The 72,089-nt window shown below is 47.0% G+C and overlaps 1 protein-coding gene and 2 pseudogenes across 1 annotated transcript; all 3 read right to left on the reverse strand.

Moving 5' to 3' along the window:
* Positions 1-3,917: 3,917 nt before the first annotated feature.
* Positions 3,918-8,457, reverse strand: LOC136548374 (putative F-box/FBD/LRR-repeat protein At4g00315; annotated as a pseudogene).
* A 2,844-nt stretch (positions 8,458-11,301) lies between these two features.
* LOC136548375 (F-box protein PP2-A13-like) lies at positions 11,302-14,719 on the reverse strand (annotated as a pseudogene).
* Positions 14,720-30,865: 16,146 nt separating this feature from the next.
* Positions 30,866-31,893, reverse strand: LOC136551294 (protein TPLATE-like). The gene is made up of 2 exons (XM_066542866.1): positions 31,651-31,893; positions 30,866-31,507 (listed from the first exon to the last, which is right to left on the reverse strand). The coding sequence occupies exons 1-2, from the start codon at positions 31,813-31,815 to the stop codon at positions 31,007-31,009; spliced, it is 666 nt and encodes a 221-aa protein (XP_066398963.1). The 5' UTR covers positions 31,816-31,893; the 3' UTR covers positions 30,866-31,006.
* Positions 31,894-72,089: the final 40,196 nt, after the last annotated feature.

Raw genomic sequence — 72,089 nt, forward strand, 5'->3', positions numbered from 1 at the left:
GTCGTTCAGCCTGACATAATTGGGATCGGCCAGGTTGAATAGCTCCCCAATCCTGGCCTTGATTTCCATCTTGTCGAGCGCCTCTTTCCTAGTCCTTGTTGGATCTGCGCTCCCCTGGTACTCGAAGCCAGGATGAACCCTCTTCTGGCAGGGCTAGATCCTTCGGTTGATGAAGTTCCCAACCACACTTGGGCCATCTAGCTTTCCCCACGGGATCATCCTGAGTAGTTCGGCGATCTGCTCTAGGTTCTCAGGCTTCTCTGTCCAGCTATTCTTCTTCTCCGGAATCAGCCCCACGTCGCACAGGGTGATGGTGTTTGGCTCTTCGCGGATGTAGAACCACTTCTTGTACCACTCGTCCAGCGAGGTGTTCCAGGGGCAGTGCAAGTATTGGGCTTTCATGCCGTCGCGCAGATTTAGGTAGATGCCTCCGGCTATCTTCGAGCCACCGCTCCCTTTCTTCCGAAGACAGAATAGGTGGTGAAAGAGGTCGAAATGGGGCTGGAAGCCACCATAAGCCTCGCAGAGATGGATGAAGGTGGAGACAAGAAGAATCGAGTTGGGATGCAGATTGCAAATCCCAATCTCGTAATACAAGCAGAGACCCTGAAGGAAAGGGTGCACTAGAATCCCAAAACCCCATTTGAAGAAGTCTTTGAAAACCATAATCTCACCTGGTTGTGGATCGGGGAAGCTTTCTCCTTCCGGCGCACGCCATCCCGCGAGTGCCTTGTTGTGGAGCACTCCCATGGCGACGAGGTCTTTGATAGTCTGCTCATTGCTCCGCGATTTCCACCACTCCTTCGCCATGACTCCACCTTTCTTCTAGGCGTCTCTCTTCGCCATTAGCCTGTCCTTACTAAGGGGGTGGATGCGGTGGCGAGGGGGTTGGCGATGATTTTCGGAGGAATAGGGTTTGGCAAGAGGAAGAAGAAGGTTGCGGCGGCGAATGACAATGGGGAACGGTGTGAGTAACTTACTAGATCTACATTATATATAACAAAGAGCTCCGTCGTTTCATCCACCCGAGATTATTGGGAGATGTGCGCACGCGCCGCAGACGGTTGTTCACACAACCTCGAGATCTACGCCAATAAACGCGCACCTTCGTTACCAGTGTATGCGCCTCTTCGTTGATAGTGTAAGAGGGCCCACACTGACGCACCTCCATACAGGTGCCAAGCGACTGTTTGCCAGAAAAGAGTAAGAAGACAGAACGACGTACTATACCCATCTGCTTTTTTGACCAGGCGTGTCAGACTGGACTTGGCAGAGAAAGGAGATAAATAAATACACCAAATAAATACATCAATGGTGTTCGTATTTTCGATGTTTGTTTTGTGCTCAAGGATGGATCAGATTCCTACAATGCTCGGGGACTGCCTAGACCACTAACGTGCTCGGGGACTGCTCCGACCACTACCGTGTTCGGGGACCGCCCAGACCACTGCCATGCTCGGGGACTGCTCAGATCACTCCCATGCTCGGGGACTGCCCAGACCACTTCCGTGCTCGGGGACTGCCCAGACCACAGACGTGCTTGGGGACTGCTCCGACCGCTACCGTGTTTGGGGATTGCTCTGACCACTAACGTACTCAGGGACTGATCCGACCACTGATGTGCTCGGGGACTGTCCCGACCACTGCTCGGAGAATGGTTCTCCTCGACTACATGTGATTTGTACTCACATACAGTTGAGAGACATTTATTTAGACCTTGCTACAAGGCTCATATTTCACCTTTCAGCAAGCTCGGGGACTACGTCGGTATGATGCGCCTGCCGGTGCATCTTATATCGCCTGTACAACGATTAGATTTTTGACTTCGGTGGAAATTCTTTTTTTAGACCCTGGCACCACGTGCCTACGTCACCTACTACCAGGCTCGGGGACTAAGTGGGCACACTTCACCTTACGATGAATATGTTTCAATTGACCCCAGTGCTTTGAATGATTGTAAGGATTATCAATGTGCTCGGGGACTGTCCCGACCACTGCTCGGAGAATGGTTCTCCTCGGCTACATGTGAGTTGTACTCACATACAGTTGAGAGACATTTATTTAGACCTTGCTACAAGGCTCATACTTCGCCTTCCAGCAAGCTCGGGGACTACATTGGTACGATGCACCTGCCGGTGCATCTCGTATTGCCTGTACGACAATTGGGTTCTCAACTTAACTGGGTATTCTTTTTAGACCCTGGCACCACGTGCCTACGTCACCTACTACCAGGCTCGGGGACTAAGTGGGCACACTTCACCTTGCGGTGAATGTGTTTGTTTTTCGACCTCTACGCCTCTGATGATCAAGGACGCTACGCTTCAAGAAGCACTTACATTTCTGTTCAGAAATACAAGTGGGCACACTTACCAGAACGGAAATCTTTTTCTTTTTTCTTAAGAGCACCATACATTCTTCGGACAACCTACTTCTCCGGCAACAACGGTGTTCGGAGATGTCAAGGACTGAAGCCTTACTTGTTGGAGAAGGTTAAAATGGCATGTCGCAGCATAATACATGGTGCTCGAGGACTAGCTGTGGGGGTATTAACCCCTATACCCTTACGGCTAAGCTTGGGTCGGCCCGGATCGATGGATCTGGTCCACCCGAAAGACGACGTGCGGCCCAGCCAACCTGATCGGAGTCCCGCACAAGGAGTCAAGGCGGATTTGGCGATCAAGCGGGATCCTGATCGGTTAGAATAGGAATCCTTATCCGGCCACATATGGCAATTGTAACTGACTAGGATTGGTTTCTAGATCTGTAACCCTGCCCCCCGGACTATATAAGGCGGGCAGGGGATCCCTCTAAAAAACATCTCTCATTGACATACAGCAATACAAATCAGACGCAGGACGTAGGTATTATGCCTTCTTGGCGGCCGAACCTGGATAAAACCTCGTGTCTGTCTTGCGTCACCGTCTTGTTTGTGGCTTGCGCATCTGTCTGCCGACAATCTACTATCTTGGGCATACCCCTAGGTAGACTGCCGACCATATTTCGTCGACATCATGCGAGGCGCAGGGCGTGGCCCTGAGGAGGCGCAGGGAAGATGTGAATAAATAAGGAGAAGAGGAATAATAGAAAAAAAAAGAAAGAAATCTAACAAATGGACCCCACCAGCCAGTAGGTGATCCCATTTTTTTTATGTCAGCATACCAATTCCAAACAGAAAATGGGTTGGTCTCACCCCTCTTCAACTAAACATAAATTGGAATCATGCCGTCCCCGTCCCATCCTAGAAACCAGAGACAGGACCGTCCCACAGAGGGTTTCACTGCAGGGTGTGGGCTTGGGCGCCAATTGGTAGGGCACGACTGCCAAGCACGAGCCGCACAGAGGAAGGAGAGGCGTGGGAAGGAGACAAGGAAAAATAGAGAAAAAGAAAATATAAGGGCATTATGGTCATTATATTATTTCTATCTACTATGAGAAGCTATTTTACTAAATGCTTTATCAAAATAGTTTTGGCTCCACTAATAAAGCTGCTCGCGATGCTGAAGCTGAAAAATACTGCTCCACTATTGAAGAGACCTTAGTCACCAAGAGCCAAGTCACTTGTAGCCACTCACATTGCGACTAAATTGCATTCATTAACCTTGGCAATACATACGTTAGTCAAAGTACTTGTGCCCATGAATCACCGAAACCACATGATCACCATATTAGGGCCTACGTTCAAAGAGGACAAGAGTTGTTGACATATAACAATGACCTACATTCGTCTATGATACTTGCACATAAAGCTGCGCTGAAACGATACAGCAAACACGGTGTTCACAACTTCATGCCGAGATACCTCAAAAACATGTTGATGGTATCCCAAAAACTCTGAAAAAGAAACATAATACTACAAATGAAACAGGCACGTCAAAGTTTAGCTCTAGAAACATAAAAGGCAATCTTTTGAACGGGCATCAAATCCCCGTGCAGCATCTACACAAGGACTTGTCAAAGGGATCAGACATCCACAAATCATGGGTATGTTTATTTCCTGTGAATGTACTCCAATCCGCACTTCGGAACTTAAGCTGAGCACCTTGAGAAGCTCTACTGTCCAGTTGAAGCCGCCTGCGTTGATTAGCGAGCCACTTGTCATTGCAGTTGTTAGGCTATCTCCAAATATGATTGCGGAACCTAAATCCAAAATAGGTGTCTAACATAATAAATATAGCCTCCAACAGAGTACCTATATGAAAGACCTATTTTAGGTGCCAGGAGAGGCATAACCCAAATTTCAATATCCTCTTTCCTGGAGATCCATTGACAGAAAGAGTTGTCTTTTGAGTCTTGTTATTGGAGAAGACCAAAAATAGGTATTGAATCCTTTGCCTGTAGCGCTCCCCAAAAGACGAATGTGTCTTGCATTTTGGGTCGCGGTCGTTGGAGACAGTCTTAAGAGCTCCAAATTCCATTTTCTTTAGCACTTTTGCATTCAGAACAAAGAATTTGGCAAAGTCAACATCAGGCCTCTTGCCATAACAGTTCTTGATGACCACTGTTTTCAGATGGCGTTCAAGGCATTCGACAGGATCTAGTGAATCGTACCTTGGCACATTTCTCACATCCTTCTGTGGGTGAGACTGTATACAGAGAGAAGAAAAGAACAATTTATAAGAAGTTGGTAGGTAGATGACAATGTATCGATCGAGATGACAAGACAATTATTGTTTATCATTAAAACAATAGACACAAACAAGGACAACAACTCACAATGATATACAGCTTCTCCAAGCAGGGGAAACATTTGATGAAGCCAACAACTGAGTCCAGATTAGGACCACTGGAGTCAAGAACCAAAACCTTCACCATGGGCATGGAGGTTGTCGAGCTGATAGCACTCATTTCCTGAGCAGAAACCCGGAGTCGATAAGTACTAATAAGCTGCACATAGAAATACCAGATGCAAGATTCAGAAGGCAACAGGTACCTGAAAAACTGAGTTCCCAAGCTCGAGCCTGGAAATGCGATCTGACAGCAAGCCCAATACCTGCAACCTAGGTGGCCTGCATTACCTGGACGGTTGGCGGACCATATATCGGATCAAGCGGTAACAATCTTTCAAGCTGGGGTGCGTCCTCGATGACAAGCTCCTGGAACTTGACCGTAGTTTGGTTGTCCCGATGAGCACTGAAGCCAATGCTCCTAAGAGTCTTTGAGACAATGCAGAGGCGACCAATGCCGGAATTGCAGTCAAGCAAGAGGCTCTCGAAAATAGGGCAGCCCGAGAGCAGGCTTTGAAGGGTGTCCTCAGACATTGTGGCCCTGCCCAGGGTAAGCTGCTTGAGGCAGGGGAAATTCAGCGACGACGGGGTTATCTCGTTGGGGAAGTCGCAGGAGCCGATGGTGGCCGTGTGGGCGTGAAACAGGACATTTAACTTTTTACCATTATAACAATTGGCACCTCCTCAAATAACATCATAATGGTTGTCACTATAATTTTGCCAGTGAAGAAAGAAAGCAGATACAAAAATACCATATTTGCTCACGTGGCACGCCAACCCTTGCGCAAGCACAGATCCAAATCAGCATGCGCGCGTGAAATGTCTCTCCTGCCCTCGTCCATCAGCAGTTCGGGCTCCGGTTCACGTCCGTCCTTGCCACGCGCCGCCGCAGACCTCGCAGCCGCGACCATCCTTGGCCGCCCACGCCTCGCAGGCCCACGCATAGCTCCACAAAAGCATCTTCCGCCACCTGCCCCCCCCCCCCCCCCCCGTCCGCTCCGCACTCCGATCTCCCCACTCCGATCCGGCGGACATGGATCCGGCGATGCAGATGCACCCGATCCTCTCCTACGTGCTCTCCCGCATCCCCACCCTCGCCAAGCCCAACAAGGCCCCCACCTCCTCCGAGTTCGACATCGAGCAGCCGCCCATGCACACCCCATCCCCGCGGACGACGCCGTCCTCCCTGTCCGCGGGGGAGTTCGAGCTCGTCGAGCGCATGCCGGGGCTGCACCACCCGTCTGTGCTCCGCTCCATGACGCGCGCCGTCGCCGATGTCTCCGCCGCGCGCGGGGCACTCCAGGTGCGCGCCCCGACCACGAGCTCGTCGACTCCTCCTGCGTCATCGTGGCCGCCGCCGAGGCGTGCCGCGCGGTGGTGCGCCTCGAGGAGACCCACGACGCCTACGAGGCCCTCCTGCACGAGGCCGAGGCTAGGCTCGAGAGGGTGTACTGCTCCGCGATGGAGGGGACGGACCTGGATGACGACGAGGCAGCGGCGGAGAGCGGTAAGGGTGAAGGGCCGGTGGCTGCGGGGCCTAAGGGCGGGGCCGGGGACGCAACCGTGCAGGAGGAGGTGGTGGGGACACGCCCAGGGCCAGGTGCCCCGCAGCACCTCTGGCAAAGCTTCCCCACGGCGCCTATGCGTGCCATCTCCCGCAGCACCTCGGGGGCCCAGCCGCCCACGGCCACCGGCCCACGCACGGCGCACGCATCGGCGGTCGCGGACACGCACAGCTCCGCCAGCAGCGCTCTGGCCGGCTCCGTCACCATGCGCTGGATCGAGCACGCTGGCGTCCACCATGCGTTGCCAAGAGATGCGAGGCCCGTGCTAGAGCAGAGCGTCACCTCGCCCAAGCACGCGCCCTTCGTGTCTGCATCTCCATTGAACTCCTCGTCTCCGTCTGAGGCCGCCGACGGCAACCACGCAGCCGCGGCCGCGCACCTCGCAGTCCTTAAGATTGCGCGCGAACCCCCGCGGGGACACGGAACAGAGGCTGGTGGCTATGGTGGCGGCCGCCCTATCCCCGGCGATCCTGCGCGACCAACTACGAGCGCGCGCGAGAGGCGGTGGAGGCGTGCGCGGTGGCTCTCCCTGATGGTTCAGGGGCAACCATAGTCATTTGCCACACCCCGCTGACTCGAATCCAACGTGGAGTGCGTCGCTGGCGTGCCACGTGAGCAAATGTGGTATTTTTGTATCTGCTTTCTTTCTTCACTGGTAAAATTGTAGTGAAAACCGTTATGATGTTATTTGAGGAGGTGCCAATTGTTATAATGGTAAAAAGTTAAATCTCCCGTGCGAAGCGGAACACGGACGGCGGTAGCGGGTAGTGCGGCCGCGGGTTCGGGATCGGGAACTCGATCTCGTAGCGAAACTCAATCTCCCGGAGGCCAGTGAGGGCCCGGGAGCGCAACCAGCCGTCGATCTTGGCGTAGCGGTCACGGAGGTGGATGCTGGGGAGGGCGAAGCGGTGGGCAGGGCCCGGGTGGGCGGAGAGGATCTTGGAGACGAAGGCGACTCGCTTCTGGTCCTGGTGGCTGAGGTCGAAGCCGGCATCTAGGTTGAGAGGCGCGGCGTGCCAGAGAGGACGCGACCGGTGGGAGACAGCGTGCATGCGGGCGCCGTCCTTGGTGGGGAGGAGGGAGATGACGGTGCCCAGAACCTCATCGGGGAGCCGGCTGATGAGGTCGAGGCTGCCTTTGCCCATGCCATCGCCACTCCCCAGTGGTTCTTGGCCCTTTATTAGAGAGGATCTGCGCTTTTTGGCGGCGGCGGCGGCGGCGCGGCGGCTAGCGAGGGGAGGGTTTGGGTGAGGTAGCGAGAGAGGGTTGGGGAATGGGGAGCAATGGCTAATCTCCAACTGTTGGCAAGAAATGAATGACCGAGATTCGCTCTTTTCCTTCCCGCTGTAGCGTTGTCCTAAAAAAATTTGATGGGACACGAAGGCTTTGGTGGCGCGAAAAGCATTTTCTCCGCGAAAAATGTCAGACCCTTGACTATTTTTTCTGTATTTTTATAGAAAAAACTAGCAAAATTAACGTGCTCGCTAGGAACTCAACATGTCTTAGAATGAAACTCTATACCATTGCTAGGCGCAGGTTGTTCGAAATCATACGAGTACAAGTTATAAGTCTAAATCATATATGAGACACGTCTAACTCATATATGAGTAGGGGCTATGACCATATGTCACGTAGGATACATGGGGTGGGAGAACAGTTTAAGAAGAAAAAGAAAGATGGAAGAATCCTTTCACTCTTTAATATAGGATATATATTAGAACGTAATGAAAAAATTCATGTGGGAAAAAACTTTGAAATACAAAATCAGACCCACAGGCAAATGGCGATTGGAATATTTGGGTGGAAAACACTAAAAAAAAAGAATACAAAGAATACAAAATCAGACCCAAGCTGCCAACCGGTAAAAGGGAAACGGGAAAAGAAAAAAACGGCGCATGTAGAAAAAACGAAACAAAAATTGGATTAGATGTGCTAAAAAAGAATTCAAGAAAGGAAAACTAATAGTAGTGCTCTCTACCAAGCGTCTGTCTGGCTACACGCACGCCTTTGCTAAGCTTGCAAACCAGGTCTGACTTTTCTATTATTAAAAAAAAATCTATACGCTTTCACCGGGACGGAACCGCCTCGAGCCGTGCATCCCTACGCCTCATGCCTCACACCGTACCTGCCTCGTGCCGTGCACACCGCTCGTGCCTCGCGCCGCCCATGCCTCGCACTGTGCTCCCCCACGCCCGCATCAACGAGCCTTCATTGGACAACAGGAAGTAGTGAGCAAATTTTACAACCGTATGTTTCAGATGTATGTTGCATATGTCTTATTTGGATGTTGCAAAAGTAGATCTGGTGTTGCATATGTTGCAATGGCTATACACGCGTGTTGCAAGTGTATGTTTCAAATGTTTCAGCTATTTCAAACGTAAGTTGCAAGTGTGTTTCATCTGGATATTGCATATGCAGTAGCAACTATACACGTATGTTGCAAGTGTGTTTTCAAATGTTTCATCTGTTTTATCTAGATGTTGCATGTTTTCATCTGAATATTGCATATGTTGCAGTGACTATACACATATGTTTTAAGTGTATGTTCCAAATGTTTCACCTACTTTAGACTTATGTTGCAAGTGGTTTATCTAGATGTTGCATATGTTGCAGTGGTTACACACAAATGTTGCAAACGTATGTTTCAATTGTTTCACCTGGTTTTAGTATGTTGCAGCAGGTGCTTCTCCCCACACGCTCTAACTCGCGGGCACGCACGTGCTGCACGCACCTATCTCTATCATGTGGGCCAACTCCAATAGGCGGACGTGCATGCAACGGACGGTCAGTGCCCAAATGGCCGAGCACTCCCTAGTCATAATGCATGCGCGCATGCAGAGCACTGGGCCAGCACACAACAAATGCAAAACTAGGCACCCCTGCACAGCCAGGCTTGGTCCCCCACGGTGGAGCATACAGTCGGGGTCAACACAGGTACGCACGCTGTGCTCCCATCCTCTCTCTCATGTAGCTGGGCAGCCCCCACGCACATGCTCTCTCGTGCAGGCGTAGTAGCAGCACGTGCGGATCCAGTAGCAACAGACGTGGGGCGCAAAGCACGTGGGCAGACATAGCAGGAGCACACTCGGGGCACAGTAAGCCTCGAACATGCATATAGGAAAGAAATGAGTAGAAATAGAAAAGAAATAGCAATGGACTCCACCTCGACTCTTACTATTGAAGACTTTGGAAAAAAAAACTACGCATTTAAATTAGAAAAGAGGAGTACATGTTAAAGGAATCTATTCAAATTAGGATTCCTATTCAGCTTACCTCTCAATGACCCCTGTCTATTTCATATTAAATAGGACATGTGTGGACACAGATTAGGACGGTTTCATTCATAAAATTAGTTAGAGGGTAAGACCAAAAGGGGTCAGGCCAAAAACAGTGAAGAAATTTTGACTCTTTATTATAAGGGGTAGAATTGCCAAATAATTACTCCCTCGGTTTTCCTAAAAAATGTCGTTTCGAGGTTGTTTTAAGTCAAACATTCTAAAATTTAACTACAAATAAATTCATTTAAGTTGAGTTTAAAAATATGAAAGTGATGTAAATAAATTCATCTCGAAATGTAGTTTAATTAAAGTATATGTTGACTATATTTTATAAATATTTTATAGCAAAAAATAACAGTCAAAGTTGTTTTTTGAGACTATGCCACTGTTCAATACGATGTTCTTTAGGAAACCGGAGGGAGTACTAAGCTAGTACCCTAACCTGTTAACAGCCAAAATTGTTAAAATGGAATAATAGACTCCACCATTCTATTTCTCTCGTCTTGACAGCCAAAATTGTTAAAAGGATAATACTCCACCATTGTATTTCTCTCGTCAAGACGATAAAAAATATATATTGATCATTTCATTTGGAGTTCGGCGAAAAAAATACATTTTTGGAGATGCTAACGTGGAAAAACAGGTTTGGTCGGTTTTCAAAACCAGCTAGACTGGATTTCCTAGAAAAAACGGCTAGATCGATTTTTCTAGAAAATTAGCTATTTGCCATTTCAAAGAGTGGACTTAGCAACTTTTCTATTTCAAACAATGACTTCACAAAAGTGTCATGCAGAAGATGTGTGCCTTCATTTCTTTACCATAATCCCTATTTGGCTACTTTTTTATGTCTCCTCCTAATCTCAATCATGATAAAGGACGAATTTGCCCTTATACCAAAACTAGGTAGCGTGCTCGTGCGTTGCTACGGGACAACTAAACTTTTATATTAAAAAACACGGATCACATGATAAAGATAACAATACTGTGAAATTAAATACCCACATTAAAATGACATTAATCCAAAAAGCAAAGTTCGTAAAATTAACACGGTCACGAAGAGTACGGCGTCGCAGGCTTACCGACTCTACTGTACAGACCTTTCCACATTTTTGTTGACTCAGATAATTAACAAATAGGCAATGCCCCGCCACATTTTTGTTCACTATGCACCGTGTTTTTTTAAAAAAAAAACATGTGATGGAGATACATTGTTGGTTTTTAACTTTTTTTACATCATCGCTAATCCAATTGAAGAGAGAGGACCACAATCGAAAAAACAGTACAGTAATGGAGCCATTCAGCAACCGCCCCCAATTCAGGTTTGAATCACAAACCATATGCAACCTTCGTTGACGCTACGGTGACTTTTCAGTTGTGTTCAAATTAAAACCAGGACTCCCTCACATCGAGACACAAATACTTGCATAGGCCAGATTAAGTGAAACTTTCTGGAAGCATGTCTCCAATAATGTATAAACACAAGATCTCTGTACATGTAATGAAACATATGTTTCTACACGCGCGTGTCAAGCGCTCCAATCATATACCTACATCTACTTCCTGACCTCCCTATTTATTTGACTAACACTACAGAAAGTAAATACAGAATAAGACCTTACAATAAATAAATAAATTGTTCATGCACAACTCTTAGAAAAAGAATATGCACACTACCCTTTTGGACACCGATGACCCGAAAAGAAGAAATAGGCTAGCCAAGGAATTCAAGCACTCCTACAAAATTTTCTGGCAGAATACGCAGTCCTCTTATACGTGATCTTTGGGGTATATACAGACTGATTCAACACACAGTCCTCGTTTTGTATGCATACAATCAATTTGCATCATAGAGAACTTGAGTTCCGTCACCTCATATGAACTCGATATGATGAAATCACTGACATGGTAAAGGATCCATCTTCCAGGGTTAATTAGGTAAGACTCGGATGCAGTGTGCTGATAGTCTGAAGTTGAAAGTTGTCCCAACCCTGGATATTCTCAGAGCCATGGCCTCGGTGGCCCGTCCGCTTGTGTGGTCTGCCCAATGGAGCCGGAAGAATAGGCTGTATGAACCAGCAGGAAAGCAGGAATGAAGTTAACTGTACACATATAGGCTTTCCGATGTTACCGAAGTGACTATGGATGTATGCAGCATGCTGATTAGCTTCAGGATTTTATATATGTACAATGGCACAAAAGATAACATAGCAACATAGAGGCAAGTAACACTTAACAGAGCACACAGCCTAAAAAAATCATGGTCCTACACAACTCAATCATACTCAAAGTACTTTACTGGCTTGGTAATTTGTCAATTTCTGCTGACAATTTGGCTAAGTTGTTCAGCACTGATGACATCTAAATGTGTCTGAATATCCCATGCATCCTACTGGGAAACACACCAGCAATCATCACAGAAATATATCATAGTTCTTTCTTGAGTAGGTATGTGAAAGAAATACATATGTACCGGGAAAAGAAATCTTCAACCAGTTTATTAACAAAAGAAATACATTAAATGCTCACCGAAAAAGAATGAGTATAAGATCAGATTACTGTCTTATTGAGGAACATAAGAAAAGCCAAGCAATTAACAAAGAGCTTCCAATATAATATATAACAAAATATAGTAGACCATATGAAAGCATGTCATGATAAAAGTATTCCATGATTTCATTTTATCACAACCCTGACAGTTTATGGAATGCGATCTTAACCTCCTAATGAGTACATCTACTGGGAAATGAAAACAAAAACAAAGTACCTTGATTCCTCTGTGGATAGGTGGCTCCAATACCTCCTATCATCTCTCTCTGTGATCGACATAGACTTTGAGGAGATGGACATGCAAAAACCTCCCTTGTTCTTCCGGATCCAAAATTCCTACTCAAATAACTGGTTTTAGTTAGACCATCGCAGACAAAAAGATACTCCTAGAACAAACATTATAGAAGGTATCAAACATCAAAAGACAAACATGTTCTACTGATCCAACTTCTTTTTCCAAATTATCCTCTAAAGCATTCTTTGTTGGAAATTTCTAAAAAAATACCATTGTGCCGCCGTCGAGCAGGGTGGGCCGGAAGAGGCACTCGTATATCTCCTTCTTTATTGCCACAGAGGAGCAGCACCTGCCATTGCCTCCACAGCTCTATAGTCCACGGGTGAGGCTGTAAAATGCGCATCCAGGATGAGGTAATGGCCATGCTGAAGATGAGAGAATCTACACAAATAAATTTTTCGCATGGAACCAGCAAGCAAGAAAACAAATTATTAGCCATACCTGGAATCTTCTGTGGGGAGCCTCGCGCACCATAACCCATCTTCGCAGGTATCATTAGCTTCTGCTTTTCACTGACGCACATGCCTAGCAATCCTTTGTCCCAACCTATAGATGAAAACAACAAAATCGGTTGGCGGATTTAAGATTGTGTGATATAAATGGCACACGCCGTTTCATCTATTTTTGATGACATATGCTTGTAGCCCAATACAGTTTAATATGGACATTGGACCACAGATAAACATAGGAAGTTTATTGTTATAGGAAAGGAGAGTAAATTCAAATGATCACCTCTGTCATAGCTAGAATAAAAAACTGATCCATCGGTGAGACAATTAGCACATGAAAAGTACCAAGGAGTGCTTTAATCAAACATGAAAAGGTAAACCATATATGAGACAAGATATTGCATCTACAAAGATCATACTGCCAAGCAATTAGCATAGTTCTTCTACATAGCTATATTAATTGTGTGAGTTAAGGTATATCTGTATATGAGAGCAATCCCTTATAGGGCTAAATCACTGAAAAATCACTGTGGAAAATACAGCAAGGCTAAAAAGGTATATAGATCATATACTTACACGATAATGATTCTTAATTTTGTCTCCTTTGTGTGCTTGCAGGATACATGACTCAGGCTTGTACTGAAAAGAAGACGAGCAAGGCAAAATCAATGCTTATCCTTTCAAAATGTAACTATAGAAAAATCAATGCATATCCTTTCAAAATGTAACAACAGAAAACTATAGCCTATTCTCATTGATAAATCAAATATTTGGTAATACTGTAATTGCACAAGAATAAGTAGAACCTGACGACACACAATTCTCCAATATCACTCCCTAAATCTCACATGGGACCATAACCAAATATTATATTTCTTATTACCATGATCCAATGATTCTTAGTTTTCTGTTTGGACTTTGAAGTGGTAGCCATTGAATAAGAGCATCTCCAAGAGTTCTCTAAATCCCTTCTAATTCTTGGTTTTTAGCAAGATGAGAAAAAACCCTCTCCAACAACTCCTAATCCATCCTCCTAATCTTTTAGAACTTAGAAAAAGTCACCCTATTTCGCGTAAAGTTATGCGCTTTCGAGTCGCAGGTATCTTCTCTCCCCGCGCGTGTTTGTTGGCCAATCTAAAGGTGGAAGGACATGGAAAGAATAAAGAATAGTAAAAGGTTCCTGATGCAAATGTACAAGAGAGAAACAATTTATAAAAAGTGGTTAGGATAATTTAAAAATAGTATAGGATTCCTGATGCAAAATTATATTCTTATTTTAGGAGTGGATTATTAGAAACTGTTGGAGATGATCTTATTTATTCCTCCTAATACCTTTTTAGGAGTTGGAAAACAACATGTTTTTGGGAAGACAAAATAGGGTGCTCTTGGAGATGCTCTAAGGCCCGAAACAGAGAACTTCAGCAGCATTACAATGGGTATCCCTTAAGAGGTCCTGCACGCCCTCGTTAAGCTCACTGGATAATTCATTCTGTGGAAAAAGGTGCTGCTGAATTACTTTTCCTTTTTATTTAGTGTACTCACCTATGTGCTCGCGGTGGCGTCCACAATGTCGTGTTCCTGGAGCTTCTCCGCGGCCTAGAGCTGCGTGCCATAGAGGTCCTCCTTGAGGATGCCGTCGTCGAGGAAGATGAGGAGCTGGTGCTAGAGCTGCATCCCGAACTTGGTGAGAGGACGGGGCTCAGTGGTTGAGATCCAGGATGGGGTGAGCATGCAGAGCATGTCGTCGGCCGCGGTAGAAGTGCACTCGCCCACGCGGCAGTGGACACGCGCTCACCCACACGCTCAGCTGCGGGGACGGGAACTTGGGGCGGCCTCCTGCTTCTAAGCTCGCGCCGGCCATGGAGGAGGGGAGGTCGCGCTCGCGGCACGGGGTCGGGAACTTCGGCGGCCTCCTGCTCCTGAGCTCGTGCCGGCCATGGAGGGGAGGACCACAACGACGCCAGCGGCTACTGCACGGTGGACCTGTCGCCGTTCCTATGCTACCGCCGGAATGAGGAGCTCCTGCTGCTGTGGATGGAGGTGAACGCCTTCACGGTGCGACCGCCTCTCTTCCCTCCCCGTCCACGGATCACATGCGTGATTTGAGCATGCCGATTTGAGCCACCGCGTGAGGAGTGCAGGGGGGAAGGCAGACCGATGGAGATTGCGGTGATTGCGGGGCGAGCTGCAGGGCATCAGAGGGGGGAAGTCGCGGTCGCGGGGCAGGTCGATGCGGTGTGGGCAGGTCATCGCGTCGGGGGTTGCTAGATCCATGACTTCCGCGAGTTTCTAATTTGAGCGATAGTGGGATCGCACGGGGGAGAGACACCCAACAATTATCGCATGATTCGGTTCTCTTGGTTTCGTTCCTTTTAGTTGCAGGAGATAGGAGATGAAGACCTCACGTCCTCTACTAGACCCCCACTGGCCGGTTGCATTGAGCAGCATGACCGAAGGCGGGGCGTCAGGCACCACAGTTCTCAGTTCTCACCAGGGCCTCGTTGGGCACTGTGCCGGGCAGAAGGTAGGGCGGCTGGATGGCGATGTCACATCAAGTCATGAGGCCATGCTGAGCATGTGGGGCGTCAGTGGTGCGCCGAGTGCGTGGGCTGCCGGTGGCGCGTCGAGCGTGCCTAGCGGAGAGGGCTCACTTAGCGTGCCGAGCGGAGCGGCGTCGGGTGGAGGAGCCACGCTGGGCGGCGGGGCCATACCAGCCAGGTGAGCCCAAGAGCCGGAGCCCGACAACCATCGTCCATTCAGCTTCTTGGGCAATTGCGCGTTGGTTGGTTCATATGGCAGGAACATGTCCAATCAACGATTTGGCTTCCATGTTCATTTTGGCAAAAGGGCAAGTTCGTCATTTCGGATGGCTAAGATCAGAAGAAGACATAAAAGGGGGCTAAATAGGGATTATGACAAAGAAATCAAGATATACATCTTCTGTTTAGCAGTTTTGTGAATTCATTGTTTAAAATGGCAAAGTTGCGAAGACCACTCTTTGGAATGGCAGATAGCCAATTTTCTCGTGTTTTATTGAGCTTCTAAAAAGTACTTCTGCTGCTAAAAAAACCATAAAGCCAAGTAATCAGGTGAAGCCTAAAGTTATTTTTTTTTTCAGAAATTGCTCCTTTCATGTAGTATAGTTTTGTAAACACTTTGGACTAGGCTTTTGGTTTCTGCTAATTGGTGAAAATAGATAGCTGTTACACAGCGGTTTCAGAGGGGGTGTGGGGGGGGGGGGGGGGGGGGAGGATAGGTTTTATACTTGTTCTAGCCGAATAGTACATGGCTCACAATAATTTTTTCACAGGCTAAGCTTGCTGTAATCTCTCTCTGAGCAAGAGCTGAAGTGGCTCCTAAGAAGAGTGTTACTGCACCTACTAAAGAATGAAACTCATTATCAAGGTTAGGAATATGAAAAGAGAAAGAAATCTAGCTAGAAGAAAAATCCCTGTAGTAACCATAGTTGCTGCGTGCATAAGAGCCATAAGAGCCGAAATAGGAGTGGGTCATTCCATAGCACCAGCTAACCAAGCTAACCATACGTAAAGAGAAAATTGTGCACATTTTGCAACCACACCAAGGAATAATATAAAAGCACACAAAATAGTAAAGATTTAATCCATAGTTCACAACAGTTTTCCACATCTCACAGCTAAACCAAACAGAGGAAAACAGATGACTATATGTGCCCACGAGGTGCTGCAATTCCTAATATTATAACCCCAAATATATAATTGTTAGTTCAGGAGCATTTTGTAATTGTATGCACAACCCCTCAATTTCCGCATAAATATGGGGTACTGTAACTGAAGTAGAGAGTGATGAAACACATTTGAACAGAATGATCCTCGAGGCCTGAAACTCTCCAACTCGGAAGGCTCTCTACTCAGGCCCAGAGTGGCCAACAGCTGTGCTCAGGTAACAGCTGTAAATTTTGCAGCATCACGCTAAAATCATACCAGATAAGGGTCCTACATTATTGCTATTACACACGGAAACATTACACGGCAGATTATGAGATAACACGGTCCGAATGGAATGAGCAGGACAGAAATGTAACAAACATGATGAATAGTGCTCGTGCAGAGCAGATATCAAAATACCCAAGGCAGTAAACTTTGAATCACCAGTTCTCATTCACAAACAGAAAGAATGGACATAGTTTGGTCCCGGCAGTATAGAGCTGAATCAACCAATAAACTTATCCAGAAAAATCTGCATTATGGTTGACATAACGTCACTGCCAAAAACTGTGCACATGTTCAACTGGATGACAATTATAAGTAATAATTATAATAACTCCGTTAGCTCAGAAACGACCCATTCCTAGGGGTGCAATTGCAGATTTTAATTTTCTTTGATCCTTGATAAGTGGTTTGAATCGTGATGTCCAGGAGCCAATGTCGTAATTTAGTTACACAATACCAGTTGTTCACTGCAGATGATTAGCATGCAACACTTCTGTTTGATCTGAAGGTAATAGATACTCCTAGATTGACATTAATTTATTCCAGTTATGTTCATCTGAAATTTTAACAAGCTTATAATTCACTATTCATACATAGGCAACATCTGGAGATATGTCGGGGGCAATTAATAAAAAAACAAGTCTTACTTTTCTCCAAACTTCTATATCTTCTGTCAATAAGGTCAATGAAATCGAATCTAATTAATTAAAAGTGCTGACTTGGTAAACTATTGTGTAGACAAAAAAAAAAGTTAGCAACAGATAAATGAAGACCAACACCAAAATTTCACATATGGTTTTGTAAGCAAGCAATTGCTAAGACAAGAATTGAGGTTGTTACCGCATTAAAACAGTATATATGCTCCAAAAGATTGACTTCTATAAACGGGCATGCAAAGTTAGTTGTTGCAACAAATTTGCACATATACGGATACTGTTTGCAACTTCAATAGAGTGATCATAGATTCAAACTAACATTACTAAGAGTATGTGAAAAATTGCAAAGCAACAAATGAAAGACTATGAATAAGACAATCTTCTGAATGTGCATCGAATCTTCATGCATCATCTGTAGAAGTGGCTGTCAAACGGATCATCCATCCACAAATCATGTGTGTGCTTGTCGTCGAAGGGTGAAGTCAAACGAGAACCTCTTATGAATTTGAATTGAGCACCTTGAGAAGCTCTGTTGTCCTGTTGAAGCCGTCTGTGTTGATTAGCCATCCACTTATCACTGCAGTTGTTAACGTGAACGTGATATCCATGAACCAACTGACATACCCGAACGTGAACGTGATGTCCGGCCGAGTATGAGTCAAGTAGCGCAGCCCGCCGATGGTGCTCCGGTCACGCGTCACGTCCACCTTCACCTTCAGAAGCCTACTTCCCAGGAGGTGGTTCTAGTGGCCTCTCAATTCTTAGCGCAGGTGGTCAAGGAGTTTTTTACCCAGGCACATGGGTGGCGGTCTAGTCTATAGATTGAAAGTTATTAGGGTGCTCTGATTTTGTTTTTTCTTTTCGTTTCTTACTTTGGGTTGTGTGCCTTTTAATTAGGCAGAGGCCGGGAGGATTTCAAGTTGCTAACATACAATTTCAAGATGCTGTGAATATTTGATCCTAAAGCAGAGTAGTTAGCAACTAATATAAGCATTGTATATTATTGTATCCAGATGCTAGAGAATCAGCATGCTTTATGACATCGCAACCACTGAAAATAATCCTTGCTTCTATCTCTAGTTAAGACTCTTTTATTCTAAATTCATCTCGGAAATTTGCGTGGTGGTGTATTTTTCTGATCTTTCAATGAATTTATTTATTTCATCTGTGGATATAGGGTCATGGAATCATGTCAAGAAAATCTACCGAACAAAGAAGCAAAGATTAGAAATGAAGTGCAAGTGTCTGACATGCACAAAACTTTTTAAATATATTCTGATGTATAAGAAATTAAGTTAATGAATGCATTTCTTTGCGTTCTATACTATGGTGTCCAAAGTAAATATGATTATGTGTTTATTAAAAAGCAATTCCACATTTGAAGAGATACTTTCCTTTGATTGTATCATGGCTAGAGCAGCTTGTGTAATCTGCATGATTTTCTTTTTCTCCATTTTTTTTTTGTTTCTTGAGCGCTTGGCTGCTCTCTCTTCTTCTCTTCTCACTTGTATTTTGAGTTGTTGGTCTTTTTTAATATATTTCAGTAGGGATCAGCCTCTGATCCCTCCTGTTTCCTCAAAAAAAAAATATTAGCAATACAAGAAAAAAAATAGAAAAACATAAAAAGGTATGACATTGATTGACACAAAATTTAAAATGTCTCTACAAGATGTAGATACACAATTCACCATGTCTAGAAAGTGGATCATGTCTTTTAGACACACTTGACAAAATGTATCTATAGTTGTCCGTGTGAAGACGCACACACTTTAGTAAAATGAGTCTATACTTCATTACAGATTAAATAGTGTATCTAGCCTGGAGATAAAATGTATCTAGAAGCATTTTTTCTTGTAGTGCTTCTTGCTGCAGCCTACTCTCTATGCCTTAACCATACCAGGCATTGCACCTTCCCTAATCCAGTAACTAATCACTATATGTGTGCATTAACAATAATCGCCTAATTGTCAGCTAAATTTCTAGCACTTGAAATTTAGGAGATGTGATAGTAAAATGCAATATATATAGACAAAAAAACACTGTTTATTTATATGTGCTCGACTTGAGAACGGATCAACTCTTAATTCTTCAGAAAAATAGGATTTCCATAACCTGATATCTTTAGGTGACGACTAACTTGTTGGAACAAGGTCATACATGTACATTTGCAGTAATAATGCATTCTATAGTGAAAGTTTAAGAGATTTTGTGATAACGACCGTTGTTGCGGTTAGCCCAGAGGAATGCTGCCCCTTCTCGTGACAAGTTGAGTCTCAAGTCTATTTTAAGAGAACCATAACCTAAGAAAGCCCGAAGAGGCATACTAGAATAAAGGAACAGAGAAGTGTCAAGCTAGATTTTCAAGGACTCCAAGATTGTCGGTCCATAGGTACTTCAGCGACGCTTTGGATCAAGATGCAGAGAAGCGGCAGACCTTCAAAGAATAGAGAATGATGACCACGATTCCTGTCTTCACAGTTTGTTTTCTGTGTGAACTGAATGGTCCTCGAGGCCTGAAACTCTCCAGCTCGGAGGGCTCCACTCAGGCCCAGAGTGACCAACAGCCGTGCTCAGGTAACAGCTGTAAATTTTGCAGCATTGCAGTAAAATCATATCAAAGAAGGGTCCTACACTGCTAGAACACATGGAAACATTACATGGCAGATTATTGAACCTTAAAAAAATCATGCCAGAGATAGCATAGCAACATCATGGTGTAGATAGTAGCATAGTCCCAATGAAATGGGCAAGACACAAATGTAAAGAACAGGATGAATAATGCTTGTGCAGAGCAGATATCAAAATACCCAAGGTAGTAAACTTTGGGTCACCGTGTCTCAAACACAAACAAAAATAATGGACATAGTTTGACCCTGGCAGCATTAGAGCTGAATCAATCACTAAACTTATCCAAAAAATTGTGCATTATGGTTGACATAACATCACTGCCAAAAACTGAGCATATGTTCAACTGATGACAATTAGTAGTAATAATATTCTGTTAGCTCAAAAACGATCCGTTACTTGGTACACAATATTATACATTGAAAGGACACAATTGTAGATTTTAAGTTTATTTCTCTGATCCTTGATAAGTGCTTTGAATCGTGATGTCCAAGACCTCATTTTGTAATTTAGTTATACAATACCAGCTTTTCAAACGATTAGCATGCACCACTTCTGTTTGATCCGAAGATAATAGATATTTCTAAATTGACATTAATTTATTCCGATTATGTTCATCTAAAATTTTAACAATCTTATATTTCACTATTCATACATAGGCAACATCAGAAGATATGTTGGGGCAATTAATAAAAAAACAAGTTTTACTTTTCTCCACACTTTTATATCTTCTGTCAATAAGGTCAATGTAATCTAATTAACTAAAGTGCTGACAAGGTAAAGTTCACAAAAAAGGAAGCAACAGATAAATGAAAACCAACACCAGAATTTCACATATGCTTTTCTAATTAAACAACTGCCAAGACAAGAATTGAGGTTATTACCACATAAAAACAGTGCATATGTTTCTCCAAAAGATTGACTTCTTAAACAGGCATGTAAAGTCACCTGTTGCAATGAATTTGCACACATAACATACTGATACTGTTCACAACCTCAATAGAGCACGGATTTGCAGCAACTTCAGTAAGAGTACAGAACTTGCAAAGCAACAAATTGAAGGCTATCAATAAAAGCAGGAAAACTAAATTTGGGCATTAGACATAAAGACAAGATAATCTTCTGAATGGGCATCGAATCTTCATGCGTCATCTGCAGAAGTGTCTGTTAAAGGGATCATCCATCCACAAATCGTGTGTGTTGTTGTGTGCGAAAGAATTGTACCAAGAACCGCTTCTGAATTTAAATTGAGCACCTTGAGAAGCTCTGTTGTCCAGTTGAAGCCGTCTGTGTTGATTAGTCATCCAATAATCATTGCAGTTGTCAATGCCTCCAAATACCATTTTCTTTAGGACTTTTGCATTCAAAACAAAGAACTTGGCAAAGTCGACATCAGGTCTCATGCCCCAATACTTCATCACGACTACTTGTCTAAGATGAGACTCAAGGCACTCAACTGGATCCAGTGGATTATAGCTCCGTTTATTTTTCCTACTCTTCTGTAGGTCAGCCTGAATAATAAAGAAAGAAAACAATATGAAAGCAGTTGCTAGGTATGTAGTCCGTAACGTCACACAGTAGCTCACTAGATTATATTATGTCTCAACTGTTCATATTGGCATATGAAGCAAGCAAAGACAAATACACACCTCGACATAAAGCTTCTGCAAGCAGGGGAAACACTTGAGGAAGTCAACAACTGAGTACAGATTAGGCCCCCAAGAGTGAAGGGCCAAAACCTTTACGGTGCGCGTCGAGGTTGTCAAGCTTAGGGCAATCATTTTCTGGACAAGAATCAGGAGACGGCAAAATTAGTCACTAGCACATATAAATCAAGAATACAAAACAGAGGAATGGAAGTCAGCTGCTACCTGAAAATGTCACACCGGACGGTGGTGCCACACATAGCGAAGGACACAGAAGGAGGAAGGCTCAAGGAGAAGTCGTATTCCGTATTGGCTTAGCATATTTATGTATTACGTTTCTATTTACGAACTGTCATGTGGGACCAGGATGTCAGTGTCTGTAATAAGCACATAAGTGCTGAACCCTGTACCGGATCGGAACCAGACTTGTAATATTAATAAGCTAAGGCAGAGGGGTTTGCCCTGCCCACTTCCTCGCATCTGTGCTTCCCGATCGCTCACGTCGACGGCGACCCGCCGGTGGCCAAGGGTGTGACAGGTGGTATCAGAGGCATCGTATCCTCGGCGTGGGTAGGGAGTGCTTCAGCTCTCCACCGGTGCTAGTTATCTTCCCTTCACCGACGACTGGCGGCGGATCCAGCGGCCCGACACCACCACCACCACAACCACAACCACCATCACCAAGGCGCTCAACCCCATCGCGGTACGTCCGACTCCGCTCGCTTTGATCTACAGCTCGTAATTCCGGTTGGCAGGTGATCTCGGTTAACGCCCCTGTGGTGTTCGACCTGAGATCCCGGAGGTCCCTCCTTAGGTTGAGTTGGGTCAGTGACGGCCTAGGCGGCACCAATCTTGAGTTCCTTGACCAATTCGCCCACTACCACCCGCATCCACCACATAAACCCACCCTTCTCCAATGTTCGACTGGGGGACTACAGCAACAATCATCGGTTTGGAGGCGAAAAACATTGTGAGCTCATCCAATTCTAGCACGACTGATCGCTTGACAAGGGTTGCCAGGCACCTGTCCCTGCGTAAAATTCCGTAGTCAAGGCTATCAATTCGGTGCGGTGGCATTAGAGTGGGAGGGTCCACGAGCTTGGGTTGCAAGACTCTAGTTCTTGTGTAAAATCCCTCGGCTCTGCCTCGCTCCCAGGCGGCGGTGAAAGTACTAAGCACGTGAAAGGGGAGGCATCGTCCAAACCTGTTGCTTGTACTGCGATATTCTCTGTTCTTCACCAACTAGTCAACACGGCTCCACCAAAACCTTCGAAGCAAACACATATTCTTCTGGACAACATGTCCAAGAGGGTAGAGGAGGAGAAAACTCGATGGGATCAGGTGATGGAAAACTTCGACTTGCTATCTCTCAAGCCAATGAAATTGGAGTGGTCCAACAACAAATGAAATCCCAGATGGATATTCGAGGTGCTGCCATGGACCAATACTCAGCTGAGCAACACATCATAGCCCAGCAAGTTAAAGCCAATGGGGCAGTAGTAGCTCAACTCACCATGAAGTAGTTTGAGAAGGAACCCAAATTTGATGATGATGGTTCAGGGTCTACTGTTGATGAGGAGGATGAGAGCTTTGACAATGTGTTTGCCAAGTACAAGGGAACCCACAAGCCTGAACCTTCTAAGAAAAGAAAGCCTCCATCAAAGTTTGATAGGACAACTTCTCTACCTACCCAATCCATGCCCAAAATGCAATTTCCCAAGTTTGATGGTGCCAACCCAAAGGTCTGGAAGGATAATTGTTAGAGCTATTTCAAACTATATCAACTACCTGAAGGCATGTGGATGACTGTAGCTCATCTCCATTTTGAGGGTAATGCAGCTAAGTGGTACCAGGCCTACAAGCAGAATCACCACTTCAGAAATTGGGATCACTTTTGCTCAGTGGTGGAAGAGTTTGGCTTAGATGATTTAAGAAGTGCCATGAATGATTTGCTGGAACTGAAACAACAAGAACTGTTGAGGAGTATACTACTCAGTTCCAAACTATCCAATTTGACATTACCATGCACAATCCACACTATGATGAGATGTTCTTTACATCACAATATGTGATGGGATTGAAGGATGAAATTCGAAGTACTGTTGAGCCACAAGTGCCCACTACAGTGCAGAACGCATCTATATTGTCCAAGATTCAGCAGAAATTGGTGGAGAGGAACAAAGGCAAGTACAATAGAGCTCCACACCAATTCAGACAATATGCACCAGCCAAGACTGACAACAAGATCCAAGCTCACCCAAGTACACTATGGAAAGATAGACAACTTAGGGATTATAGAAAAGCAAATGGCTTATGCTTTAGTTGTGGTAAGAAATTTGTCCCTGGACATTTGGAGGTCTGCACCAAAAGAAACAAAACCTCAAGCACATGCTATTGTTCTCAATGACTTGGATAGGGAACTCTCTGATGAAGTTCTCAATGACTTGGCAATAGAAGATCAGTTACAGGAAGAATTTGGTCAATTGTCACTCAATGCAATCTCTAGTCAAGATCATACTAATTGTATCAAGCTCAAGACAAGAGTCAAAGATAAAGTGATGCTTATCCCAGTTGACAGTGGTAGTACACACAGTTTCATCAGTTCTCAGTTTGTACAGTTAGCAAACCTCAACACTATGCCTATAACACCAAAGAAAGTTGAAAGGTCCAAATGGCTAGAGGGGGGGTGAATAGCCTAATAAAAATTTCTACAACAACACTTAACCAAATGGTTAGACAATTATGAGGCGAAGCGAGTGTTGCGCTAGCCTACTCAAAATGCAAGCCACCTACCACAATTCTAGTTTAGATAGTGTCAATTCACACAAGATCAATGACACTACCCTATGTTAGTGTGCTCTCAAAGGCTAACTAAAGAGCCACACCAACCAAGCATGCAAGCTCTCACAACTAGCTACACTAAAGAGCTTGTCAACTAGTTAGCGGTAAAGTAAAGAGAGTGATCAAGAGGGTTATACCGCCGTGTAGATGAATGAACCAATCAATCACGAAGATGAATAACAATGATGACCAATCACCTCGGAATCAATGATGAAGACAATGATTTTTACCGAGGTTCACTTGCTTGCCGGCAAGCTAGTCCTCGTTGTGGCGATTCACTCACTTGGAGGTTCACGCGCTAATTGGCTTCACACGCCAAACCCTCAATAGGGTGCCGCACAACCAACACAAGATGAGGATCACACAAGCCACGAGCAATCCACTAGAGTACCTTTTGGCGCTCCGCCGGGGAAAGGTCAAGAACCCCTCACAATCACCACGATCGGAGCCGGAGACAATCACCACCTCCGCTCGACGATCCTCGCTGCTCCAAGCCGTCTAGGTGGCGGCAACCACCAAGAGTAACAAGCGAAATCCGTAGCGAACCACGATCACTAAGCGCCTCTAGATGCAATCACTCAAGCAATGCACTTGGATCACTCCCAATCTCACTATGATGATGAATGAATGATGTAGATGAGTGGGAGGGCTTTGGCCTAGCTCACAAGGTTGCTATGTCAATGAAAATGGCCAAAGATGTGAGCCACAGCCGGCCATGGGGCTATAAATAGAGCCCCAATCAAATAGAGCCGTTATACCCCTTCACTGGGCAAAACGCGCTCTGACCGGACACTCCGGTCATACTGACCGGACGCTGGCCCTCAGCGTCCGGTCGCCCGATGGACGCCACGTGTCATCACCTTCAAATGCTGTTCGTCAGATTCCAATGGCTACGAAGCTGACCGGACGCTCCGGTCAAAACTGACCGGACGCTGAAGCCCCAGCGTCCGGTCGTTTCTAGTAAGCTCCCCGAGGCATGTTTTTTCGACCGGACGCGTCCGGTCCACCTCGACCGGACGCAGACCAGCGTCCGGTGCTCAACCCTACCTACTGTGCCGTCTGACAGCTCGACCGGACGAAGCCTTTCAGCGTCCGGTCGCTGAGTGACCCAGCGTCCGGTCAGTAGACCGACGCCAGCATCATTTCGACCAACTCCATTTCAACTCTAACTTCTTCACCCTTGCTCCAATGTGCCAACCACCAAGAATTTTGCATCCGGCGCAATAGAAAATAGACATTTCATTTTTCCAAAAGCGCCGAATCCCACCGAGCAAGCTCGGCGGGAGGGAGAGAGGGACCCAAACCCATCTCAACCCTGCAAACACCTTGTGCACATGTGTTAGCATATTTTCACAAATGTTATCAAGGGTGTTAGCACTCCACTAGATCCTAAATGCATATGCAATGAGTTAGAGCATCTAGTGGCACTTTGATAACCGCATTCAGATACGAGTTTCACCCCTCTTAATAGTACGGCTATCAAACCTAAATGTGATCACACTCTCTAAGTGTCTTGATCACCAAAACAAAATAGCTCCTATGGTTTATACCTTTGCCTTGAGCTTTTTGTTTTTCTCTTTCTTCATTTCAAGTTTAAGCCATTGATCATCGACATGCCATCACCATTGTCATGCTATGATCTTCATTAGCTTCTTCTACTTGAAGTGTGCTACCTATGTCATGATCACTTGATAAACTAGGTTAGCACTTAGGGTTTCATCAATTCACCAAAACCAAACTAGAGCTTTCAAAAGTGAAGGTAGCAAATGGAGAGTGGATTGTTATTGATCGAATGGTACCTCAACTATAGTGTTACTGTCAAGGCCAAACATTTGCAGTTGATATGGTGGTATTAGACATGAACCCATATGATGCTATATTGGGGTTTGATTGGCTACAGGCCCACAACCCTATGGAGTGTGACTGGAAAAATAAAACAATTAAATTTTCAGAGAAAGGAAGAATGGTACAACTTCAGGGGTTGCTAGATACACCTTTGCACATATCTGCTATATCAGCCTAGAAGACCTACAATGCTGCCAAAGGCAATGATGTATGGGCATTTGTGCTGCTGGATCATGTACCCCCACCATCTCTAACATCTACAGCAGACACCGCTCTGCTACCAGGGGCAGTCCCAATCAACTCTAGACCATACCATTATTCACGTCTGCACAAGACTGAAATAGAGAATCAAGTTCAATAGTTATTGCAAGCAGGACTAATTACTCATAGTCACGGTCCTTTTGCATCACCAGCTCTCTTAGTTAAAAAAGATGGATCTTGGAGATTCTGTGTGGATTACAGAAAGTTGAATGACATCACTATTAAAAATAGATTTCCAATGCCTGTGATTGAGGAAATTTTGGATGAGTTGGCAGGTGCCAAGTTTTTCACCAAGTTAGATTTGAGATCAGGTTATCATCAAGTGAGGATGCTCCCTGAAGATGAGTACAAAACAGCTTTTAAAACTCATCAAGGGCATTATCAATTCAAACTAATGCCCTTTGGTTTGACTAATGCTCCAGCCACTTTTCAATGTGTCATGAATCAGATTCTACAACCTTATCTCAGAAAATTTGTTCTAGTCTTTTTAGATGACATACTCATCTACAACACATCATTGGAAGATCATCAGCAGCATCTACAGCAAGTCTTAGAAACTTTAAGGAAACACCAGCTGTACCTCAAGGAATCTAAATGCACTTTTGCACAGCCCAGCCTAGAATACTTAGGCCATGTTATATCTACACAGGGAGTATCTACTGCCCCTGACAAGATCACGACAATGCTTCATTGGCCAGTGCCCGCTACAATGACTGACTTGAAGGAATTTTTGGGGTTAACTGGCTATTATAGAAAATTTGTGAAACATTATGGACAAATAACTAAACCCTTGACATATATCTTAAGAATGAAACACTTCCTGTGGAATCCTTCAGCTCAAATTGCTTTTGACAACTTAAAGATAGCCATGACCACAACTCCAGTACTTGCACTGCCAAACTTCCAAGAAACATTCACTGTAGAGATAGATGCATGCCAAGATGGCATAGGAGCAGTATTGATGCAGAAAGGCCAGCCCATAGCATTTCTTAGCAAAGCTCTTGGGGAAAAACACAAAACCCTGTCCATCTATGAAAAGTAATTCTTAGCATTGATCATGGCAGTCGAAAGATGGAGGCATTATCTCCAAAGAAAAGAGTTTATCATCCAAACTGACCATAAATCTTTGGCATATCTAAATGAACAGATTTTACATTCAGACATGCAGAGAAAAGCAATGGCAAGGCTAATGGGATTGCAATTTAAAATCATTTATAGGAAGGGCAAAGAGAATGTGGCAGTTGATGCTTTATCTAGGGTAGGTCACATGATGGTTGTCTAGGCAGTATCTTTTGTTCAACCTACCTGGATCCAAGAGGTACTAAACTCTTACACCACTGACTCTCAAGCACAGCAACTACTGCAGAGACTGTCTATTGCCAGCCCAGATCAACAAGGATACAGTCTCCAACAATGCCTCATATGGCACCAAGGCAAGATTTGGATTGGGCATAATTCTGCTTTGCAAACAAAAATCATTGCTGCATTCTGGCATTCCGTACTTTGGGCCTTACACAGTACTGGAAAGAGTGGGATCAGTGGCCCACCGTTTGCAACTACCTGAAGGTTCTATGATTCACCCCGTTTTCCATATTTCCTAGTTAAAACCATTCTCTGCACACTATACTCTAGTCTACGATTCCCTACCAGTCATTACTAATTTGAAAGCAGTTGATACTGTGCCTAAAGCAATCATCGACCGTCGGCTGGTCAAGAAGGGAAACACTGCAGTACCGTAGGTGAAATTGACATGGGTTGGGCTACCAAGTAGTGCAACACACATGGGAAGACTACAATGTTGTCAAGGAATGCTTTCGTAGTGCGCCAGCTTGGAGGCAAGCTGGACCTCAGGCGGGGCGAAGTGTCACACCGGACGGTGGTGCCACACATAGCGAAGGACACTGAAGGAGGAAGGCTCAAGGAGAAGTCGTATTCCGTATTGGCTTAGCATATTTATGTATTACATTTTTATTTACGAACTGTCATTTGGGACCAGGAGGTCGGTGTCTGTAATAAGCACATAAGTGCTGAACCCTATACCGGATCGGATCCAGACTCGTAATATCAGTAAGCTAAGGCAGGGGTGTTTGACTGTTTGCCCTGCCCGCTTCCTCGCATCTGTGCTTCTGGGCCGGCAACCAAGGGTGTGACAGAAAAACAGTGGTTCCAATATAGTTTAGGGATGCCATCGGACAGCAAGCCCAATATCTCCAGTTTTGGCGCCCACACAACCTGGATTGTTGCCGGGCCACTGTCCGTGTTAAATGCTAACAACCTTTCAAGGCAAGGGGCATCTTCTATAATAAGATCTTGGAGCATGATAGGATTTTCTACTCTGTCTCTAAATCAAAGAAAACTGATGCCGATGCTCCTTAGAGTGGGCGAGTTAATGCGGAGGCACCCAACGCCGACATTACCCTCCAGCAAGAGGCTCTCAAGAACAGGGCAGCCACGAAGCAGGCTGTGAAGAACATCTTCCAACAGGATGACACGACGCAGGGTGAACTGCTTCAGGCAGGGAAACTTGAGCGATGGCGTGATGTCTATGGGGAAGTCTCAGTTGCCAAGTTTGGCAACACGGAGGGTGGGCGCGAAGCGTAACGCGAACGGCAGCAGCGGGTAGCACAGACGCGGGTCCTCGATCTCGTAACTGAATTGGATCTCCTCGAGGCCGGTGAGGGCTTGGGACTGCAACCAACCGTTGATCTTGGCGTAGCGGTCGCGGAGAAGCATGCCGGGGAGGGGGAAGCGATGGGCCGGGCGGGGCCCGGGTCATCGCGGAGGATCTTGGAGACGAAGACGAGTCGCTTCCGGTCCTGGCCGGTGAGGTCGCTGCCGGCACCAAGGTTGAGAGGCGCTGCGCGCCAGAGAGGACGCCATCGGCGGGAGACGGCCTGCGTGCGGGCGCCGTCCTTGGTGGGGAGGAGGGAGATGACTGTGCCCAGAACCTCATCGGGGAGCCGGCTGATGAGGTCGAGGCTGCTTTTCGCCCGCGCCGTTGCCACCCCCCAGTGGTTCTTCGCCCTTGATTAGACCGGATCTGCGCTGTTTGGCGGCGGCCGCAGCCACCATGGGCCGTGGCGGCGGCGGCTGGCGAGGGGGTCAAGGACTCAGGGGGAGGGTTTGGGACTTCGGATGAGGTAGCGAGAGGATTGGGGAATGCAGAGAATGGGTAATCTGATGAAATGAGCAGCCGTGATTCGCTCTATTATTTCCCGCTGTTGCGTTGGCCAAATAAAAAAAAAGAGAAAATTCCTTATTTGACGTAAGCACTCTAACTTAAATCTTCCTTATCTAGACTCGCTTCAAATATATGTTCCTAAAAGAGTAAAATGCACGGTGGGTCCTTAAACTTTTAGCGTGTTCCCATCTAGATTCTCGAACTAAAAAAAAGTAACCATCTAAGTCACTAAACTATTGTCGTCACAAACTAATAGTCCAAAACCAGTCACGTCAGCACCAACATCTGATGTGGCCATGCCACGTAGGCAGCTCCTAGGTCAGACCATCGTGCCAGCCGGCCTGGGCATGCCGCGGCACTCTGCTCGCGTGTCACAAGAAAAAAAAGGAGGGGCGGGGCGCTCCTGCAGAGCCCTGCTCGGCACAGAGTGCAGGCACGCGGGGCGGTACGGAGCAGTGCGGAGTCAACGGCTGCTGCTGCAGAGGAAAGACCGGGGCGCACACGACAGGGCGGAGCCGAGGCGTGGGGTCACGTGGCGCTCGCGCGAAGAACGGAGATGGCGGCGCCTGCTCCCGTTCGGTGAGAGAAAGAAGAGAGCTGTCTGAAGAACAGATGAGCAGGGAGCCGCCGCTATCCGTGCCGTTGTGCCGTCGATCTCCTCCACGTTGGCGTCGTGTGCAGAGATGTGGCTGCCTCCTGGCTTGTTAGCTTGCACGTGAGCACGTATCTGCAAGCACACATGCACATGCATGCATGTAGCTCGACGCACTCCTGCGTCGTGGTGACGGCCTGACGGTAGATGGCATGGGCGTTCGTCGATCAACCGCTGATTGGCGTGCGTGGTTAGCCGGCCGACCTCGCCCTCCTGTGCCTGCTCTTCCGACAGGCCGCGGCTTCCGTGTGTTCCTCCCGTCAGCGTTGACAATGGAACTCGGTGTAGCGTGCGTGGACACAGACCGGCGCAGGTGCTCACGTAATATCTGCGAATACAATGAACAAATCGGCGACGGTATACAGTGAGTGAAATCAGCAGGATAGGTACGCAAAGAAAATGGAAGACGAAAGAAAAGAAAAAATACAAAATTATACAGGCGCGTAAGATCCACACGGTCCAAATCGACCTCACTGCGCTTTCATGGCTTTCTCCTTGCACAGCTGGTGCCACTCCTGCAGCACGGCAGCCTGGAGAGCGCGGTGCTCGGCCTCTTCCGCGGTGAGCTTGGAGAGCGTCGAGGGGCCCTTGGGGTTTCCAAACCCATCTAGTTCCTCGCTCTGCTTTCGCTCCTCTTCCCCCTCTTGCTCGGTCTTCGCGGGCGGGACCTTTGGCTTGGCTGCCTTGAGCAGGGCGATCCTCTCCATGGAGATCTTCAGCCGCTCTGCCGCCGCACTCTTCACCTCATCCTCGGGCATGTATTCCACAGCACCGTCGGTGATATCATCCAGCCAGCCCTGGAGATCAGATTCGATCTCTCTCGTGATGGATTCATCGGATGCACGCAATACGAATTTGCAGATCATTGTGGTGGTCTCGTCACCCAAATCAACGTTCCGGCTGACTTCACTTGCCCCAAATATCATCATGCCCACAAACCCACCAAACCATGTCTTTGTTGCATAACATAACTGTAGGAGATGTAAGTTGTTAGTCATCACTCAAATGTTTACTCTGGTTCAAAAAAAAAACTCAAATGTTTACTAGCTATGAATAGGAAACAAATAATGCACCATTTGGTGCCTTTTAAGTGATACAGCATATCAATGGTTACCTGGAACCCAGCTACCGTCCGGATGAAATGGGAGCAGACTTGATGGAAGGGCTTAGAAGAGATTGACTTCAATCCACTGAGGAAGGGAGAGCTGTCATACTGCTGAGCAGCGGTGGCCTTGAAACCACTGCCTTCGTATGTGTATGTGCCAGTGCATTCCACCATGGCTGGCAGGTTAGGCCATAGCCGAAAATACTCAACTGGAGAGCATTCTAATGGTAGTAGAAGCTCGGCGAGAGGGAACTTGTAGGGTTGGCACCGCAAAACAACTGGTCCACCAAGATGCTCGCCGCTGCACGTGCTCGCCCCGTCCCTACAAGTGCTCGCCCCTGCACGTGCTCGCCCCGTCCTCACAAGTGCTCGCCCCGTACTCGTTGTGCTCGCACGCACGCACACCCGCGCGGCGGCGGCGGCGGCGGCGGCCCGTCCGCGGTCACCTGCTCGTGCGCCCGCGTGCCGCGGCTGTGGCTCGCATGCACGCCCGCAGCGGCGGCGACGGCAGCAGCCCGCCCGCGCTCGTACGCACGACCGCGTGGCGGCGGCGGCGGCGGCGGCGGCGGCCCGCCGTGCTAGCCTGCTCGCGTGCCCGCGTGCCGTGGCGGCGGCTCACACGCACGCTGGGGAAGTTCGGTGGCACGTTCATCGTCGCCATGGCGTTCCTGGGAAAGTTCGGCAACACGTTCGCGGTGCCCACCTTGACCGGCATGCCTAAGCGCGAGGCGACCGCGAGAGGTGCTTTTGTTTGAGAAATTGGTACGGCTACTGTGTCCAACTGCCACCGTGGCATGGCCACGTCGGATGATGACGCTGGTGTGGCAAGGTTTGGACCTTTGGTGTACGCTGACAATAGATCAGGGACTTGGATAGTCGCTTTTTTAGTTCGAGGACTTAGATAGGAACGGCCCAAAAGTTTGAGGACTCAGCATGTATTTTACTCTTCCTAAAATAACACTACCGTCAGATTGAGCATGTATCGACGTTAACTCAAACGCGAATGGATGATTTCGCCCCTCCTTCAATTTGCAGTCTGTGGCACCATTCTCTCTGATACAGACATGTCTAGGCGCCATTTTTTTTAACATGGTTGCTGTTCCCTGCAGTACAGAAGTGTTTTGGTGTTTTTTTTCTTTAGGACCATTTTTAGGACCATTTTCGCACCATTTTTTAGGACCATTGATTGAATAAAAACATGTTCCACTTAAAAAAAGGCAGTCAGCCGAGGAAAATAGCAAGCGGTCGACGGCGGCGCAGCAATGCCCGCTCCCGGCATCTCCCATCCCGCCTCCACTGGGCCATCTGCGATTGACGCCTTCCGTCCCGGCGTCCTATATTCCGGCTCTAGGCTTCACACCTCGGTAGGACGACCATCAGCTTTGCGACAGTGACGGCCAGCGCCTCACCGCCGCTGCCATACTTGGCCATGATAGCGCTATCGTGGCCCAATCACAGGAAGCGTCGGGTAGCCACATCGGGCCTGGGAGACGCTGCCGCGCCGGTGCTAGGAGGGGACATGTCCGGGCCACACAGGGCCGCGCGGGGTGGTGACGGGGTGGGGAGCGGCCGTGCCGGTGCCGAGATGGGCCGTGACGGTCACGCGGGTCGGGATGTAACACCCTCGGTGTTACACCCTAAATCAATTACTAAAACATATCACGAGCATCATATTTATGTGTTAATGCATGTGATAGAATGTGTACATAAATTTTTTGTAACTTAAAATGATCAATAAAAATATTAAATGAAAGTTGATTTAATAGTTCAGGTATATCAAGTAATGTTTAAAACTAATTTTTATTAAGCAAAAATACTATAGAACATATGTGTGATACTTAAATAAAGTTTGAAGTATAAACTTTGTAGATGATATTGAAATACTTGCCGTCGAAAAATGATATTACTAGCTAATATTTCTACTAGCTTAGAAATTGCAAATTGAAATCAAATTCAACTCAAAACTTAGAAAATTTTCCAAGTTGTCAACAGCTAGACATTGCTATGTTTAGCAAATTATTTTGAGAGATTGGATTCAAGGGTGGTGCGGTGTTATAACTCAATTTAGTAGTCTCATATGCCATCTTGAGCATGGTGAAGATGGTTTAGGTCCAGAAGCAACCGTTTAGTTTTTATGGGCGCTTTAAAATTCGTGCACGACACGGTTTTGGGCTGGTTGGTCGCGTGGGCGCGATCACCACGCTCGGGCGTTCGGCTGCTGTGCGTGGCCGGCCGTGGCTGGTCTAGCCAGGGCTGTGGTCTGGCCACCGCTGGCACCTGGCGCGCGGAGCCGCTGCTACTGCTTGTGCAGTCTGGCGGTGCTGCCGCCGGCCCCCGTGGCGCTGCCGCACTACTGCCCCGCGCCGCGACGCAGCCACTGCCGGTGCCATCGCCTCGCCGTCATTTCCGTGCCTCCTTTGTATCTCTACGCTGCTGGCGGCCCAGTGCATTGCCACCTCTGCCGCGCACACGTGGTCAGGCTCGCCGTCGCCTTGTCATTGATGGCACTGCGGCGCACGGGCCACGCCGGTCGCAAATGCGTGGGCCTGTCTGCTAGCGCCTACGTGAGGGCCTCCACGATCACGTCGACCGTGTCCCGCCAAGGCAAGGACGAGTCGAGCCCACCTGCCGTGCCCTATCTCCCTCTTTCTCTCTTTCTCCCTCTGCTGCCGTCGTCGAGCCGCGCCATCAAATTACCCTACAAACGATCGCCTCCATTCAATTTGTCGCATCCATGGCTTCACCATCATGTCCTCTCACTGCCTGACCCTACCCAGCCTTAAAGCGCGCATGGCCAAGCTCCAATTTTGGATTTTCCCTGCCACCATGCCGATAAGGTCGCGTCCGGCCATGGTTGTGGACAGACCTCCTACTGTCCCTCCTGAGCCAATTCACTTGCACCACCAGCTTCGCCTCACCTCCCTCTCCACCTTGCACATGTCAGCGGAACCGCTACCGCCTCCCCGTCATCGCTGACGCGACCATGCTGCCGCGGTGCACTGCCGCACGTGGCCAGCCCTCCTCCGCCCCAACTATCACCTCAGCCTAGTCTAGGGTAGCCTCCTGATGCTCACATGCTAACCAATTAGGCCTGTAGCTACCCAGCCCACCAGAACAGTGGCGTCGTCATCACGGATGACTGCGTGCCACTGTAGCCTTCCCCAGCTAGTCGTGTTACCCTGCACCGTAGCTTAGCGTAGCCACTTGGGTCAGAGATAGTGATTGACCCGTTAGGTGGGTCTGCGCAGGTCCTAGGTGGCCGGCGTAGGCGCCTAGAGCCGCCACTCGCCGCGCCGCCGTGCACTGAGTTGCCGGGGGTGCGGGCGGGGGAATTCTAGGAAACCTAGGGGGTTAACTAAGAAGTTCTGAGAGAGGGGCTAATAGCATTAGGAATTAGTTGTAATTCAGGAGAAGTGCGATGTCTCTTTTGCAAAGTCGTTGATGCCCACGGGATTCCCCGATGCGGGCCATCTCCACGTGGGCTGGCCTCGCGTGGGCCGTACCGTGGGCCACCGCACGCTCGTCCTAAAATTATGCTTTATCTGTTAGTGTATTTAGTTCATATATATACATGTTGATTCCAGGAGTTATTAAATCATTTGAGAATGCTCAATATTATTAAGTTAATTATTGTAGGAATTTTTGTGGTAAATTGGTGATAGCTTTAGTCCTAAAAATTTTATAGTAGCTTCATGGTATTGTTATATGCTCATTGTAATTTTTGTAGCTTTATAATAGACTAAACATTAGGATAGTTAAATGCTCTTTATTTCAAATATACATTAAATCATTAGTAGAAATAGAGATATATCCTTTATTTGTAAAGCTAGGTGTTTGTTAGTTGAACCCAACACTTTGCTTCGTAAAGATGATAGTTAGCTTAGTACCTTGATCATTAGAGCTAGCTTAGTAGCTTAGTATACGTATTCTTAGTTTAAGAGTTGTTGTTGCCTAAATGCTAAGTGTTACATCATCATCGCATGCATGTAGAGAACGAGTTGGTGGAGATCGTGACCACCGGTGATCACAAGTTCAAGGAGATCGTTGAGGAGTACAAGGAGGAGATTCTCGTGCAGGAGGAGGTCCCGGAGCCGCCACTGACTGACTCAGCTGACACCGCGCCTGCCCAAGGCAAGCCCCGGTGCATATCCCTTATTTTTTGATAATCACTGAATATATATGTGATGTGCATTTATATTACATGAATTTTATGAAAACCACATGCATAGGTATAACTGTCCTATGAGTTCTACTAGTATAGGTTCGAGTAGCTGCCATGCTTAGGTTTTCGGTAGCGTAAGTAACTTGCCGTTACTCACAATAGGTGATTATTATAATTACTCTCATGATAAAAGGATGAAAGGAAAAATGGAAATAGGGCAGGGATATGGTATGGATATTGGTGGGTGTAAAAGGTTGTGTCCCACGGCCAACGTCCTTAGCTTGGTTACACTATTTTCGCTGTTTGTGTCGATTAAGGACCGTCCATTGCTGTGGATGGTAGTCAGGTCACAGACTTGTTATCTTGAGCACATATTTGCTTATGGGAGCGAGAAGGCTTGTTACGCTCTTATCGTGGGTTCTAGCTCTTTTCGGATTGACTAATTGGAGGCGGGGAAAGGTGGAGGTCTAAGCACCATACTGAGACCGGGTCTCAAGTGTGGGGGCTTGGAGTCCAAGTTTGGACAGGGACCTATACCCCGTGATAGGAGTGGAATGGGTTAGTCTTGTTTGTGCCTGGGGTATAAGCAGGGCATGTGTTTTAGGGTACCCAGCTGGGATACATTGGTTCGTGAATCGCTATTTCCGTGAGACTGCACGACTTGGCTATAGTCTAGTACCGTAGTAAGAACTAAAAGATGAAAGAGGGTAAAATGGTTCTGATGGCTCAACCCTTGCTTGAAAGTGGAACAAGTGCTTACCTAGAATGGTTAGCTAACGAAGTAATCATGACTGCTAATAAAACTTCTCTGTAAGGATGAACTATTAGTAATGCTTTTGGCAAATAAAAAGAAAACAACAAACCCATATTGCCTATCATATTCCTTGGAGTCAGAAAACTATTCCCACTAGTCGGTAAGTATTGCGAGTACGTTGTGTACTCAGGGTTTATTTTACCCCTGTTGTAGGTGCAGCTTGAGGAGTAGTTCTTGTGTGGAGGATTCTTCTGGTGGGCACAGATAGATCCTTATATCATTCCGCTAGATGCTTATTTTCATTCCGCTGTTTCATTATCGCACTCTAAACTCTGGTATTGTAATAAATAATTTCTAAGAACTCTTGTTATATGAAATGGACTAAGTATTGTAAGCTCATACTTGTTATTGGATTCTGGATGTAAAACGTGGATTATTTTGAGTTCTTCCTTGGGGTGTGCTTGTCGGAACTATCCAATGTAACTCTCTTTTGAGGTACTTAGTGTCTAGTAGAAGACAAATGCCTTCGGAAGCGTGTTATTTTGGGCGGTTCTACCATAGGTGGTATCAGAGCCAATAATGAGCCTACGAGTTTAAAAACTCTTTTTAAGCCTAAAATTTGACCAATAAAAGCTTTGTAAAAAGTAGGATGCGATAAATTACATAAATAAGTATAAGTCCTAGTAATATGGTCTATCTAGGATGATGGCACTAGTTTTATCTAATCAATATTCTACTGGTACACTAACTTACGTTGCGTAAGAATCGTTTAGTGTACGGAAAGTGAGTGTGCGCTATGCCAAAAATTATATACGAATGCCACTATATTCTGTATTGAGAGAACGAATAGGTCGCTCCATGCATCATGAAAAGAGAATCTTGTTTAAACTAAACTCCCCCACACGTATAATTTTTTAGTAGTAAATTGATAGGATAATAAATAAAGAGAAATGCTCTAACTCTCAAGGAAATGTCTCGCTAGTAACCATTTATTGGACCTTATCATCTCTTTAGCCTTTTTTTTCTAAATATGGATGCCTTGTTCCCAATGATGGGTTCCTATCTGTTTACAGATGAACCTGAGATCTGGTCGTGGGAGCACCAGTGCTGGGACGGGCCATGGTCTTGGTAAAGACCAGGACGAAAATGGTCGTGGCGATGATCATGGCAATGCCAATGTGGAGAGCCATGAGGCCTCATTCCTTAGTCCTCCTCTTCCACCACAACCACCGCCTCCGATGACCCATGCTGAGATGATGGCTGCTCGTCGCGAGTCGGCCCATGCCTTGGAGATGCTAGCACAAGCTATTGGTGGCTTCGCCCATGGAGGCCCCGATGGTAATGGTGGGAACAGGGGTGGTGCTCGTGGTCCCGAGAGGCCCTGTTCCTATCAGGACTTCTTGGGGACACACCTGCCCACATTCATGCCAACTGCTGAGCCTCTAGACATGGAGCATTAGCTTCATATTCTAGAGCAGAAGTTTTAGCTGCCCAATGTGACTGACGAGCAAAGGTGCGCTTTGTTGCACAACAGCTTCTAGGATCTACCAGTGCTTGGTCGGACACTTTCAATGCCATGCAGCCTATGGACCACCATGTGACTTGGGAGTTTACCACTACTTTTCATCAATACTATATTCCTGCTGGTTTGCTGAATAGGGATTGTCCGAGTTTCTGGAGCTGAAGTAAGAAAACATGACTATGATGGAGTATGTGAACAAGTTGAACCATTTTGCACAGTATGCTAGGACTCATGTGGATACTGATGAGAAGAAGATGAACCATTTCAATCGTGGTCTCTCTTGCACCTTGCAAGAGAAGTTGTATACAGGGGGCTATTAGACCTTTGGTGCATTGATGAATGCTGCCATTGCTATGGAGGGAGTTTAGCGTGACTCTTAGGCTGAGTGGAAGTGCTAGAGGGTGATCCTTGGGTCTTCTAGCCACCCACAGTCGTAGAAGGTATAGGTTGTGAGGAGGGTGTCCTATCACTATCTGGGTGGACAGTCGTCTCACTAGACTCAACAGACTCACCAGGTAGCTCCCACTCAATACCGTGCACCTACTCAGCAGGTGCAGTAGCCTTAGAGACAATAGGTTCCACCTCATCAGGGATAGGGGAACAAGCCAGGTGCTTGTTTCAAGTATGGCAAGGAAGGCCACTATGCTCGTGAGTGCCCCCGGAACTAGCTTACTTAGTCTTCTTAGCCTTTAGCCAACTCTCGTCTGATCAAGAGGACTATTATTAGAAAGAAGGTGCCCATGAGCCGCTCAGGACATGTTAACTTCACCGAGGCTGAGGAGATTCCACAGGAAGAGCCTGTGATGGCTGGTATGTTGACCATTGATTCCCACCTAGCATATGTATTATTTGATTTTGGTGCATCACATTCATTCATGAGTATGGGGTTTGCACAAAGGCATAATATATCTATTATGGCTATTCCTATTGCCTATAGAATCAGAACCCTGGGTGCATAGTTGTACACTAAAACTTGGATGGACATAGTGAGACTAGTGCTAGTAACTCACTCTTATCATCTCCAGTTCATGTTATTGCCTGGGCAAGGCATAGATGCAATTCTAGGAATGAATTGGTTGAGAAATTATGGGGTAGTCCTGAACCTTAGGCAGAGAATTGTTGAGTTAAATCTTCCTTCTTCTAAGGATGGAATGTATCTCCTTATGCCATTAGTCCCCACCTTGTCAGTCGTTGCTCATACTGAAGCTTCTCCTGATCTTGCTTCTATTCCTGTGGTTTGTGAGTTTCTGGATGTCTTTCCTGAAGATCTACCTGGGTTACCATTGGATAGGGATGTGGAGTTTTCCATTGAGCTAGAACCTAGTACTGCTCCTATCATGCAGTGTCCATACCGTATGGCTCCAAAGGAAATAGCTGAGATGAAGAAATAGTTAGAAGAATTGTTGGAGAAGGGATTCATCAGTCCTAGTTCTTCACCATGGAGTTGTCCAGCTATTTTTGTAAAGAAGAAGGACGACACTCTTTAGATGTGTGTGGATTATCGTCCTCTCAATGTGGTAACCATTAAGAATAAGTATCCTTTACCTCGTATTGATACTTTGTTCGATCAGTTGGCTGGTGCAAAAATGTTTTCAAAGATTAATCTTCGTTCTGGGTATCACCAAATTAAGATCCGGCCACAAGATATACCAAATGACAACTTTCTCTACTAGGTATGGCCTTTATGAATACCTAATCATGTCTTTTGGTCTCACCAATGCTCCTGCATTCTTCATGTACCTCATGAACTCAGTCTTTATGCCAGAGTTAGATAAGTTTGTAGTGGTGTTCATTGATGATATTTTGATATACTCCAAGAACAATGAAGAGCATACATAGCATCTTCGAATAGTATTAACTCCGTTAAGGGAACATAAGCTGTATGCCAAATTTAGCAAGTGTGAGTTTTGGTTAGATAGAGTGCAGTTTTTGGGACATGTCCTGTGGTAGAACCGCCTAATCTAATGCCTCCTAGGAGTACTCATCTTCCATTAGACACTAAGTACCCGAGGGAGGACACCAAAGTACGCAGTTCCATTGAGCACACCCAAGGAGGAACCCAAAAATCCACATTTTTCTATCAGGATCACAAATGAGAGAATAAAGCTTACAACATTCTTAGCCATCTCCTACATCACTTTCCATGCAACATCAGAGTATAATATTTATTATTTATAACAGTGGAATATGACCATGTTATCAGAGTTTTAGTGGAAATAAAATAATTTACGGACAAGTTACACATTAAAATGTTGGTCCGTTATATACATCGTAACAAGTTATAAGTTTTTTTCCATTTGTTAAACATTTTGGGTGGAAATTTCAAATAAACTCTATGTCCACAATGTAAAGAAAATCCTCGCTGAGCCCACTAGGAGGTTTCCACACACAAGTGTCAGCTCCACATGTTCGTGCCACCTACAACAGAGTAGAACAAACCCTGAGTACTCAATTATACTCCGCAAGACTTACCCATCAGGAGGAAAGAAAAGACTCCAAGGGTATGCAAGGCTATCTGGCTTGTGGGTTTATTGCATCTGCTAGGACATTACTAAACATGCGTCCTTATATCCAATTTTATTAGCAGTCATCATTAGTTCATTAACTAACCATTCTATGTAAGCACCTGCGCTACTTTCAAGCAGGCGGTAAGCAATCAGAACCAGTTTTCCATCTCTCATATTCCAGTTCTTACTATGGTGCTAGATTGCAGACAAGTCATACCAGATTACATGACGATTCATGAATCAATGTGCCCAGCTGGGTACTCTGAAACACATGCCCTGCTTGTACCTCTGGCACAAGCAAGACCAATCCACCACTCTCCTATCAAGGGGTCTAGGTCCTTGTCCAAACTTGGACTCCAAGCCCTCACTCCTGAGTCCCAGACTCAGTGTGGCGCTTAGACCACCACAATCCCTGCCTCCGATCAGTCAGTCCGAAAAAAGTTGGAACCCATGACAAGAGAGCAACGAGCCTTCCTTGCTCCCATAAACAAGTATGTGCTTAGGATAATAAGTTTGTGACTTGATTAGAACCCAATGCAATGGCCGGTCCTTAACCGAGATATGCAGAACTAGTGCAATCTGAGCCTCGCTCGAATGCCAAACCAAGTCCAGATCTAAAGTACCATTCCGCCCGGTCTCTAATTATCATTCATAGTAATATAATAACAACAATAATATATTTCCTATCTCTCACGAGTGACAGGCAATCACTTGACTTCTACTGGAGTCCTGTAGCATAGCAATCTACATGATCCTATCATACTAGTAAGACTCATATGATAAGGATATATATATGCAAGTGGGTTTTCATTCAACTCCTTAAACTTAATGCACAAGCATAAAATAAAGTACAGAATAATAGGGGTTATGCATTGGGGCTTGCCTAGGTAAGATATAACCAAATATTAGCATTCCATCATGGCGACACAATCAATAAGGCACCATCTTTTTTGCTACTCTGGTCGACTCTAGATCCATCGTTGTTCCTATTATGACATTCGTGGATACACGCAGAAAACATAATTAATCAACGGCAACTGCAATGCTTAAAATACGATTACACCGCTAGGCTAACGAGCTAGCTCTAACGCCTAACGTACTAGGCCACGTATCCACATTGTCGAACAAGGCGCTAATTTCCCACAATGTTTTAGTTATAAAATTCCTAGGTGTATAAACTAAGGCTCATTAGTTACCTCAGCAAACTAATTATTCATAAGCTACAAAAATTACAACAAGCACCTAATAATACGAGGAACTTATGGTGAAATTTCTAGGGTCAACACTATCACCAATTCATTACAATAATTCCTATAAGTTCATATTTAACAATATTAAGTATCTCAAATTAATTAGCTAACTCTTAGAAATATCACAAAACTATGTGAACAAGATATACTAGCAGATAGATCATAATTTTAGGACTCTAACAAAATTAGTTTCACAATTTTTGAATCTCTACACAAATTTATATCGAATTTACAAATGTACTCTAGAGACTAAATTGGAAAAGGCTTAGAAAATGAAAAGGGCTGGCGGCGGCAATTCCAGCCCAGCAACCCAACGCGGTCCGCATGGGGCGGCCGCGCACGCAACCGACAGGCCCAACTAATGGCTGACGGAGGATGCCCACGTGTGCCCAACACATTTGCAAAAGAGGGCTCATACTCCCATGATTTTAACTACGCCGTGCTACACTATACCATCAGTCTCGACTTTTGCATAAAACAACCAGGGAAACACCGTCTTCGCAACGACCAGGTCCCCGCTGCCCCCATGCGCCCGGCGTGACTCCGGCCGGCACCGCATGGCCATGCCAGCCTATAGAGACCCCCATCTACACGCCTGTGAAGCCGACCGAGACATCCAGACCTACGCGTGGCAGTAGAAATCGGTAGCACGTCCAACTGTGCACTAATTTCACCTACCCATATCGATGGGGAATCCGCGCGGCGGCGCGACTACTCCTGTTGTAGACTAGGCCTAATCTTCCGAAAGGTATGATAGCATCAATTGGTGGAGACTCGACGTTCATGATCTAGGCTTCAAACCAAGACTGATTCAGACCCCCACAACCGTTGCACCACTGCTCTGTTGGTTATCAACCACGCGAACGCGATTGACCTCGCCGAGAAGGCTTTCCTACAAGCGAATCGAGAACACAAGCAAGAATGGGATAAATGCAATGTAAAATTGCAAATAAAATAGAGGCTTATGATAACAAGAAGGAGTTAAAGTCTTTATTCGAAAGGACTAATCACCATAGGCGAACAAGATCAAGAACTAGGGCCCTGGTGCACAGCAAGCAGCCTTGGCGGCACAGTTGCAGTAAAACGATGTCTGTTTCATGAGGAAACCAAGAACTAAACAAAACCCAAACCCTAAGGAGAGCGATGGCTGCTATTTATAGAGTCTTGGGTGTCACCCCACTAGACGCGCCCCCTAATGGGCCCAAACACGATACACGGTCCAACTGGACCAAAAGATGGTGTTACAGCACCCTGATAGATTCTAGACGCTAACTTATTTCGATGATTCCTATTGATTCCGAAGGTATTTTGATGTGAGACCACTTGGATTGGATTCCTTATTAAATTAGATTTCCAACCATATGTGAATCATCGAAAATAGAGTCCAGATGCGTCCTGGGCTGACCAGTTTAAGGCAGACTGGTCCTAGAGGTCAAGGCTGACTCGAACTTGAGTTGCTTTAGGGCCTCCACCTTGGGGACTCGAACCTGAATTAGCCTTGGACCTCCTTCTTGACTTGGACACCCTTGTTGGCCTCCTACCCCTCCATACCATGCTGCTAAACATGGTCATATGCATGGGTGTCATGTCCTTGTCATCCTCCCCTTCTTGATGAAAAGCCGTCCTCAGCGTCGATTGTGCTTGAAACTGATCCTGCACAACACAAAGGAAGAACAGAGTTACGAAGACAAAGGGAACTAAAATAATTGTGAGAAGGAACGTGATCATGTTTCTAAGTTTCTAGCATGTCATCTTGCATAAAAACTTCAGCAAGCATGTAGACTCCATAATCCGAATGCACACGATGTATGTCAACACTATCCTGCAAAAGATTAGAACTAACCAAAGACAATACAGGAATAGATGGTCTAGCAGACATAGGTAGCAACCAACAATGCTCCCCTTCTTGGAAGTGAACTTGTTTCTTTGAGGAACATGAGAAAATGTTTGTATTATTATGGCTGCCCTCTAAACGATCATAATCTTGTACAACAAAAGGAGAATTCATATTACTATGAATGTATACTCGATGTATCATATATTGTCCTTTATTGTTATATTTGCCAATAACATGATATGTGTGTTTAGAAAACCAAGGCAAATCAGCATATTTAAAAAGGCTCTCCTCCAAACAATCTAGGTTATACAAAACATCAAATTCAATGTAACCCCAAGTATGTAAAGAAGACAACAGTTTGAGGTCATCAGTTTTAGTAGCAATATGAATAACATGTTTATTTTCAGCACAAAACTAAAGCATCATCAACCAATTCATCTTTATCACAAGGAACATCAAGCAAATTATCATAGGACAAAGATAAATCAAGAGAGGGTTCCACTAACAATTGCTCTATGATAGCATGGTTTGTGGAAAAATTTAGTACATTAAAACAATTCTCACCTTCCATGAGTGTAGCACCATGGGCATTACCTGTGTTCTCAGCAGGAGTAATAGGTGTATTGTGAAGTGATGGCTCTGAATTTGTATATGAGGTTGTGAGCTCCTCATTTTCTTCCATGTCATCCTCTCGCTTATGTACATTATCCTACAGAAGGTTAGTCATAGCAAGAGGAATAACAACAGACTCTTCCTCTAAATGGTGCACCTTAGTATATGAAGTCAAAATAGGAGGTGGATTAACAAAGGTTTCTCGCATAAGGAGTTTCATATCATTCCAAGTTTGAGGTTTATCAGAAGGATCTAAAGACTCCCACCAAGATAAAGCAGAATGTCACAAAACACTAGCTGCATTTGTTACCTTCCTCCTTAGGACACATAAAGCGAGTAGCAAATATGTTATCTATGGCAATTTCTCACTCCATGTACTCATCAGCACCTATACCATCATAAGTCAGGTGGATACGAATAACCTGTCATTGTTAGAAGACAACAAAAGACAACACAAAAGTATTATCCCTATCAACTACTTAGGTTATGGATAAGGAAAAACAAGGCACTAAACTCTCAAGCGTCTTACCACAGGTCTTACAAGTGTTCTTACCAAAGCAATAGGTGGTGCAATCGGTCGGTGACTGTGATACCATTGTAGCTTGAGTGTAACAGTTGTAAGATGAAACTTGTACTTGATTTGAAGAAAGTGGAGCTTGGACAGGCACAATATAGTAGCAAGGAATAGCAATAATTTAATTCAGAAATTGCAAGATTAAAAGTAGTCCCAAGCTAGTCTATGTCGCTGGCCTAAACTCGTCCTGGACCTAGTTCAAGCAAGCAATACAATACAACTCAGCACAAGGACTCAAAAGGATGCAAGCACTTCTGAACTTTTTTTTCACTTTCTTTTTCTTTCCTTCTTTATTTTTTCTCTCTTTTTTTAGGTGTGGCTTTTTTCCCGTTCTTTTGGTTTTTGCACCTCTTTACCTTTAACTCTTTCTTTTTTTACTCAGAAAAGTGCTACAAAAATAATTGTAAATAAAAATATCAAGAAGCTGCACTATAGCGTGATCTAAACTCTCGACTAGTAAAGCAATATCAGCAGTAGGACTGCCTAGGCGTGGACACCCTGACAGGAACTTTCCTTTTGGATTAGCGTAAGAAAAAACCAAAGAGATGCCCAACAAGGATCACAACTAACCAACAGTAGAAAATCTTGTGTGCATATTATTTCCAAAGGAGACTATAACTGCCAATTAATGCTTTCCTTTCTTTCTAACTGTGCACAAGAATAATCCACCAGCTACAACCATGGAGATCAGATGAGATATCCTTATTAAATGTGGAAATAAGGATCAGGATAAAGATTTGTACTATATGTCTCTCTCAACTTGACTTATTCTTTTCCCTCAATTTGCTCACATAACTAACCAACAGGGATGCAAGATTTGGCGAAAAGGAACAAACTATCACCACACTGGAAGACAAGACTTGACACTAGACCAAGAACAAGATCAGAACACAACGAACACAAAGACGCGGCGAGGGACGACAGTTCAATAAAGCAAACTAAAATTAAAAAATTGCAAAGGCACAATGAGGCTATAGGACGGGAAATATGTGGCGGTGTATATTTTTTGGCTTTTTGTGGATGATAGGTAATGCAAAAATAGTAACAATCTAAAGGGAAAAACAAAGTTATACCTAACGGGCAATAAGGGCTATGATACCACTTGATGTAGACTAGGCCCGATCTTCCGAAAGGTATGAGAGCGTCGATTGGTGGAGGCTTGACGTTCATGATCTAGGATTCGAACCAAGACTGATTTGGACCCCCGCAACCATTACACCACTGCTCCGTTGGTTATCAACCACGTGAATGTGATTGACCTCGTCGAGAAGGCTTTCCTACAAGCGAATTGAGAACACAAGCAAGAACGAGATAAACGCAATCTGAAATTGCAAATAAATATGAGGCTTATGATAACAAAAGGAGTTCAAGTCTTTATTCAAAAGGACTAATCACCATAGGCGAACAAGATCAAGAACTAGGGCCCTGGTTCACAGCAAGTAGCCTTGGCGGCACAGTTGCAGCAAAACGATGTCTGTTTCATGAGGAAATAAAGAACTAAACAAAACCCAAACCCTAAGGAGAGCTATAGCTGCTATTTATAGAGTCTTGGGTGTCACCCCCTGGACGCGCCCCCTAATGGGCCCAAACACGATACACGGTCCAACGGACCAAAAGATGGTGTCGCAGCACCCTAGCAGATTCTGGACGCTGAATTATTTTGAGGATTCCTGTTGATTCTGAAAGTCTTTTGATGTTGAGACCACTTGGATTGGATTCCTTATCAAATTAGCTTTCCAACCATATGTGGATCATTGAAAATGGAGTCTGGATGCGTCCTGGGTGACCAGTTTAAGGCAGACTGGTCTTGGAGGCCGAGATAGATTCGAACTTAAGTTGCTTTGGGCCTCCACCTCAGGGACTCGAACCGAATTAGCCTCGGACCTCCTTCTTGACTTGGACACTCTTTCTGGCCTCCTACCCCTCCATATCATGCACCAAACATGGTCATATGCATGGGTGTCATGTCCTCATCATCTCTGGTAGACCTACGCGCTAATGGAGGAGTAGCAGTGGTGGAGAAGCATCCGGAGCTTACCACAGTCCGTGCTGTGGTGGCGGTTGAAGCCGAGGAGGGTTGAGGATGACCCAGCCATGTGAGCTCGAGCACGGTGGCGATGCTCCACGACGGTCCCTGTCATGTCACCACAACACCGACAAGGGTCCTGGCCAAGACCATGCGAGCACTGGCTAAACATGGTCAAGGCGAGCCTAGATACGGCCCCCAATCGAACCCTTACCTCTAGGTTGGGGACTTACCCCTGAGCGATGCTCTATTTCCGGAGATAAGATGGCCGACAGGTGAGGAATTCGTCAAATTGACGGTAGGTAGGTACTCGGCCAGGAATGGGGAAGGTAGGGTGTCTAGCTAGACCCCTAAGCCTGTGCACTGGTGTAAGCAATCGGGCCAAGGAGCCGCGAAGCTAGCAGAGCCTACCGGTGGCGGCACGGATCTCTAGCCACGGTGGTTGCGTGAAAGAGAAGGCGAACAAACGCAAGAGGGTTAAGACGATGGCCCCAGCCACTAGCTACCACCAACATGTGCACCCTAGGCGATGCGACAGGGCAGGCTTGGCGTGGCGTGCATGACTTGAAGAAGCTAGACCCAAGCGACGTGCACCGATGTCGGCTAGCTGATTAAGGCGGGCAGGGACGCATCCCCATGACACTGTGACCGGGGTCATCAACCACGTCACGACAGTAGATGGACATGCTTGGGTTACGGCAAGGTAGGAGCAAAATATATAAGTACCATTTAACTAATTCACTCAATATAATTCGCCACAAATGGTATTTTAAACATAAATTCAAGCATTTGTCATCTTAATGAAAAAGGCTTATCTTAATTTCCTATTTGATCTTTGAGCTCCCAAAGCACTAGTTAACAACATCTATTTCCCAAAAGTTAATGTTGCATTTCCATGTACTAAACTTGCACTTCGAATTTTATTTAAATACTATATACAAATTATATTTAATTTTTGTTTATAAAAATTGCCTCCGTGCTAATGTTTAGAACTACTTATTCTACGCTTCGCGTTAGGATTTTTCATTAACACATATATGCATTTAAGTAAACTAGCTCACTAAATTTATTTGACCCTCTCTCTCTCACAGAGAAGTGAGCCACGTAAGATTTGTGTATCATTTCAAGTGTGTTTTTAAATAAAAAAAATCTGATAAACTCGTTTCAGTGATTTTTCTTAGGCCTAAATCATGGTGCTAAACAAGCTCGTAAAACCAAAGGTGTTACATGTCCTGACACCTGAAGGCATCTCTATGGATTCTGGCAAGGTGCAGGACATGTTAAATTGGAAATCTCCAAAGTCGCTGCATCAGATTCGTTAGTTCCTTGGTCTTGCTGGGTATTATCAGTGCTTCATCCTTGATTTTTCTAAAATCGCTCAGCCAATGACCATGTTGCTCTAGAAGGATGTCAAATTTGTATGGAGTCCGGTTTGTGAAGAAGCTTTCCAAGCCCTAAAGAAGTTTCTTACCTCTGCTCCTATTCTTGCCCAACCAGATATTGATAGGCCGTTTGATGTGTATTGTGATGCCTCTAGGACTGGACTGGGATGTGTGCTTATGCAAGGCGGAGGAGTGATTACTTATGCTTCACGTCAGCTAAAAAGCACGAGTTGAAATATCCCAACTATGATTTAGAGCTGGCTACAGTGGTATACGCTCTAAAAATTTAGAGACATTACCTGTTGTGAAATAAAGTACATATTTTTACAAATCACAAGAGCCTCAAATATATTTTCACTCAATCCAAGTTGAATTTGAGGCAACGGAGGTGGCTTGAGTTAATCAAAGATTATAATTTAGAAGTTATTAGTCACCCTGGAAAAGCTAATGTGGTAGCTGATGCCTTAAGTCGGAAGTTGCATCAAGTTGAAGAAGAATCTTTGTCTCTCAACCATTCTGAGGTGTTAGCCCATATTGCTCTAGTCTTGGATCTACTTGAGCAAATTATTATAGAGCAAAGGCAAGATGTTTCAAAAATTCCGCATATCAAGAAGTTAATTGCCGAAGGGTGTGGTCCTCATTTAAGTGTTGATGATCAAGGTGTGGTGAAGTTCAAGAACTGATTGGTGGTTCTCTCAAGTGATGAGCTTAGGAGAAAATTTTTGGATGAAGCTCACAATTCCAAATTATTCATTCATCCGAGAAGTAACAAAATGTATCTTGATTTGCGTCACTTGTATTGGTGGCCAAAAATGAAACAGGACATTACCAAATACATTTCAGAATGTGACATTTGTGGAAGGGTTAAGGCAGACCATATGCATATGCCTAGATTTCTACAGCCTTGCTTATCGCTGTTTGGAAATTAGAGGATATTTCCATGGACTTTGTTGTGGGTTTGCCCTGCACGGTAAAGGGGTATGACTCTATTTGGGTCATTGTGGATTGCCTTACCAAGTCCACTCATTTCCTCCTGGTGGATACAAGGTATTTAGCCAAGAAGTATGCCAACCCTGCATGGAGTTCCTCTTACCATTATTTTTAATAGAGGGTCAGTCTTTGTCTCTCGTTTCTGGGAGCAACTCCAGAAATGTCTTGGTACTTGTCTCCTTAGAAGTTCAGCTTATCATCCGCAAACTGACGATCAGACAGAAATAGTCAATTAGGTACTTGAGGATATGTTGAGGGCTTGTGTCATCTCTTTTCTAGAAAAGTGGGATGAATGCTTGGCTCTAGCCGAGTTTTCTTATAACAATAGCTATCAAGAAAGCATTCTAATGGCACCTTTTGAGGCCCTGTATGGCAAGAAATGTAGAACACCACTTAACTGGGTTGAAGTGGGTGATTGTGGTTATTTTGAACCTAATTTTATCAAGAAAGCTCAAGAGCAAGTTAGTGTTATTCAGAGTCATTTGAAGGCAGCTCAGAATCGTCAAAAAGCTTATGCGGACAAGTGAAGAAGACCCATGTAGTTTGAAGTTGGTGACCATGTGTACCTAAAGGTATCCCTGATGAGAGGTGTGCATCGGTTCAGAGTCCGTGGATAGTTAGATCTTCGTTATGTCGGACCTTATAAAGTTTTGGAACGATGTGGTTTGGTTGCTTATCGTCTCCAACTTCTGGGTATTTTGTCAGCAGTACATAATATCTTTCATGTTTCCCAATTAAAGAAGTGTTTACGCGTTCTTAAGGAAGTGGTGGAAATTGAAGGACTCCCTCTCCAACCTAATCTTTCTTATATTGAGCATCCTATCAAAATCTTGGATGAAAAAGAGAGTTACAAGAAACAAAGTGGTGGAATTTTATAAAGTCCAGTGGCAAAATCATTTGGTAGACGAAGCAACTTGGGAGCAGGAGAGTTATATTCTGGAGCATTATCCCTATCTTCTCCCTGGTGTGCCGAGGTAACAGTTTATTTAAAAAGCTCACTCTTACCGTTTTTCCTACACTAGGCACTCACACAAAATCTCAGGATGAGATTTTGTTTAAGGGGTAGAGTTGTAACACCCTCGATGTTACACCCTAAATCAATTACTAAAACATGTAATGAGCATCATGTTTATGTGTTAATGCATGTGATAGAATGTGTAGATAAATTTCTTGTAACTTAAAATGATCAATAAAAATGTTAAATGAAAGTTGATTCAATGGTTCAGGTATATCAAGTAGGGTTTCAAACCCATTTTTATTAAGCAAAAATACTATAGAACATGTGTGTGATACTTAAATAAAGTTTGAAGTATAAACTTTGTAGATGACAGTGAAATACTTGCTATCAAAAAATGATATTACTAGCTAATATTTCCACTAGCTTAGAAATTGCAAATTGAAATCAAATTCAGCTCAAAACTTAGAAAAATTTCCAAGTTGTCAACAGCTAGACATTGCTATGTTTAGCAAATTATTTTGAGAGATTGGGTTCAAGGGTGGTGTGGTGTTATAGCTTGATTTGGTAGTCTCATATGCCATCTTGAGCATGGTAAAGATGGTTTAGGTCCAGAAGCAACCATTTAGTTTTTATGGGCACGTTAAAATTTGTGCACGACACGGTTTTGGGCTGGTTGGCCACGTGGGTGCGATCACCACGCTCAGGCGTTCAGTGTCACCATGCTGACTGTCCCATGCACATGCGCGCTGCCATGCGTGGCCAGCCTAGGCTGTGGCCTGGTCACCGCTGGCTCATAGCGCGCGGAGCCACTACAGCTGCTTGCGCAATCGGGTGGTGCTGCCGCTGGCCCCTGCCGCGCTGCCGCACTACCGCCCCGTGCCGCAACGCAGCCGCTGCTAGTTGCATCGCCTCGCCATCATGTCTGTGCCTTCCTCTGTATCTCTACGATGCTACCGGCCCAGTGTGTTGCTGATGAGGACATTACTCCTTTGGATGTACCAGCTGATCCTCCAACCATCATGCAAGGTCTAATGACCCGGGCTCGAATGCGTCAACTCAATTTACAGGTGAGCTCGTTTTTAAGCGATCCTTTTTGTACTTTTGAGAATAGACTATTACCTAATGATGTTATCTTGCTTAGGAATATTGGAGAGGGTCAAGAGGGACTAAGAGGACGTGGAGGAGGTGATGATGACCAGCAAGGACGTCCAACACAAGCCGGAGGCCTAGTCCAACACGAATTCGAGTCTGCCTCGGCCTTCAGGACCAGTCTGCCTTAAACTGGTCGCCCAGGACGCATCTGGACTCCGTTTTCGATGATCCACATATGGATGGAAAGCTAATTTGATAAGGAAGCCAATCCAAGTGGTTTCACGTCAAAATCTGTTCGGAATCAATGGGAATCATCGAAATAAGTCAGTGTCCAAAATCTGCCAGGGTGCTGCGACACCGTCTTTTGGTCTGTTGGACCATGTATCGAGTTTGGGCCCATTAGGGGCACGTCTAGGGGTCTTGCATGACCCTAGAGTCTTCATAAACAACCACCACCCCTCTATTAGGGTTTGGATTTTGCTTAGATTATTCTGTTAAGAAACAGTTTCGCCGTTCATCGGTTTGTGAGACCCCAACTCATGAGATTACTCATACATCTGCAATTTGGTTGCGATCTTTCTTGTTCTTGCTTGTGTTCTTCATTGCGTAGGCAGGGATTAGCCTTCTTGGTGAGGTCAACCTGGTCCGTGACTCGGTTGATAACCAGAGGAGCTGTGGTGCTAAGATTGCAGGGTTCGATCTTTTGATCTGAAGCCGGATCGGTGTGTCATTCTCCACCACAACGATAGTTACCATCACCTGACGGAAGATCGGGATCTCCGTCTCTAATAGTTGCCACCTCTACCGTGCGCACGTGGTCGGGCGAGCCGTTGCCTTGTCATTGATGGCACTATGGCGCACGGGCCATGTCGGTCACGAACGCATGCACCTGTCTCCTAGCGCCTGCATGTGGGCCTCCACGATCATGTCGATCGCGTCCCGCCAAGGCAAGGACGAGCCAAGCCCACCTGCCGTGCCCCGTCTCCCTCTTTCTCTCTTTCTCCCTCTACTGCCATTGTCGAGCCGTGCCATCAAATTACCCTGTATACGACCACCTCCATTCAATTCATCGCATCCATGGCTTCATCATCATGTCCTCTCACTGCCCATCCCTACCCAGCCTTCAAGCGTGCACGGCCAAGCTCCAAATTTGGAGTTTCCCCACCGCCGTGCCGATAAGGTTGCCTCCGGCCATGGATGTGGGTAGCCGTCCTACCATCCCTCCTGAGGCAATTCACTTGCACCAGTAGCTTTGCCTCACCTCCCTCTCCACCTTGCGCACATCAGCGGAACTGCTACCGCCTCCCCGTCGTCGCTGACGTGACCGTGCCGCCACAGTGCACCGCCGCATGGCTCAGCCGCACTTGGCCAGCTCTCCTCCATCATCCTCCGCCCCAACTGTCACCTCAGCTTGGTCCAGGGTAGCCTCCTGATGCTCACGCGCAAACCAATTAGGCTTGTAGCTACCCTAGCCCACCAGAATAGTGGCGCCACCATCGCGAATGACCGTGTGCCACTGCAGCCTTCCCCAGCTAGTTGTGTCACCCTACACCGCCGCTTAGTATAGCCGCTTGGGTTAGAGATGGTGATCAACCCATTAGGTGGGCCTGCACAGGTCCTAGGTGGCCGGCGTAGACGCCCAGTGCCATCGCTCGCCACGTCGCCGTGCATTGAGTTGCCAGGGGTGCATGTGGGGGAATTCTAAGAAAGTCAGGGGGTTAAGTGAGAAGTTATGAGAGAGGGGCTAATAGCGTTAGGACTTAGTTGTAATTCAGGAGAAGTATGAGGTCTCTTTTGCAAAGTCATCGATGCGCGCGGGATTCCCCAACACGGGCCATCTCTGTGTGGGCCGGCCTCGCGTAGGCCGCACCATGGGCCACCGCACGCTCGAGTGCGCACGCTGCGTCGCGTGGGCCGCACGGGAGAATTCATTTTTCTTTTTCATAAGGAATTAGAAATAGTTTTCTAATTTAATTTTTGAGTTGATCTTTGGTGGATCATATAAAATAGTGTAAGTGTCCAAAAATTGTGAAACAAATTTTGTTAGGTTTCTAAAATTATGCTCTATCTGTTAGTGTATTTAGTTCATATATGTACATGTTGATACCAGGAGCTATTAAATCATTTGAGAGTGCTCAATATTATTATGTTAATTATTGTAGGAATTTTTGTGGTAAATTGATGATAGCTTTAGTCCTAAAAATTTTATAGTAGCTTCATGGTATTATTATGTGCTCACTGTAATTTTTGTAGCATTAGAATAGACTAAACATTAGGATAGTTAAATGCTCTTTGCTTCAAATATACATTAAATCATTAGTAGAAATAGAGATATATCCTTCATTTGTAAAGCTAGGTGTTTGTTAGTTGCACTTGCACCCAACACTTTGCTTCGTAAAGATGATAGTTAGCTTAGTACTTTGATCATTAGAGCCAGCTTAGTAGCTTAGTATGCGTATTCTTAGTTTAAGAGTTACTATTACCTAAATGCTAAGTGTTGCATCATCATCGCATGCATGTAGAGAATGAGTTGGCAGAGATCGTGACCACCGACGATCACGAGTTCGAGGAGATCGTTGAGGAGTACGAGGAGAAGATTCTCATGTAGGAGGAGGTCCCAGAGCCGCCACTGACTGACTCAGCTAACACCGCACCTGCCCAAGGCAAGCCCCGGTGCATAACCCTTATTTTTTATAATCAGTGAATATATATGTGATGTGCATTTTCATTATAGGAATTTTATAAAAACCAAATGCATATATATAACTGTCCTATGAGTCCTACTAGTACAGGATCGAGTAGCTGCCATGCTTAGGTTTTCGATAGCACGAGTAACCTGCTGTCACTCACAATAGGTGATTATTATAATTACTCTCATGATAAAAGGATGAAAGGAAAAATAGAGACAGGGCAGAGATATGGTATGGATATTGGTGGGTGTAACATATTGTGTCCCGCGGCCAACGGGCTTAGCTTGGTTACACTGTTTTTCCTGTTCGTGTCGATTAAGGACCGTCCGTTGTTGTGGATGGTAGTCAGGTCACAGACTTATTATCTTGAGCACATACTTGCTTATGGGAGCAGGAAGGCTCATTACGCTCTTATCGTGGGTTCTAGCTCTTTTCAGACCGACTGATTGGAGGCTGGGAAAGGTGGTGGTCTAAGCACCACACTGAGACCGGGTCTCAAGTGTGGGGGCTTGGAGTCTAAGTTTGGATGGGAACCTGAACCCCGTGACAAGAGTGAAATGTGTTGGTCTTGTTTGTGTCTAGGGTATAAATGGGGCGTGTGTTTTGGGGTACTCAGCTGAGATACATTGGTTCGCGAATCGTCGCTTCCGTGAGACGGTATGACTTGGCTTTGGTCTAGCACCGTAATAAGAACTGTAAGTTGAAAGAGGGTAAAATGGTTATGATGTCTCAACCCTTGCTTGAAAGTAGATCAGGTGCTTACCTAGAATGGTTAGCTAATGAAGTAATCATGACTGCTAATAAAACTTGACTGTAAGGATGAACTATTAGTAATGCTTTTCGCAAACAAAAAGAAAATAGTAAATTAATATTGCCTATCATATTCTTTGGAGTCGGGAAATTACTCCCACTAGTCAGGTAAGTCTTGCGAGTACATTGCGTACTCAGGGTTTATTTTACCACTGTTGCAGGTACAGCTTGTGGAGCAGTTCTTGTGTGGAGGATTCTTCTGGTGGGCACAGACGGATCCTTGTATCATTTCCGCTAGATGCTTATTTTCATTCCGCTGTTTAATTATCGCGCTCTGAACTCTGGTATTGTAATAAATAATTTCTAAGAACTCTTGTTGTATGAAATGGACTAAATATTGTAAGCTCGTATTCGTTATTGGATTCTGGATGTAAAACGTGGATTGTTTTGAGTTCTCCCTTGGGGTGCGCTCGCCGGAACTGTCCGATGTAACTCCCTTTCGAGGTGCTTAGTGTCTAGTGAAAGACGAGCACCTCCGAAAGCGTGTTATTTCGGGCGGTTCTGCCACACGGGACAGGGTGGGGAGGGGCCTTGCTGGGGCTGCTCATGGTGCCCACGGCGGCCGCGCCGCCACCCTTAGGGTTACAAACAGGTCATAGACACTCGCACGCACGCGTGAACGAAGAGTTTTTTTTCTTTTTCTAGTATTGATTGAATTAAGAGGACATGGGCATTCTCGTCTTTTGCATGTGGCCTCACATGACATTTCACAGTTGAGGTGGTGTAAATAGATGGTATTGTCATTTTGGAAACAAAAATTTCAATGGAGACCAGATAAGGAACATTTCAAGTTTGAGTTCTAAATTAGGAACAACAAGTATTTTTAGTGTCAAATAAGGATTTTTTTTTAAAAAAAAAGAGGAAACATGAAGAAGGCTTTGGTGGCACGAAAAACATTTTCTCAGAAAAAAAGAGGGAATGCCAAAGCTTGATGGCGCGAAAAGCATTTTCTCAGCACAAAAAAAGTTTCGCGTGAACCATTTTATCTGTATTTCTTTTTGGAAAAAACTGCCAAATAATTTTAGAACTTGTATCCACCTATGTAAATGTTTTCGTTTTTTTGGGAATACCTATGTAAATGTTTTCAATTCGTGCATTCCGAATAGCCGTGTAATCTGACATTATCTCAACTACTTAAAATCTCATCTCATCTGAATTATCCGAAAAACCTCTAAGATCAAGAACAATGTATAATGCCCTACTTGGTAATAAGCATGAGTCTGCGTCAGTAGTAAATAGCTGTATCAATTTTCATAGTAGCTAGTAGGGTAAAATCCATGTTTTTTTTTTTAAAAAATCTCCTTCGTCAGGTCGGCTCCTCTTTCCCATTGTATCCTCTCTCTATCTGTCACCACCACCAGCTGGTCATCTACCCTCGCCATGGCCTCGGCGGGGACGTTTGGATCCCTCGCTGGTCCTTGCTTTGCCTGGCAATGCAAACATAGAGGTGTTTGGATGTGCTAGCCTTATGGATGAAAACGCTACGGATATTTTCCGACCGTATTCGAAACTGAATCCGTTTAGAGGGGTTGAGATCTGTTTGTATCCGAGTCCGGATATCCAACATCCGATATTGTATCCGTATCCGAATACTCAAATTGCATATTTATGATGTCGATATCCAATCATATCCTATCCGACATAGTTGACACTATCCGTATTCGAATCCGAATCCGGACAGAAATATGAAAACAAATGTAATATCGGTGATATCCGTCCGTATCTGATCCGTTTTCATCCCTAGCTAGCCTAGGTTCTTGTGCTGGCAAATCTTTGTTAGCCTGGGCTAGCGAATCTGGTTCGCCCGGCCTGGCAATGCTAACCTTGCCCGGAGAGGTGAGGTGAGGTGAACAACGAATCCAAACATGCCAAGCGCTCTGGCGGACACTTCTCACATCCTAGGGTCCACGGTTTTGGTGGGGATGGTTTGTCCAGAAAAAAATTATGTCACATAGTCACACACTCCTTCCCATGCGACACACCCTGCATGCAGTGCCTCTTGGTGCACAGGTCCCAGTTTCCTCGTGTGGTGTAAGGTGCTCGCCTTGTTCAGCCGATCCACGTTAAGCGGGCAGTTAGATTTTCATTTTCTGGAGAAACTGATCGAGCAACTGGGACATGTGTCACGCAATCACGCGATGTCGCACGGAAGCGTCGTGCGATGGTGTAGCATAGATTTTTTTTCCCAACTTGTCCAGCCTCAAAGTTTGCGCAAGGAGCTCTACATCAGCCAGATCATCCCTTGCCGCCATGGTTGTGGCCTCTGCCGCTGCTTAGTCCATGTGCGGTGGGGGCAGCTCGGCTCACACGCAGCCGTGGCTGAGGCCAAAGATGTCGTCGCCGCTTGGTTCGCACGTACGGGGCAGTGGCTGAGGCCGCCACCCCTGCTCGGCCTCTATGCACCATGGCCAAGGCCTCCGTAGCCACCATTCTACTGCTTGTCAGCTTGTGCATGAGAACACCCACGAAAGAGAAGAGAGGAGACAAAAAAAAAAAAGGAATTTTTTTATTGCTCTTACTCCGTAGTAGTGCTACTACCGGCCTAATTACTTAGTCTTACTACTACCTCCACAGTGTATCTTGCTAGCTAGAAGTCCTTACTACCCCCTCTTATCTTCTCATTGCAGATGCCCTATGTCACGATCCGGTCATGTCAATCCAATTATCTAAGCATAATTTGCACTAAAATTTTCTATTTTCAAAAAAAAAAAAATCTTGGATATCAATTCTGCATTTTCTCGGCTACAGTGCTTGCCCGGACAGTCCGAATGAACTGACGGACTGTCCGGCAAGACGCGGCAACACTTGTAACATACAAACCGTGATCTGCCACACACACCCTGACCCCACACGTCAACCCATCCTCTCTCACACACACCAGCCCTCTCCACTCTCCCATCTCCTTCACTTTGTAGAACACAAGAACAGATAGCAAGAAGAGAGGAGAAAGGAGGGGAAGAGAAGACAAGGTGGAAGAGGAGAAGAAGGATGCCCCCACACCAGAGTAACACGCCAGCAACCCCCTCAACCCCGCCGCAGTTGGAGATGGAGACCACCCAAGTCTTCTTCTTCCTCAAGCTCTCATGGAGGCCCCAAGCCGATTTCCCACCTCAAGCCTTCCCAAGCCGAGCTGCTGCAGTTGGAGATCCTCAATGTGGTGAGCACTCCTCCGAAGCCCCTCTCCATCTTAACCCTCTCCCATGGCCATCCCCTTGAACTCTTGCTCCATCCGTGGCCACCACCAGCATATAGATGGGCTCGAGCTACACAGACACACCATGCATGATGAATCCTAACACTTAGAATGAATCCCCCCACATCACTAGGAGACTATAGAAACAAACTACACTTAATTCGGAGTCCAGATGCACCCGGAATCATTTCCGACATATTTGCATGTGTGCTGAAGAGTGTTCTCTTGGACAGTTTGGTGCTCACTGAGACAGTCCATCCCCGGACAGTCCGCAAGAACCCATGTTCAATCGAACTATCCGTCGCAAACCCTCGCAACAGGCAAAAAGAGCAGCAAGAGTCAGGAGGAGAAACAAGGAAGCGCAGTCAAACACGCACCCATTGCCCCCTTTATATAGGTCTAAGAAGCCAGGAGGCGAGCCAATTGCGAGCACTGAAAAATCAAAGAGCAAGCGCACGGTTCACGGATTTTGAGGAACCACGACACACGAACCGTGATAAACTCGCAACCACCCAAGAGCCACAACTTCGGATCCCAAGATGTACAAAACAACAAACACACAAACACCACTCTCGGTGTTTCGAATAAACACCGACTAGGTAAATTTATATTTATTGCGCGTTAGGCCCGAATGGTGTACTAAAGGACACAAGGTTTATACTGGTTCGGGCAGAATGTCCCTACGTCCAGTCTGCTGCTGCTCATGTTATTAGCACCGGAAAAGGTTCGTAGTAGGGGGTACAAACGGTCGAGAGAGAGATAGACCCTAAGTCTCTGATTGAAGGGTCGAAAGAATGCCAAGAGCTCGGTTGCTGCTTGGCTGAGTGTTGTGTGAGATGTTGTGTATGAAGATCGATCCGTCCCCTTAGTGGGGATGTCCTGCCCTCCCTTTTATAGACCAAGGGGTAGCAGGGGTTACAGATGGGAGAAAGAAAAAAACCAAAGGTAGAAATGGTCCTTTCAAAGGCGCTGGGTCTTCCTTTTCCCTTGAGTCTGCCCTGCTGACATGGCAGACCATGCTAGGGATAACACATTCGCTGATCCCTGACATGACTGTGTTCTGGCTTTGTTTCAGCAAGTGGTTACGTCCCATCCCACTCCGACGGACGGTGCGGCGTGCTAGGGTGCCAAGCCATGATCCCACGGAGAGCAGACGGGGAAGCGACTATACGTCCGTAACTGTAGATGATGCGAGTTCTCTCTTGGATTGTAGTGGTTGTCGTATGCTTATGTCAGGATCCGCGTCCGAGGGTTGATGGCGGCGCCCACAACACTATAAAACAAAAGTCGGCGCCTACAATACTGTTCGGGCTCTACCATGCCTGGAAGGGCTAAAAGCGCCCGTCCCATCGTATCCTGACGGTACGTTCCTATAGGCATGTAGGGCATGGTCCTCGGTACTGCGGTTGACTTGAATGTCCTATCTTACCCTGTGCCCGTCATTATGAAGGAGCAGGGTGTAGTCGTCGGGTGAGGCAGAGTTTGCCCCCAGGCGTCGGGCGAGGCAGAGTCTAGCCCTCGGGAGTTGGGCGAGGCGAAGCCAGCCCTTAGTCGTCGGGCGAGGCGGAGCCAACCCTAGGGGGTCGAGCGAGGCTGAGCCAGCCCTCAACAGTCGGGTGAGGCGGAGTCTGCCCCTAGACGTCGGGCAGAGGCGGAGTCTGCCCCCAGGCGTCGGGCAAGGCAGAGTGAACCTCCGGTCGTATGGACAAGAAGCACAGTTGCGTTCTTGTCTGCTTGAGAGCATCAACATTTGATGGTTATTAGCTCCACCTCATTGGATACCCCAGTATTAGGTCCCCAACAGTAGCCCTCAAGCCCCCGGTTGATTCGGATAGAATCATCGAGAGGTGATTTGACATGCCAAAGGGTGCGCGCGAGCGCACCCAACGGGTGTAGCCCCTGAGCCTCTGGGTGATTCGGATAGAATCACTCAGTGGGGGGTTCGATTCACCAGAGGGTGCGTGCGAGCGCACCCATCGGGTGTAGCCCCTGAGCCCCCGGGTGTTTCGGATAGAATCGCCGAGGGGGTATTTTGGACCCTTCATGGGTATGGCTATGAGCTTTGGTATTTTGACAACGGGATAGCTTTAAAGGGAACCCTGGTATCCCGTTCGTGGGGATTCGTCCAGGGTTAGCCTGGTTGAGACTCAACCGTAGATTGAGACTCTCTTGAGGTTTGTGTGCCTGAGTTTTGGCCCCTTGCGGACCCATCCCTTGTTGGCACGGCCGTCGAAACTATTGTGCCAGCCCTCGAACTCCTAGGCCCGGGCAGGCCAAAGAAATGGTTCTTGACCCATACCCCCTTTGCGGGAAAAGAGTCCTAGTCTACCCGGGAAGGCAAAACGTCTGGCGTGACTTTGGTGGGAAAGGATAGGGATCACGTGCGCATATACCGCGACAATGACATGGTGGTGTATCGTGGTAGGCACAGAGATCTAGGAGGATGGTTGCCCTTCTTGCATTTGTCTCCCCTATAAAACAGGGGATTCACCCCTAGGGTTTCATACTTCGCCTTCTCACCTTCGCATCTACAACTTCCACCGTCAATCAGCTTGAGCCTCCCACACCCGCATCAGAGCCATCAGTCAAGCTCACATCCACCCCGTCCTAATCGTCCAATAGAGCCGTGGTGCAGATCCAATATCACCCTTTAGTGCCTGGAGGGTCTAATTCGCCGTGGCCTCCTTTGCCCAGTGGACCACTGCTGAGGAGTGGCAGCTGCCCAATAATGAAGATGTGTCGTCGCCACCCGAAGGTTATGTTGTGTCCTTTGCTCGCTTTCACGAGCGGGGATTCTCCACCCCGCCCACAAGTTCCTTCGGGGGCTACTAGATTACTACAAGGTGGAGTTGCAGCACCTTACTCCCAATGGGGTCCAGCACATTGCGGTGTTCGTCGCCCTATGTGAGGGGTTCTTGGGGATTAGTCCCCACTTTGACCTGTGGCGGTATCTCTTCGCCGTCAACCTTTTGAAGAAGCGGGTCGGGAAGCAAGAGCTGAACGTGCCGGTGGGTTGTGCCGGCATTCATCTCCGCAACAACCGGGTGAACTGAATACCCAGTCGATGCGTCTATCGACCTCCAACAAGGGTTGGCATTCGCATTGGTTTTACATCAAGGACGATGTTGCTGCCCCCTTGCCAGCGTTCTCTGGGCACATCATCGAAGAGGTCCTCGGAGTCATGTAAGTGGGGTGTCCCGGACAAAGCCAAGAAGAAGATCAAGGACCATCTCGCTGCCCTCCAAATTCTAAAGGAGAGGGGCGTGAAGGGATTAGGGATCATCGGTGCCTACCATACGCGGAGGGTGGCGCCACTAATGAGCCATGGTCTTCCCCTATACCTGATGGTGCTCGGAGCATTGCTCGAAGGGACGGCGCTTGTCGACAAAGCACGCCCCCTCCTGAAGTGGCACAGCGCATCAAGGAGGCGATGGAGCGTTCAAAGGACAACATCGGCGTTGTCCTTGATTTCATGTATCCAGTACCAGGGCATCCCCCAATGCGGCCGAAATCGAGGTTCATCGACTTTGTAAGTTCTCTTTCCCCATGCCTCCTTTTTACTTGAATTCCTGACCCCTTGATGCTAACCTCGAGATAGCGAGACCAACCGAAGAGACTCGTCTTTGTGGATAGCCTGGCTCCACTACCAAAGGACCCACTCATGGTGGCGGCGAATCGCATCGTGACCGAGTGGGATAGGAAGACGAAGGAGTTCAAGAGGAAGAAGATGCTACAGAAGCAACAAGCATGGGAGCGAGGAGAGGAGACAGATAGTGACAACGACGACAATGACAACAATGAGGAGCATGACAAGGTAGTTGCCAACATTGAGTGGGGTGAACTAGGAGGCGAGGACGTGCTGACAGGTGTCCACTCGTCAATGCAGGGACCCTTCCCGTTCCACGCCAGGGAAGATGCAACCATGAGGCTAGAGGAGGTGGGCCAGACCATTGGCTCGTCCTTAGGACCGGTGGGAGTGGACAGATCCACTGCCACACCCGAGGTGCCGGTAGAGGGGGTGGCTCCACTGCCATGCCCTTAGAGGCAAGGGAGATGAGCCCCTCTGCCTAGGAGCAAGGGGCAGGCTCAAAACGGTCCCGCCCAGACAAATTGGAGTAGGAATCTAGGGGTTCATCCCCAAAACGTCCCTACCGCCCAACAGCGCTAGCGTGGGTCACAGATTCCTTAATTTTTTTTGTTTTTCAGTGTGACCTTGTGCCTTTTAGCTCTTGTAGAGTCTTGAGACGGGGCCGTTCTTTAGTGCTGGCACCCAAGAAGAGCGTTGCTCTTCAGGCGGGACGGGTGCCATCACCTAACGTTGCTCCTATTTTGGGCAGGAGCGGAGCCAATGTTGCGGCCTCGTTGGCCGGTTAGGTGCTGCCTACGGTGGCACTCGTGCCCTCGGTGGGTCAAGCAGACGCCAGGGCTAAAGAAGCACCCTCGGGGGTCATCGAGCAAATGGCGATGGAGGTGATTCTACCAGCTACGTCGGAGCGGACAGAGCTATCGCTCTCTCTTTGTGGCGCCCTTTGTGGTGGGTGCGGTGCCGCAAGCTGAGGCCCCGGTGTCGCAAGCAGAGGTGGCCATGACCATGATAATCCAGGCATAGCCTGATGCAGCCACGGTGGTGTCCGAGGGAGCAACAGGGATCCGTGCCATCGGTGGCCCAGGCGATGACGCCTAGGCGGGCCGGACAGAGGGGGACATGGACGGAGAGTCCCTAGGCATCATGGTGGTGATGGAGAGGACTAGCGGGGGTTGCCCTTGGCCCTGATGTCAGGGGGCAGCCACTCGCCCGCGTGGGGTGAGTCGCTGCTCTAGTGGATGGATCCTTAAGACTCAACGTCGATTCTCTTCTCGATCGACGATGGTACCGAGAGCATAGAGCGGGAGAGTCTCGACGGAGGGATCTCAGCTATGATGGATGTCCTGAACTAGGCCAGGGGCATTTTACGTGATGTCATCATTCCCACTAGCCGGGCAACCACTTGATCTTCCCTCTCGCTTTCTTCTTTCTTCATGTATTTTTGTGTTTTTAACACCAGTCTTCTTTTCAGTCCCTCATTGCTCGTAGCTAGGGAGAAATCCTGGTTCCTCCATGAGCAAAAGGTGGAATGGGACCTGCCTCATTGAGGAGGCCCAACTGTGCAAAGATGTGAGCGCCCATCTTGCTGCCTCCCAACAATGGGAAGCCGAGGCGCGTCGGGACACAGAGGACGTCCATGGGATGTTCCAGGATCTATCGGCGAGGGTGTTGTAGGATGAGGAGGCAGCCGCTAGGGTTTGAAAGGAGCGGGATGAGCTACTCTAGAAGGATGCTGAGGCCTGCCAATGGGTCGTTGACCTCCTGGTTGAGGTGGAGAGGGAGCAGGATCTCAAGCTAGAAGCCAAGGAGAGGTCCGCGACCCTATAATAGAAGGCGAATCTAGATGCCAAGGTGGTTGCCTGGCTACGTAGGGAGCGAGATGAGCTATGCTAGGCTACAGAAAGGCTTCGCTCAGAGCATAGCACGGCCCATGAGGAGAGTGACCAGGCCCTCCAAGAGCGTGACGAGGCGCGTCAGGGGGTCAGCTCCCTCCAGGTGAATCTTGGAGCCATGGTGGCCCGAAGGTTGGAGGCTGAGAGCGTCTCTGCCAGGGCTAGGCACGGAGCTCGCTGAGGTGTGGATGATTCTTTAGGCCAAGAGTGATGAGCATGATCTCCTGCGTGCCACCAGTTGCGGTGGTTTTCGATGACCTGGGGGTGGCACGGCCGGAGGAAACTGACTCACTTACGGCCCAGTGCCATAGATATTACAGCGCGGGTGTGCCTGGTTGAGGAGAACACCTTTCCTGCTGGGATCACCCAAGCCTTTGCTGTTGCCTGCTCTCATTATGATCGGGAAATTGACTTGGAGATAATGAGCCTTGGCTTCACGCCTAGCTATGAAGCCTCCAAGCTAGATGAGATTGAGAAGGCGGTGACTCCCATTGCGCGGAACCTAGCAGACAGGATGAAAGACATAGTTCTCCCCCCGAGGGGGTAGTTAGTCAAATGAGTCTAATAAACATTTATTTGTAATATGTGGACAAGTGTTGGTACTTTTGTGTACAAAAATAGATTCGTAATTTCATTTTGTAATTTTGTTTTGTTTGTCTAAACTTGTTTTCTTCCATTTTGTAATCGAGAAAAGAGGTTTATGCGATCCGATCTTTCTGTTCGTTAAGGCCATAGGGCCCAAGGTGTATAAGGAGGAAATTTCGATTATGTTGGTGAGAAAAGTTACCATAGCCATCGGGGCGTGGGTTTTTTCAGTCTTACCAGGCATGCTCGTTTATCTGTTCCCACAAACCTTGCCGCTAACCTTAACGTGAGGAAGGGGTCTGATGCAATGACTATTTTGAAAAAGGGAGGTATTTATACCTTTATTAGCCCCCGAGTGAGATCCAACCCCTTGCGGTCGCTGGGGCCGGATGTTACTGGAGACCGAATCGAGGGTAGCGAACTTACTCTTGTATTCACACATACCCCTTAGGATTTTAATGATCGTTCCATGACCGTGCATTTGGTCTCATTGCTGGCCTGGCCTTCCCTGAGTCCCCGTGCATGGCGGGGATTCGGTCAAGGGTTGGCTCATTTTGTGACTGTCACTCCTGTTCGTGGTTTTTGCATCTTGAGGGGTTGATGCGACGTTACCTGCCTCGATGGCTCAATGGACGCACTTGATGAGCTCGCTAATGGGGATGTTTGAACGGAATCCGGTCCCATCGCTCGTGATAGGGTCAGCAAAGCCCTTAGGGTGTCATTCCATTGTTCTGTAACCCGCCTTCCAACAGATTCCCCGTTAATGGGGATTCTATGGGCCTAGCTAGAGGCTGGATTGAATTAGAAGGTTGAGATGGCCCTATCCATCTCTATGCAGGTTAGACAAAGGCTGCTGAGGCTCATCTGCATTTTCTCCCCTAGTTCTTGTTTGACGCGAGGCGGCCTCAGGGCCCTTCGCGGGCCATCCTTCGAACCTCGGTCTCCCGATCTAGGATTGGGTGGCTTGAGCCCCTGAGCCCCTTGGGGTCTAATAGGGGTCGGCCATGTTTTACGCATCACTCTGTCCTCAGTTTCCACAACTGGAGGTGCTGAGCTGACGATACTTGCCTCGATGGCTCGAGTGTCATGCTCATTGTGCTCGCTAACGGGCATGTCCATGTGGAATCCGGGTCCGTCATTCACTGACGGGGTCAGTAGAGCCCTCATATGGTATTCCACTACTTCTTAACCCGCCTCCTGGCAGATGCCTGAGCTGTTCGATAGGCTCAAGTGGCCTGTTGGCCTCTCCTCGATGGTGATTCTGTGGGTTTGGCTCGAGGTTAGATTCGAATGAGAAAGGTCGAGATGTCCCTATTCGCTTCTGAGAGGGGTCATGCAAGGCTGCTGGGGCTCATTTTGGTTTTTCTCCCCTGGCTCTATTTGACAAGAGGCGGCTTCGAGCCCTTTGCGGGCCGGCCTTCGAACCTTGTTCAATTGCTGCTCATATCAAATGAGGCGACTACTGCTTCATGACGCGACACGAAGCGTTGAGATGCAGCGATTGCATATGCAACGTTTTGGATGTATGGGATTAATGTATGATTTAATTGAAACAAAAAGCAGGGGTTGGTAATGTTACCTTGGTGGCATGAGCGACGAGAAACTCTTACCAGACATGTCTGTGCAGGGATCGGGTCTGACATTTGTGATAGGGCCGGTGTGACCTGCATGAGCATCACAATTTTTCGTTTTTGTCTCTCAGCAGTGATCCGAGCCGTTCGATTGACTTAGGCGACCTGACAGCTTCTCCTTGAAGGAGATTCTATAGGCAGAACCCTTCGAACCCTTCTTGAGAAGGCGGATGCTAAAGCTTGGGGTGCGGGGAACTGTGTAATTTGATTATGCTGGTGAACAAAAACACCGTAGCCACCGGGGCTGTAGGGTCTACCGGTTCATCTAGTTTTATTCAAAGTTTTACACATGCACACCATGCCTCCGGTTTGAAATTAAGGATGGGCTAGGCAAAGAGGATGTCTAAACAATAGACACTCTCGGCAGCCCCCGAGCGTTGTCCGTGCCCCTACCATTGCTGGGGTCGGAGGCTCGGTAATGAAATTAACATGCATAGTAAGTAAACAAAGGTGCTTATCTTTCGGCGGCCGTTTGTTTAGCATTTTACTTGGACCATCCGATCGACTCAGGAGGCCCATTGGGCTCCCCTTGATAGAGGTTCCGTCGTTGGGTTGTTCTGGGTCCTGCCTTGGGAAGCAGAGAGTCGCCTGCATGCGGGTGTGCCCTGATTCTGGCGCCTAGCATGTGGTAGTGGTGGGCCATGCCCAAGCAACATCCTATTTGACCAGGCGACATCTCATCGATCAGAGCATGTCCTGTCGGTCTAGGCGTGTCCCCTCGAATTCCCATTAGCATCGATTTCCCATCTGCATTGAATAGGGGAAGGGAGAGGGTTTTTGTGCCAACCTTTCGCCTTTCCTCCACTGCTATGTCTCCTCCTTAAATAGGGGGAGGGAGGGGGTTTCTCATCCCCATTCCTTCACCTATTCTTGAGCTGCTACCTTCTCTCCTTGTTCCTTTTCACCGAATGCGTTCGTGCATCGTAGCGGTTCCTAAGTGAGAGAAGGTAATGCTAGGGAGAGAAAAACTCACAGGTCCGCTCATGAATTTAGAGTGCGATGTTGAGCTAGAGGTCATCCAACATAGATGAGATGGTGTCGGTCCGCCTTCGCCAAGAAGGGGCCGCTTCCGCTGAAGGAGGAGGCGCACTAGAGGGTGCTGAGCATCATTGATTTTGCCGTCATCCGTGAGGCCTTCGTCAGGATGGGGCCGTACGGGAAGCTCTTCCGATGAATCTTCTCCGAGCGAGTCTCATCAGTGGGGAAGCCATCTAGGACTACATCAATGGGGGGCTTCGCCCTTGTAGCCACTCAGATCAACCAATTCATGAAGCTTGATGAAATGTTAGAGACATCCATCAGCCATGGCAGCCATTCTCTAGGCAGACAGTGCCCCCCCATCTAGGTGCCATTATCAAGGCTATGACTGATCACGATGGCATAGTCCCTAGATGCCCTAGCGAAGGCACCACTGGTCGCTGATGTAGTGCTCGATGTTGCAGACGACGGCGCCCTCAAGGATCCCTCGAAGCAGTAGGACATTGCCGATGGAGAGCATGGCGCGACGACCGTAGTAGTACTTAGAGTAGAAATGGTCAGCAGATGTAATCATTTAATTTGTGGGGGAGCCCGCACAGTGAACTGTTTTATGTATTCATGAATACATCAGTCCCTTTTCATGATGAAATCACTTTGTAAGCGATGAATTTGTGCAAAAATGAACATGTTCTCAAAATTTATTATGGCAAACAGCTTTTTAGCTCTTCTCCCTCTTCTTGGCAAAAGAGGTTTAATGCCTTCTGACCCTTCCCATAGTTACAGTCAGCAAAAGACTCGGAGTGCGTGTGAGTTAATTCTGATCATGCTGGTGAGCAAGGAGACCATAGCCATAGGGGCGTGGCGTTTCCCGTAGTCCTACCAGTTATACCTAGATTTTGTCCCTGAAATCCTAGCCCTTAGGACTTACCATGAGAAAGGGAAAGCATAGAGGATGTTTGCAAGATAACACAGAGATTGTTTTGCAAGGTAAATGTGCTCATACTAGCCCCCGAGTGAGGTCCGACCCCTCACACTTGCAGGGGGCGGATGTCACGAAAGATCAGGGATTTTGATGACAAAACTGATAAGAGAAAGTATGCGTTTATTTAAGGGTAAAAATGACATAGCTGCTCAATGTTCTAGGCATTGGTGAAGACCTCACCGTCGATGGTTTTCAACTTGTAGGCGCCTGGCCGGAGTATTTCCGCAACAACGTATAGCTCCTCCTAGGGCGGGGAGAGCTTGTGGTGGTCCTTGTTGCTCTGCACAAGGTGGAGAACCAAGACCCCAATGCTAAAGGCTCGGTCCACCCATCAGCTGTGGTATTGTTGTAGCGCCTGCTGGTACTTGGCTGAGCAGAGGAGGGCAATGCTATGAGCTTTGTCTAGCTGGTCCATGGCATCTTTGTGGTATGCCTCGACTCCCTATTCGTCGTATGCTTTGATCCTTAGCACTCCATAGTCCAGGTCGGTTGGGAGGACGGCCTCAGAACCGTAGACCATGAAGAAAGGCGTGTAGCCAGTGGCTCGGCTAGGAGTTGTCCTTAGGCACCAGATCGCCACGGGGAGCTCGGCGAACCCAGTGTGCATCGAACTTGTTCAACCGGTTGAAGATGCTGGGCTTGAGGCCCTATAGGAGCATGCCATTTGCATGCTCGACCTGCCCATTTGTTTCGGGGGTGCGTGATGGTGGCCCAATCGACCTAGATGTGTTGTTCATCATAGAATCAAAGGAATTTCTTGCCTGGTAAACTATGTGCTATTAGTCCATGATGATTGAGTTCGGTACTCCAAAGAGATGGATGATGTCGAGGAAGAACAGTACAGCTTGCTTGAACTTGATCACGGAGATCAGTCGAGCTTCGATCCATTTTGTGAATTTGTCTATGGTGACAAGCAAGTGGGTGTAGCCCCTGGGCGCTTTCTTGAGAGGCCCCATTAGATCAGGCCCCTAGACCATGAAGGGCCACATGATGGGGATCATTTGGAGTTCCTAGGCCAAGAGGTGGGTTTGCCGAGCGTAGTACTGACACCCTTCATAGGTGCGTACGATCTGCTTAGTGTCGGCTACTGCAGTGGGCCAGTAGAAGCCCTGTCGGAACACATTCCCAACCAAGGTTCTAGGCGAGGCAGTGGTGACCGTACACCCTACCATGGATATCGCTCAACAAAAGCTTCCCCTATTCGATGGGGATGCAGAGCTACAGGATACCGCTGTGGCTTCGTTTGTAGAGTTTCGCCTTCTACAAGAATGAAGGATTTGGCACGATGTGCGAGCTATCGAGCTTCTGTCTTGTCCGTTGGTAGTGTGTCATGGAGGAGGTAGTTGAGGTAGAGCATTCTCCAGTTGACCAGAGGGTCAGGCTCTGTCACTGGATCCTCTTTAAGCTCCTTGACCTCAGGGTCGGACTGAGCCATCGGTTGGTTAGCCCCTGAGGCTAGATCAGATGGGCCATCATTAGCTCGTTTCAACCCTTCATAGTGCACCGAGGGTTTGTGTTGGTCGCTGGCGAAGACACCCATTGGCACTGGCTCTTGATCGGACACCACTTTTGCCAGCACGTCGTCCACCTTGTTGATGCACCTTGGGATGTGATTGAGTTTGAGGCTGTCGAATTTGTCCTCTAGCCATTGGACTTCTTAGCAGTATGCAGCCATCTTGGCATTGTGACAGCTTGACTCCTTCATGACTTGGTTGACGACCAGCTAGGAGTCACCCCGAATGTCGAGGCATCAGATGCCCAGCTCGATGGCGATGTGTAGGCCATTGATGAGTGCTTCATACTCGGCCACATTATTGGATGAGGGGAAATGGAGATGAACCATGTACCTCATGCTAACCCCTAAGGGGTGATACGAAGACCAGCCCCACGCTGGCGCCTTTCTACATCAGCGACTCATCGAAGTACATCATCCAGTACTCTTGATCGACGACCGTTGGTGGTGTTTAGACCTCGGTCCATTCTATGATGAAGTCAGCCAACACCTGGGACATGATCGCCGTTCGGGAGGCATATGTGATGCCTTGATCCATTAAGTCGAGTGCCCACTTTGCTGTTCTTCCCATGGCGTCATGGCTTTGGATGACCTCGACGAGGGGGAACGACGTCATGACTGTCACGGGGTGTGACTCGATGTAGTGGCGTAGCTTCCTCTTGGTGGTAAGGACGGCGTATAGGAGCTTTTGGATTTAGGAGTAGTGGGTCTTAGAGTCAGATAGTACCTCACTGATGAAGTACATAGGGCGCTGCACCCTGAGGGTGTGCCCCTCTTCCTCCCGCTCTACTACCAAGGCAGCGCTGACCACTTGCATGGTGGTCACTATGTATAGCAGGAGGGATTCTCCATTGCTTGAAGGAACTAGGATCGGGGCCCTTGTCAGAAGCAGTTTATCCATGTCAAGTGCCTCCTAGGCCTCGAATGTCCACTCGAAGCAGTCGGCTTTCTTCAAGAGTCGATAAAGGGGGAGACCTCATTCGCCGAGGCGTGAGATGAATCGGTTGAGTGCAGCGATGCACCCTATGACTCGCTGAACCCCCTTTATGTTATGAATCGGGCCCATCCTTATGATGGCTGAGATTTTCTTTGGGTTGGCTTCGATGCCACGCTTGGAGACGATGAAGCCGAGCAACATGCCCCTCGGGACCCCAAAAACACACTTCTCGGGATTGAGTTTGATGCTATTCGCTCAAAGTTTTGCAAAGGTCTACTCAAGATTGGCAACGAGGTGCTCAGCTTGTTTGGTCTTAACTATGATGTCATCGACGTAGGCCTCAACGGTTCGCCCGATGAGGTCCCCAAAGCATTTGAGCATATAGCGCTGGTATGTAGCCCTAGCGTTCTTCAATCCAAATGGCATTGAAACATAGTAGAACGATCCGAAGGGGTGATGAAAGACATCACGAGTTGGTTGGACTATTTCATCATGATTTGATGGTAGCCAGAGTACGCATCAAGGAAGGAGAGGGTTTTGCACCCCAAGGTAGAGTCAACTATTTGGTCTATGTGTGGCAAAGGAAATGGATCCTTTGGGCATGCCTTGTTGAGACTCATATAGTCAACACATATCCTCCATTTCCCACTGTTCTTTCGCACAAGAATGGGATTAGCCAACCACTATGGGTGGAACACTTCCTTAATGAATTCGGCCACCGAAAGTATGGCTATCTCCTCATTGATGGCCCTGCGTTTCTCCTTGTTGAAGTGACATAGGCGTTGCTTCACCAGCCTAGAGCCTAGGTGGATCTTCAAGGTATGCTTGGTGACCTCCCTTGGAATGTCTGGCATATCTAAGGGTTTCCACGCAAAGATGTCTTTGTTGCCAGCGGAGGAAGTCGATGAGCGCACTTTCCTATTCGGAGGAAAGCGTGGTGCCAATGCGTACCATTTTGCCCTCGAAGCTATTGGGGTCTATGAGGAGTTCCTTAGAGCCCTCTACCGGTTCAAATGACCCGGTCGACTTCTTAGGCATCGGGCGCTTCTTTGGTGGCCTCCTCCCTAAGGGCGGCGAGTTCCCCGAAGGCAATGATCGCTGTGGCATGGCCACAGCACTCGACTTCGCACTCATAGGTCCACTAGAAGGAGGTGCCGACAGGTGATGACCCCATGGGGGCCCTGACATCTTCAGCTTGAGATATGTATAGTTGGGGATGTCTGTGAACTTCGCGTAGCATGGATGTCCTAGGATGGCGTGGAAAGTTCTAGGGGAACCCAACCACCTCGAAGGTGAGGGTCATAGTCTTGTAATTGAACTGATCCCTTAAGGTGATGGGCAGATCAATCTACCCAAAGTGGCATGGCCTGCTTCCTAGGCACAATGCCATGGAAAGGCGCTCGGGTTGGGCGGAGGCAGTGTCCGGTCGACGCCCATCTCGTAGAGCGTCTTTGCATACATGATGTTGAGGCTGCTGCCCCCATCCATTAGTACTTTGGTGAGTCGCTTTAGGCCAAAAATTAGGTCAACCATGAGCAGATATCTCCTTGGGTGTGGGACACTATCTGGATGGTCAGCCCAATCGAAGGTTATGGTGGACTCTAGCCACAGAGGAAGGCAAGGCATGGCTGGTACAGTCATATAGACCTCGCGGCGTGCGACCTTCTGGTGGCATTTGGAGTCATAGGCCAGTCGATCTTCGAAGATCATAAGGCAACCATCCGACATTGGAAAGCCATCGTCCTTCTCCTCAGCATCATCCACAGTGGGGGAAGGGTCCTTTCCTTGCTCCCCTTTGTTGGAGCCTCCAAACAAGAACCATCGCATGAGGCTGCAGTCCTTGAGCAGATGCTTAGCAGGAAAGGTGTGGTTTGGGCATGACCCCTCGAGTAATTTTTTGAAGTGGTTCGGAGTGCCCTCCATGGGCTTCTAGCCACCCTTGCGGTTAGCAGTGGCTATGAGCGAGTCCTCACGCCATTGTTTCT

The sequence above is a fragment of the Miscanthus floridulus genome, chromosome 4 (genome assembly GCF_019320115.1).
Source record: "Miscanthus floridulus cultivar M001 chromosome 4, ASM1932011v1, whole genome shotgun sequence".
Lineage (NCBI taxonomy): Eukaryota > Viridiplantae > Streptophyta > Magnoliopsida > Poales > Poaceae > Miscanthus > Miscanthus floridulus.

Excerpts from the sequence above, each read along its gene's own strand:
- LOC136551294 (XM_066542866.1), bottom strand. The coding sequence starts at position 31,815 with ATGGTGGAATGCACTGGCACATACACATACGAAGGCAGTGGTTTCAAG. Across the intron at positions 31,508-31,650 it reads GGACGGTAGCTGGGTTCCAG|TTATGTTATGCAACAAAGAC; the intron begins GTAACCATTGAT and ends CATCTCCTACAG.